Raw genomic sequence first — 72,089 nt, 5'->3', positions numbered from 1 at the left:
TAGCCAAAAGCATGTAAATACAATTACTAAAGTGTCAGGTTCCATGATCCTGGCTGTGTAAACACAAAATCCAACAGCCGAGATTTATATGTATCTCCATTACACACATCTTGAAGAAACTTATCTCGAGGATAAATCTCAATCGTTGGATTTTGTATTTGAACGATTGGTATCATGTGTTTTTCCATGAATCACCGGATCTTTCAAAGAGAGAGAGAGAGAGTTATTACAACTGAGTGACCAACAAGCTCAAGCTGGGCATGCGGTATGAGGTATTCACCCCCAGCAGGGGGTATTGTAGATGCAACATGCTGCAGATGCTGGTGTTCATGTCCATAATTTCCATCTGACCATAAAAGGGAAAATCTTTGTGAGTTTTGTTGTAACATAGTAACTGTCCCCCATTTGACAAAAGAATATGTTTGCACAGAACTACAAGAAAATGCAACTATCAAGAACAACCTAGAATTATTTTTTTGGCGGCCAATAGCAACACCTAGACTTGAAACAGACTTTTAATGAGTATCGTGTATGACTTTTATTGCAGCACAAGATGCATTTGCAACAGCATCGATACCAATGTATGGGTAGATCTTGATTGTTTTTCCCTCTTTGTTTGCTCTTGTTGTTCTCTCTTTGGGGCTTTAGGTCATCTCGATCGCCCCCCTTCAATAAAGAAATTTTACTCATAAAAAAAAACCATTGCAAGCAAGTGGGCAGCAATTGTAGTTGACTGAAAAGAAAAGGGAAGCAGGGGGAATAATGTTCAGTGAATATTTTCCTCCACTCTCAGGTGTGTCATACTCATACCCCAGTTAAGAGGTGTGTCATACTCATACCCCAGTTAAGTCCCGTGACCCTCTTATATTCATAGTTCTCCTCCTCTTCATCAGATCAGTCTTTTGGAGTAGTGGGTTGGTCAACATGGTATAAGAGCCCTAGGTTCGTATAGGTCAACGGTTCAATTATTTCCACCCTTATGGGTGAGGGGGAGTGTTAAGTGTATTTTCCTCCACTCTCAGGTGTGCATACCCCAGTTATGTCCTGTGACCCCGCTTACATTCATAGTTCACCCCCTTTCCAACCGATTGGTCTTTTGGAGTAGCTGGTTGGTTAACAAATACAGGGAGGAATTATAGTTGGTTCTCCAAAGGCAACCAAAAGATACCATAGCGTAATTACAACAGTGTGCAACTGCAATACTTTGGTTTGACATTCTGTTGACAGTTATGTTAACTTAGGCATAGATGTATGTTCATGTAATTTGTAAGAAACAGATATGATGAGTTAGAACAGAGACAAAAGCTGATAATGCTGACTTGTTCGGATATTAATTACATATATTATCACACACATTGTAAATAACTTATTCATGGTAAGTATAAAATAGAGAAAGAATGCATTATAAGCTGACATACATGAAAATCAAATATAAATGACATCCGGAAAATAGTTGAAAACAGAATATGCACAATAAGATTAAACAAAGTAAATGTTTTCACATGTGTGCAACACGAGTATAGAATGTGTATGATGCGGTCAAATTTTTGGGAAAAAGTATTGCTATGCAAGTAACGTAAATTGAACTTCCATAGTTCAACTTAAACTAGAACGGCCCACACAATTAAACTACCTTTGTGGGACATTACCATTTTTAGATAAGTTAAATTAATGCATACACATGCACTGGAAACCCACCCCATCAGATTAGAAAGATCAACTGATGAGTTTATAAAATCAAATCATCATTAGCAATAATGAACTCGTTATTATATTAATCTTCCGATTCCAGCAATAAACACAAAAATATCAGCCAAACTCAAAGGAATGTGTATCCTTTCTACATTTTTTGCTCTCTTCCAACAGGGTCTTGTTAAGCAACCAGATACTCAAATAAGCTTATTTGTTCTAGAATGTCATGAACTAGTTAGCCAACAATTGTACAGGAATTAGTAGTTTTCTCCATACCAAATCATTATAAATTTCATGATGTTACCTTTTCAAAAAAAATAAATTTCATGATGTAATAGCTACTTTCAAGTATGTTTTCAAAGCAAAACTCATAAACAACATACGACTTGGACAAGCACCTGATTGTGGCGTGACGTTAGTACGCATTTCTTTAGTAACACCAGTACCCTCATCCAGGCCATCAACACCTTGAGATTGGCTACTTTTGGTCCCAATGCTGCCATCTTGCGGTTCCAATGATTTTGAAGTGCTCTCCCCTACAAGAACCGGAGGGGGGCCGTTATACCCAGCACCCCGCCACCAAGGTTGAGAACCGATTGACGATGGAAGAATGTTGTGGGCATTGGGTTCTAGTGGATTCGCATTTTCAGATTTTGCATGCATGCTTCCAACTTGATATTGAAAAGCACCAAACCCCTATCCAACTATACCAAAAAGAGAAATCGGATTAAAACAATGCATTGCATCAAAACCATCAAAAGAACAAAGTAATGGAAGCATACTGCAAATTACTAGATGAGTAGAAACCCCAAAACCCATCAATGGTTAAAAGCAATATGTCTGCTCAACTAAATCAAGATAATTATATGAACCAAAGGAAATGACAATAACCTATGAAAAAATCAAGACCAACCTAAAAGAAAGCAGAAAGACAAAACCCCCATCAACTTACAATATACTCTCAACCCTGTTTGAAAACACATTATCTAAAGAAGAAATCCTCAAAGAAAATCCCCTTAAAACTCTGTAAAGAGCTTACATTAGAAGAAAATAAGGCCTAAAACAATGATAATAACAAATGAAATAGAATTCTCCTACCCTTGAAAGATGTGACCGTTTCTTTCCTTCCAAAAGCACCAGCAAGTGTGTTAGGCTCCAAAGAATCCTCGTCCTACCCCTAAAACACGTAGATAACCAACATTGAAACACTAGAGACATAAAGAACACTGATTGACACACATGATCCTAGCTATGAGGGTGGTCAATATGCTATCTAAGGCTACCGACTAAACGGAAAAAACCGCCTAAGATTGGACTATAGGCCCCAGATGGTAGACTTGGTAAACAATTGAGAACTATAATCACTTGATGCCAAGAAAAAAAAATAGAAGGGTTTAACAAAAAACAAACTTTTATGACTCTGCCAAAATTCTACGGTCATCTTTCTGCAGATTGACATAAACCACTGAGATTCTATTAATCAAATCAAACAAAGGCTCAATCTCCTAGTCATTGGAGCTCCTTCTTAATTCAAGATCCCAAAATGCATTGTCTAATGTGAAATTCTGACTGGGGAGGGACTTCTTAGAAGAGATAGCATAAAGTTTAGGAAATTTCTCTTTGCATGAGATTACCCCAATCCTCCCAAAACCTAATGTTATAGGCCCCTCTACCCATGGTTTAAAATCTTGTTTCAAGTCAATGTTTCGATTTTTTTCAAAAAAAGGAAACAAAATCGAACATAACCGAATCATTATGAAACAGATCCAAAACATTGATACATTCTATACATTAATTTAACATTTATAAAAAAAAATTCTTTTACAGAAGACGGTGGTCAAGGGGCATATAATCAGTGGGTATCTCAAATATTTACCAAAATATGGGAGGTTTTATTCAAATAACCCAATCTTCCAAAGGAGACCAAGGTCAAGGACATATCATCGTTCAAACAGACTCGTTTCTACACAAAAAAAAAAGAGGAAAAAAGAAGTAGCAGCAGTAGAACCTCAACAGGAATTCAACGTAACTCCGGCGGTCTCACCCAACCACCCAAGTACCCCTCTCTCTCTCTCTCTCTCTCTCTCTCTCTCTCTCTCTCTCTCTCTCTCTCTCTCTCTCTCTCTCTCTCTCTCTCTCTCTCTCTTTATCTATATCTCTCTTGCCTTCTTCCCCACTCCCTTTCCTTCTTCTACTGACTTCCCAGAGAAATCACCAAAACAAAGCATGTTTCAATTTCCAGTGCTGCTTCGTCAAGGATGCTAGAAATCTGAAACGTATCATACGAAACATTACAAAATGAGACGATATTTTGAACCGTGCCTCTACCCAAACTATCAAACCTATACTTAATGATCCCCCATAAGTTGTTCATTTCCTCCACAACCACTTACCCAACAAAACTATATTAATTACCTTTAGGCTTTGAGTGCCAAGCTAGGTGATGCTTTTTTTGGGAAATAAATCTTCTTCCAGCTAACTAATGGAATTTCCTTGAGTCATCTTTCTCATTCGAAAGAAAATCCATTACTAACCTTATCAAGCCTAGCATTGACACCTTTTGGAATAGAGAAAAGAGACATGAAGTAAATTGAAATGCTAGCCAACACATTTTTTAAGAAAGTTAACTTCTTTCCTTTTGATATAACCTTGCCTTCCATGAACCCAGCCGCTTTCTTACTCTTTCAATCACTGAAACCCATATTACTTAGCTTTTGTATGGGGTCTCTAGAAGAATTTTGAGATAAAAACCTGAAAATTGCATGTTTCACACCAAGAAATTGATGCTAGAGACTCTTATCAAATGTGGACGCAACCCAAACCCTTTACGCTCGCTCAGATTCACTGTTAACCCAATGATTGCCTCAAAACAACACAATAAGGCTCCCAAAAAGAGAATATGCTCAAATGAATTGTCCAGAAAGATCGAAGTGTCATCAACAAACTATAAGTGGGACAAAACAGGAGAACTGTCATTGAACCTTAAACCTGATAACTTCCAATTGATTAAGCACTAGATATGAGCCTTCCCAAGGCCTCGTAGCAAAGCATAAACAGAAAATGAGATACAGGATCACCTTGTCTCAAGCCTCTGGAACTTTTGAAAAGCCAACTGGACACTCATTCACTAGGATGGTAAAGGATGGAAATGAGAAACATTTTATTAAAGGTGATTTTAATTCTAAACCAGATCTACAAGAAGAATTGGTTCAATCCCATGACATATTAATTTCCTCAGTAGAGTTGAAATAGCCTAATTCCCCAAGGGTTAGCCCAATCTAACATAATGGGTAATAGAGCATGTGAAGTAATATAATGCGATGCATAAGATACACCAAATTATCATTAGTGTAATTCATCATAAATGACAAGTTTTGGAAGATATTAGGAAAAATATATGGGGTTAATAGTATTAGTTAGTATATTCTAATTGATAAAGTATGTGAAATCATGTAATATGATGCAAGGGATGCACCGAATCATAATGAATGTATCTAATCATAAATGACAAGTTGTGGTAGAGACTGGGGAAAAATGCTTACAGTTCACTATCAAACTATCAATTAGTATATTTTAATTAGGGTTAGAATCAAATTGGTATTTTCTAGATGACGAAAAACCATTTCTTCTATTTGTATCGATGGTGTAATTCTTCTATATAAACCCTTTAAGGGTTCTCACATTTGCACTGAGTTCTCGAAGATTAAGCTCTATTAAGAGCACAATCTTGGTATGCCGCTTTCCAGTGGCAACGCTACCACAGTAGCCTAACCAATGCACTATTTATCCATCATCATAACTACCGTTCACCAAAATCTATTAGCTAATCTTTTCTTCTATTTATTTCTTCCCAATAAAAATCCCCCCCCCCCCACCCCAATCTGCACAACCATGCCTGATCTCATCTTTCTTTTATCCAAGATTTCCAGTGCGGGCCTTCACATGATCTTACTTTTTATGCTCATGAGAGAGATCATGGAGGATTTGATCTAGTGGACTACCAATTCTAACATACTCAAAAACAAGTGGGATGTGATAGTGATAGATGAAATAGATAGGTGGTGAATACTAACTACCAACAAGCACGCTGGGACATAGTTTTCCATCCACCAATAATTCACTTCATGATATCAAGGGTTGGTATTCCATGTAACCAATCGCCCATTCCTTCCTCAAAAGACCATGCAATTATGGGAGGGTAATTGGACATATGAAGAAATGCAATATGATGCATGGGATACATTGAATCATCATTAGCATATCTCGTGAAAATGACAAGTTGTGATAGAGATTAGTTAAAAATACCTAGGGATTAAATAGTTAGTCGAATGAATTAGTATATTCTAATTAGAATTTTCTTCTATTCTATTGATGGTGTAATTTTTTATATATATCCATTACGAGTTATTGGATTTGCGTTGAGTTATCAATAAATCAATTTGTTTCAGTGGGTACTACCCATGCTAGTGTCGATCACACAAACCAATCACCTTATCTTTCACAAAAGAAAAGAAAAGAGAATAACAAAATAATTTCTCCTCTTTTTGGACATCTCACCCAAAACAAGCTCAAATTTCATTCAAATTCTCACTATAATTATTTACAGAAATCCAAAACCCAAACTAATAGAATTCTAATAATTGTAAACTAATATTCCTCTAAAGATGACCAAAGAACAAGCAAGAATTATAGATAAACAGATGAAATTTAATATATTTCCAAACCTATAGTTGGTTCAATTCGATTCCAAATACTAGAATCTTCATTGAGAAGATCAAAAACCCTAACTACAAAGATCCAACTAAGAACAAAAAGAGACAGCATCTATTACCAATTCTATACAAACAAATCCATAATTCAACCCAATAATCTTCAAAAACAACACGTATCTAAGAAAATCAAAGATCAAATAACCAAAAAAAAAAAGGGGAGGGGGGGGGGGGGGGGGGAAACAAAAATCTCAATAAGTAAACTTACACCCAAATCCTCCCAAGTCCCAAGTAACCAGAATCAAAGTAACAGAAATTTAAAAATAAATAAATAAATAAAATACGCCAACCAGAAGAGATTTCAACTAAAACACTGAGATCACAAAAACCCAACCCTTAAAATCTCTAGAATCACTCAACAGAGAGACTATCAACGAAACTAAATGTAAGAAATCAGAGCAGTGAAATTGGTTAATTAGAAGAAAAGGAGAAGAAATACTTACTGTTTCTGAAGAACAGTAGCAAAGAAACCCTAGAATTCTCTCATGCAGAATTCAAAGCCATCGATTTCTCCTGAAATCCATTTTATTCTGCAAAATTCTCAATGAGCGAAACAGTGAGTTAAGTGAGAGAAGAAAAAAATTAAATAAATAATTTTATTTTTTAGTCACGCAAAGGTCGCTCTCTCTGTCTGTTCTACTCAGATAATTATATCTAGAATCAAATTATTTTTTTCTCCCTAAAAGACAAAAGTAACCTTGTTTTTTCCTCTAATGACGTTCATATCCTTATTCTTTTCAAATAATGCCCAAGCTATGCTATTGTAATATTATCTATTTGGGATCTTTGCTATGTAACAAGAGTAATAATGAGCTACTTACCAAGATTTCAACTCTTATTAAGAGTCGTTGAACTCATTTTGTGATATTCAAAAATACGATTTGATGTTATAAGGTTGTAGAAGATAAAATTTTATGAACTTCTAAAAAAAAATTGAAAAAACATTACTTTTCAATGTTGAATTTTAATTTTAATTTTGGGAGTTTCCTGGAAGTTCGGTAGTCATCTATTTTCAAAATTATTTTTTGAATTATTATTTTATCTCATTTTTTTTCCATAAAATCTGGAGGTTTGAGCTCAAGAATCTTTAATAAGAGTAAACATCTTACTAAGTTAGTAAGGAGAGTATTTTTTTTATTCAATTATAGAATTTGATGTTAAGTTTAGTTTATATTATACCATTGATTCTCACATAATCATAATCAAGAACTTGATTAGGAGTCCAAGATTTTTTATAGTTCAAATTATGGAGTCAGTGTCACCACACTACTAGTCCAGTTGGATTGCCATGTAGGGTATGAGTTGAATGGTGACCTTTTTGGGAGGTTGTACACACGCTTTATTAATGCATACTATCAAGTTTAATTGATAGTATCTTAACATAAATAATGTTGAGTTGATATGATTCATTGTTTGAGAGTGGATGAGTTAGAAAATATTACCCTCACATTTATTTTGATAAATACCTGATAATATCACATTTAAGGAAGAGATTTTGCACATGAAAGTATTCAGATCTCATTAAATTATTTGTCTTATTAGAACTACGATCTTGAATTCAAGCTGGATATTTTACCAAGTTGGTGGAGAAATCTATTCATTTCTTGTTCGAGTTAACGAACCTCCGTATTGTTTCATGAAGTCGTCACTTAACTCAGTTAATAGTATCCTATAAAATAATTGTGCAAGTAGAAATTATATTCAACTCTACTTACCGATATTCTCAACTTTAGCTAGGTATTCTCAGTAATATCTTGATTTGACTTGCAATAATCCTATGGTGTCGGTGATTTAAGTTCGATATTTGATTTTGGACTTATATAAATCTCAAGGGCACGTGTCCTTATCACACAATGCGGTAGAAATAGTCTCCACGTGTTGGAATACCCCTCAATGGGATAATAGATCCTTCCCTATTTGTACTTCACTTCTAGCATGGGATATATCCGTCATTATAAGCATAGAATTAGGTAAAAATTAACCTAATAATGACCTTAAAAAGAAATATATCTAACAAAATGTCATTGAAATTAAAATCAGGGGCAGATTCGTCATTGTGATCTCATTTCCTTAACCAATGGTCGAGTTAACCACGCTTTAACTAACCAAATGTCAGTTAAACGTCAATTCAGGATGCTGTTGCATGTTTTTAACACCATTGATGCCACAACGTGTCGCATATGTGGGGTCCACAAAGCTATGCGTTTCTGCAACGTGGCAGTAAGGCCACCAGGAGTTGGTGATATAACGGCGTTTCGCCGTTAGCTGTCGTAACGAAGGGTAACAGCCAAGATCCCTTCCCGCATATAAGAAGCAAGAACGGACCTACTGACGGAGACCGTCAATTTCCACTCTTACCAAGACAAACATTGAAACCCTAGCCGCCCTCATTGTTTCTAGTAGTTCGACGCGTGTCTCTTCGGGAAGATAAGGACAGCTGGGAGGGAACCTGTGCTTCAAGATGTTGTTAAGTTAACTAACTATGGAACTCTCAATGGGCCGGGCCATAGTGGCCCATCGGGTCTCAAAATCTCACTCCAAGTCATGGTTTTTAAACTCGGTATCACGTCTCGTCTCGTTCAGCTCTAATATCGAGTTGATTCGAACGATACGTCTCGTTTGATATTGAGACAATGGTTTTTAATCATTTAAAAATTTTGAAAATTTTTGAAAAAATTCAGAAATGATTCCTATTAAAAAATGAATCCAAAAGAATATGAAATTAAAAAAAAAAATCAATTTGGGGGGTGAAAGAATAGGGTTTGAGGCTTTAACTCGTTTATCTCTGTTAACTTCGACGAGATTTTCAAAATCCCGTCTTGTACGTCTCGTTTAACTCGTGAGTTAATCATTTTTTGTGTTGTCTCGTTTGTATCGCCGGAGATATTGGAAAATATCGTCCAAGACAACTTGCTTATCTCACGATCCGTGGTCGTCTCAAAATACTTTGTGAGTTGGTCTCGTTCAACTCCGATATCGAGTTAACTCAGGCGATACATCTCAGTCTCGGACGAGTTTAAAAACCATGCCCCAAATGTAATGTCTGGGTGAGGCCAAAGAAAATTACTTATGTCTAAGCTTGACCTGTTGCACAATTATTTGGGCCTATTTATGGTCGGGCCCACTAGTTTTCTTCCATATTTAATAAATGGGTAGGGATTCAGACGATATTTTGAAAATCTCGACTGAGTCAATTGGGATTTTGTATATTTTGATTAAAATAATTAATTTTTTTATATTTTAGATATATATTATATAAATAAAATATGATTTTATGACTAAACATTTCCTAATCTATCTTATTTTACTATAAAATTATAATTATTTTAATTTAAATATATGTAAACCAATCAATATAAAGAGACTTTAATGGATTGTCTCGTCCAAGACAACTTGATCTCATCTATGGACTAGATGAAACGTCAAATTGAGATTAAACTGTTGAAGAATATGATTAATCAAAAGATTACATGGAGGGTCAAATCTTAGTATGTAACTTGAGGATGCTTTGAAGCTTCAAGGAAATTTATGAGAAAATCAATTTGTTGGGAAAATGTGATTTTGAGGAATTCATTTTCCCATGAACCACTTAGAAAAATCATTTTATTGAGGGGTGAATAAATTTGATGCTAACTCTCATGCATTAACAATCAGCTAATAATGATTGATTTTCATGTGGAATATTATCTTTCATGTGCCATCAAACACAAACAAACAATTTTCTGAGCAATTATACAATTCCTCGCAAAAGTGAATTCCATTGGAAAATGAATTTTGTGGGATAATAAATTTTGTCATTTGATATCACTTCAGAAAATGTAAAAAGAAAATAGTTGGTTTTTAATTTTGAGGGTGGATTTAAGCGTGTGAATTAGGGGTGTCAATGGGTTGGTTCTAGTTCGGTTCCTAAGGAACTTTGAACCATAACCATTATATTTAGTTCGGTTTCAGTTCTTGTCAGTTCTGATTCCGAATTCGATTCCAAAATAAATGGAATTGAAACGAAATCGCTAAAAATCATGGGTACCCATCAATTCTGGTTCTCAAGAATCGAATGAGAAAAAAGTATTTCTGTAGACACCCCAATTTACACGAACTCCTTTTAGAAAAATCTAAATTTCCTCAAGATGATTCAAATTTAAGACTCAAGCCTCTCAACATGTCCACATTGCCACTTAACATCATCTTAATGCCCAAATTTATTCCTAATCCACTCAAATTTTCTATCCACTCTCATGAACCAACCTGAGTTCATTCCCCATTAACCGATCCATTATCCATACCCTAACCAAAGCCCACTTCCTAACCCAAGCTAAGTCAAAAATCAAAGTCCACTTCTTAACCAAATCTAAGTTCAAGACAAAACCACTTTTTAACCCAAATTCAAGTTCATTTTCTAAGTCCACTTTCAAAATCCAAAACCAAGCCCACTCTTTCACATCCCCTCAATAGGTGACGCATGTTGATCTCCTATAAGCCATCAATACCCAATGCATTATCTATTTGGAGAGTCAACTCCCCCTTGTGAAAATTCAAGAATGCCCTTCCTAAAAAGGTTGGTCAAACTAAAAAGGTTTTTTGGTCTTTGGTAATAATTTATAAAATTGAGAAAACTTCCAATCATGTCCTCAAAAAGTGGGAATCTTCAAGTATATACATGGAGTTTTCCTATTAGTCTATTTAATAAATATACATCTATCATTGTTTTATGAGTTATTTATAAATGAATCAAGGTTTACTTTTCACCTACCACTTCACATTTACACATGTCACTCCCCTACTTATCTTCCCAAAAGTACATTTTGTTTTATTACATCTGTAGACACCCGAATTTGAGCGGGCCCTCGACGTAAGATGCCCCCAAAAATCGAAAATTGGAATGGCCCCTGAAACCCAAACCTACACAAAACCCCTTGCATTTTCCATTAATTAAAATGTTCGAGGCCATTTACGTAGCCCATGGACCCGCACACCTCACCACTCTTCATATATCCTTAAAAATCAACCAAAAACTATTTTCCTACACCCAATTCAACGTAAACCCAACTCACCCAATTCAACGTAAACCCAACTCAACACTATTCTATCCAAGCCCACAACCCTACCCAATCCATTATCTAACCCACAACCCTACCCAATCCATTACTAAAGCCCAAAGCCCAATCCACGACCCAAACCCAACCCAACCTAGCAATCTCATCAAAAAACCAGAAAGAGATGACACACATGGCATCAGCCCCTTCCACCGCCCTCATCTAATCAACGCAACCCAAAACCCTAGCCTAACCTAACCTATGCCCCAGCCTCTCATCATCAACAACCCATAACTCAACCCATAACCCGACCCTAAACTAACCGATTCCCCAGCCGCTCATCGAAACAACCACAACTCAACCACTACCCGGAGACACCCTAACCTATCCCTCATGAGGGAACCACCCACAGAACAACCCATACCTATCCATCAATGTCCCGGAAAAACACGCCCATAAAAGCACCTCAACCCAGACCGCCCATACTCTTCTCTTTAATCATCTAAACCACCATCACCAATCAACTGAAGAGAGCCTCATCCCTCCATTTGCCAAATGGCTTCATCCCTTAAATCCTCTCAAAAATAAACCAAGCACCACGCATCGCTCCAAATCAAACACATTACTTCGTCAACCATCGCAACACTCTTGCGCAAAAACAACTCCCTTACCACCAAAACCGACTCCCATCAACCATCACTCATCTCACCCCACCCAAAACACTCTACCCAAATGGATTGGGTAAGATCCAAACCATTTGGGTTAAAAACACAACCCATTTCCATCATTACAAAAATACCCTCATTTTCATCTCAAATTTCATACCATTTTCCTCTTCAAACCCATGCCATTAACCACTACTCTCATCCTTCACCCCATTATACCCTAAAAAAAAACCTCTCAACCTCTATAAAAAACCCCTTCTCTCCCCATACAACACCTAATGATTTTTTAGAAAAAAATCCTAAAAAAACACTACAAACTCTCTACTTTACTCTCTTCACTACACTCAACCCTCTCTCATCTCATCTCAACACTCTACTCTCAACACCTCACTCTCAACTCCACTCAATCTTCCACAACTTCAAGCAAGTCCAAGTCAACTCAAGGGAAGCACATTTGAAAATCAACTCGAGGACAAGGTGGGTTCAACAAAAGGACACCCCCCAACTTCCCTCTTCTACTCTCCCTTTCTTACACATTTGCACCCACCACCATGGGCTAGATCACCAAAGGGCCCCTTCTACATAAGGGTGCCCTTAATGATTGAAGCCAACATTGAAAGTCCCTCACACTTGAGGGCACACATCGAACTTTCCTTCGATTCTTTTTTCTTTATTTTAAAAAATGACCGAATCCGAGGTTATCACGTTACGTGGATGGAGTAGTGCCTGCTAACACCTTCCCTACTCCATAAATGGACCCCCTACCTTGAATCAAAGGTTGGACCATGTGCATTATCCTACGAGAGTATCACATCAAAAATAATTTAATTTTCAAAAAATGAGACATCGGGTGACCATTCACACCCAATTCCATATTTGAAGTGTGGCGACTCCAAAACATCCCAAAGTGGAGGGATGTTTGAAAAACATGAAAATCCCGTGTCCACAACATCTATTTACTAAAAAAATCAAGGATCAAATAATGTTTTTTTGGATTTTTTCACAAATGTCATCTTTACCCTCACACAAATGAAAAATCCAAAAGAAATAGCCTAAATATCAAGTCCATTATTTTCATTTTTAGGGTTTGATCATTTTATCCCAAAAAGTTCATCAAAAACTTTACATATAGTTTTATTTTCTATGAACAATTCATGTTCTCAAGCCCCCATCTCTCAACCTCAAACTCTACCAAAATCTCTACTCACTTCTTTTACTTTCTCTCAAGCCAACTCTCAACTCAAGAACCTTCACTTATTTCTCCATCTTCAGCCAAAAAACATCCCACTATCTTCAACCATCTACCCTCAACAAAAATACTCAACCTTCTAGTTTACCTCTCAAGACTCAAGCACATTCAAGAACCTCAAGGGACAATGTGGGTATAGTTTAGGTTTACTTTTTAAGTTGCATATTCTTCTTTTAATCCTCTCTTATTTTTATTTTTATTTTTAGAAATCCCTAAGATGTAATGTATACCCTCTTCGATCTCAGGTAAATTGGACTAAGGTTCGATCGAAAAGATAAGGGTGGTTGAAGCCTTGTTTACCCTTGTTATCTCATGCATCATATTGTACACAATGCATATAGTCACACATGCATGACAATGATAAAGAAATGTATCACCCTCTTGATGGGGTGAAACACTAAGTTTCTAACCATGCATGCATACATCAAGGTTGTGGTCTCAAGGAAACTCTTTATGGAATCTCTCGAAAAGCTTAAAACCAACATTTATATCTATAAAAGTAATGTAGCTACATGAGTCATCATTTTTCATGGGATGTCCCTAATGTCACATTAAAATCAAAATCTTTTTTTAAGGGAACATCTCACTCAATCCACACATCACCCTTAACATGCATTCTCATACATTTATGTTTTTAAGTTTCTTATAAAAAAAATTGCGAAACAAAGTAACCACTTTTGGTGGAGAGGATGACGTGCTTAACACTTTTCCCATTTTCTAACCGGACCTTCTTACTTAGATCTTAGGTAGACCTTACCCTTTCCAACAAATGAGAGTCACTACAATGGCACAAATCAAATTTTAAAATAATTTCAAATACCTATTCACACTCATTTCCAAAAAAGAATGGTGGCGACTCCAAAAACTTTATTTTTTATATATATTCTTTTAAAAAAACTAACATATTATCAACAAAATTATTAACTTAATTATTATTTCTTATAATAAAGATACAAATTAATGTTTTTTTTAAAGAATAAAAATTTATCTTAGTTAAAAATAATAAATTTTTGGAAGGGTAATTCATTTTAAGTTCCAATCGGATAATTTATATGAAAGATTTTATATAACATGCATTTATTTAAAAAAAAAAAAAACAAATACCTTAAATCATCTATAGTATGGAAAGAAATGAAAAAAAAAAAAAAATTGGCTTCAGATACCTATTGGATAGAACCTAATGTTTCCAATTCCTATTGGTTTGGTTCCAATTTAGACCCGGCTCTAATCGATTCTAATAAAAAGGGAACTGGAACTGGGGTTTTTGGTCTGATTCCGGTTAAATAAGTACCCATTAATACCCCTAGTGTGAATAATATTTGAAGGTGGAAAAATCATTTTCCTTCAGTGTTGGGTAGGAAAACATTTTTTTGCCCAAAATGAAAAATCTCTTCGAGCAATATTTCAAATCTAGTAAGCGGTGCGAGTCCGTAGGTTGTGTGTTTGATACCCAGTATGAGTAATATTTCCTTGGGGCCACTCGTGAAGGTGTACCCTCACTTACCTGGTCTGTGTGATGTGTGGGCGTTGCATGTGCTCGGGGGAGGGTCGGGTCCCATATATCTTGCTTCTAGCCCTGGTTCACCCGGTCCCCCCTGATTGGACGTAAGTCTGAATACCCCCATTATCGAAAATAAATAAATAAATAAATTTATAGTCATATATACCCCAAAAGGGCTTATCTTAGTTCGTTTAACACATTGCAAAGCAACCTTAAGGTCGTGGGTTCAAGCCCAACTTACCCATCCAAAAATACACCCAAAAAACCCAATGTTCCAAGGGAAATAATTTTTGCACCTATTTTCCATGTATAGTCATTAAGACCCTTATTAGTCTCCGACTTCACTATCAACCAAAATTTAATAGGAGTTTAAAAGTAATGGGAAAATTGAGAGGATTTATATTTATAGGTGAAATGTTTTTAGGAGATTCCTCACTTTTAATCATTGAGAGATTGTTAATGACTAATATTGGATTCCATGGGAATTGAATATGGAATTGATTTTGTCGAATTGGAATTTATTATACAATTTCATTTGGTTTAGAATTTATTCTATAATTTGTCGGGGGAATTTTAATTATATTGGTTATTTAGGGATTTATTGTGATTTTAAGAATATTGTAGAGTTAGGACTTGTCTATGAGTTCTGATAATCCAACTTAGGCACGTGGCAACTCAATTGACTTATATGATGTGACAAGCTTGGGAACCGTAGATGTGCTTTCCTTGGGATACAGAAATACAGTTCCCCATAAAAAGGTGCAGTTTTGTATCCCAAGGAGAGCACATCTACAATTTCTGAACCTGCCATGTTAGGTAAGTCGATTGAGTATGCCATGTACCTAAGTCAGATTATCACGACTCTTTGTCTATTGAATTCAACAATCCAAGACCGTACAATTTTAGAGGAAATTACTAAAATAGCTATGTATTTTGTTGATATTATTGAACTAGCCATGCTTTTAATATTTACGATTGTTGTCGAAAGTAGGTTGATGGAAAGGTAAATGAGTAAATAGCAATTGTGACCTTATAAATACAACCGTTTTAGCAAAAATAAATGATTACTAAACTAATTATAAGTAGGGGTGTCAATGGGTACCCATTTAACCAAAATTGAAAACCCCAGTTCTGGTTCCTTTTTTATTAAAATCGATTAGAGCCGGATATAAACTGTAACTAAGCCAATAGGAACCGAAACCATTAGGTTCTATCCAATGGGTACCCACAACTGATTATTGTTGTCATTTCTTTTTATAATATAGAAGATTTAATGTATTCTTTTATTTCAAAATTAATGCATGTTCTATCAAGTTCTTCAATTTTTCATTAAAAAACTTATGGATTGAACTTGAAATGAGCTCTCTCTTCTAAAATTTATCACTTTTAAATAAGATAAAATTTTATTTTTGAAAAAAAAAAAATCATTAACTTATATATTTAGTATAACAAATTATAACTAAGTTAATATTTTAAGGATAATATGCAAAAAAAAAAAAAAAATTTAATAATGATTTAAAATATATTTTTTCTCATTCAATTCTTTAGAACCTGAACCATAACCGATGGGTACCCATGATGTTGGTGGTTTCGGTTCTAGTTCCATTTATTTGGAACCGGACCCAGAACCAACAAAAACCAAAACCAATATAAATATAATGGTTATGGTTCAAAGTTCCTTAGGAACCGAACTAGAACCGACCCATTGACACCCTATTTGTAAGACCATTTTTATAAATATTAAAATAATATAATTTTTTCAATAAATTTAGCAAAATACCCTATTGTTTTCAGTCCTTTTCCACAACTTTAATCACTGGTGGCTAGGGCTATCAATGGACTGGGTCTTGAATAATTGGGTTGACGCTAAATGGGCCTAAAAATCCTAATGGAAGCATGGCCCGTCTAATGTTTGGTAGGACCAAATAAGAAGAGTCGTGATTTTCGGATGACCCCTCTGGTATACACTCCCTGACATGGCATGGGCTAGAATCATAGATCTTTTTCCTCGGGATACACAACTGCACATTCCCATAAATGCATGTAATTGTGTATCCCGAGGAAATGATCTATGGTTCCAGCTCATGCCACATCAGGGTGAGTAAGTCGGGCGGGGCGTCAAAAAATCATTATTCAAATAAAAATTCACCTATGTCCAAGGCTGGATCACAAATTTTCTTATATTTATTATAAATAGAAACCTATATTACATTATAAATCAAATTAAAACATATTTTATCAGATTAGACTTCACAACGGGCCTAGTTTCCAAGACTGTGCCCGGTCTTAAACATCAATCGGACTTAGTCCAACCCGATAACTAAATGAGTCTAGTAACATTGCCCAAACCCCGGTCCACGGCCCATTAATAGCCTTGACCATGGCATTTTATGATAAACTGATAGAAAAATGACGGAAATACCCATCTTCAGATTGGGTTCACATCAGGACTCAATATTTGGATGCAATCTCTATCCTATAGCATTTGGAATAGATCAAATATAATTTGATATATAAATTTTATATTTTCTCTCATATTAGTGGATGGATCATATAAGATTGGGACATATAGTTGACCTTAACTAATCTGATAAATTACTGAATCAAGTGTTGATTGGATTGAGTACTTCTTACGTCCTCATCACTCTATATACCAAGTTATTAGATCGTTACAAATCGGATTTTGGATCTAATTCGATCCATTCGTCGTCCTAGATATTTGTTAACTTTCACCAAAATATCAGTTTTCTAAAATAAATAAATAAATATGAATGGGACAATTAGGACTGGCAATGATCGAACTTTTATCCAATACCCAATCCGTTCCAATCCGAAAAAATAGGATTCCGATATAAAATTTATAATTTCAGATCAGATTCGGATTGAAAACTAGAGATCCAAAACAAAATCGGATCGATTTAGGATCAACTCCACTTCGATTTGATAAATATCCGAATTGAACATGATTATATATTTTAAAATAAAAAAACTCATTGTATTAAATAACTCTCTTCTCAGCTCTCAGTTGTCATTTAGATTTTAGGGTTTCGTCTTCTCGAAAGACTCGTTGCACATCGAACTATTTAATTGATTTTAGGGTTTTGTCTCCTTCAATTGCTTTTAGCCCCTAATAATACTTTTAGGATTTTAAGTTTTGGTTTGATATCAACTTTCCTCTTCTCATTAAATATAGAAGTTGAAAATATGACAAATGCATGAAATAACTCATGAACACATACACAGATTGATTCTCGAGTTTTTAATGATTTTCAAATGATCATGCCCTCAGTTTTTTAGTGACTAAAATTCCTTCCAATTTTTTTAACATTTTAGGTTGATAGGAGCTGTTGATATGATAATTACCAAAATGTCTAAAGAAACTCTCTCTTGAAAACACCTCCTAAAATCTATTAGGGTTTTTTTTCCCAAGGGTATTTCTTAAGAGTCGTGCTGGGGTGACATTGGGATTTACTGCGATTCTCACATTTCTAACATGGGATGCACACATAATCGTACATATATTTCCTCGAGATACGAGTAAAAAACATGTACGGTTATGTGTGCACCTCCATGTTAGACATTTGAGAATCACAGTAAATCCAATGTCACCCCAGCATTAGTGTTTTCTTAATTTCATTGGTATCATGTAAAGCCCTAGTTAGATTTTTTCTGCAGGTATATATTTCTATTTTCGGTAAAATGGTGTAATCTGTAACTGAGAATAAAGGCATTTTATATTCAATTTTCTTTTTTAAAGTGTGAATTAAATTATAATACCAACATTTTGAGCACGAGATTCATAGAAGGATCAGGGTCAAAACTATCAAACCATGGTTTGGGTCAACCATAATACGAGGTTCAAATGACCCGAATTTAAGTTTGACCCAAAAAACGAAGGATGCAACTTCCTTTTATAAAAGGAGTCGATAGATGACAAAGGGAGAAACCTCGGATTCTAGAAAAGCTAAAGTTAAAAGAAGAAGAAGAAGATAAAAATCTAAGTAAAGTCCATATTTGTAAGATAGAATTTCATCGGAATGGTAAAAGGGAATCCCCACCTAAAAGAAGAAAAGACATTAATCCATATGTAATTAGTAAGAAAAAAAGAAAAAGAAAAGATCATTCAATCTTTTATACTAAATTCTATTCAATGATAGCTTGAGATTTGTTGATTTATGAAAAAAACATGAAATTCTGATCGTTAAAATACAAAATGTAGAGAGAGGTCTTGAGTTTAAACCCTCTCGTTGGCCACTCATAGGGATTTATCCTGACTTTCCTGATATGTGTCGAGTTTACAGGTCTCGACAACCCATCAAAATATATAAAAAATAATTAAATCCAACAAATGGGATAGACACATGGGATTTTTTCTTGGGATACGAATTTTATCATCGGCCATTGTATTTTGTGATTTAATGGTCATAATGTTGTATTTTTCATGAGTCTTCGACGATCCCACCACCGTGTTTTAGTACCCAAAAATATTTAATCCAACGGTTATAAATTCCTGACGAATACCAATAAAGAAACTCGATGAAAGTTTACTGGATTTGGGTCCACCAAGTGGTTGGCCCATCATTCATAGGGTTGGTGGGCCTGAAAATTTGTTGCATTTAAGGTAAATCTTTATCATGTTTTCGAGAAGACATCTTTAACATAATTTTTCTTTCTCATTTTATTCTTAAAAGCTCCACATATACTCAGAATCTGAGATTTTCAAGTTATATACTAGAGTTTCTAAACTCATCTCACGATAAATTTGAACGAATAAATTCCTCAAAAAATACAAGCTGTCCATGGATTGGCTTTGGATCGGATATCCGTTTACTTTGGAACCTATCCAATAAGGATTAGTTCGGACCTAGAACCAATCCAACAAGAATCAGATCCGATTCTTATTGGATTGGTTTTTTTTTTATTAAATCTTAATATTAGGACTTTTATGGACCCATTAACAATTGGATCTAAATAAGCTAAAATCCAATTTAACTGACCCAATAGGTTATTAAGTCAAATCCTTATCGAAATCCAAATCTTTGATCCAACTCTGAAGTTATTGGATTAGAACCGATTATATTTGGGTTTGATCTGAGCCATTGATAACTACAACATATGAGGGAACATGTCTCTCAATAGAGTGGGTTTGGATTGGATTAAGGTTGATTTGGTACCAATCAGAAAAATATTGGATTGGATTTAGAATTGATCCAATAAGCATTAGATCATATTGGAATGAACTAAACCCGATTTGATATACAAAATCTAAATATATTTCATATGTTTAAACAAATATATAATATAATGGATTTTGTTAGGTCACACGTTAAAGTGTAATAAATACACCTTGGGAATTGAATTTAGTATCGAAAATGCCATTAAAAACTCTTTTATTATCAAAATACTCTCAAATGCTTAATCCCAAGGTGTAGTTATTGCACGGACACACGTTAACAAGACCCTAATATAATTTATATATTGTCTAACACTACTACGCAAACAGAGGAGCTTAGAATAGAGGGACTGGACTGGAATAAAACTTCAGTCTTTGGCCCTGATGATGAAACGACACATGATGCCCCCATAACAAAACAACCTGACGCGCTTCGGCCAGCAAAAAGCTCCGGTTCTGCAAGAAATATAAGAGCTAAGGAGACGCATGGTCAATGTAATATGAGAGAAAGGGAGTGATTATCTGGTATTAAAGCACCAACAAGAGGAAGAGAGGTTTAAAAACCCTATCCTTCCGATAGCCTTCCTGATTGGCATTTCAACTAGGCTTAGTTGTCCGGTTCTGATCCTCATTGTACTTGTCTCAAGCTATTAAACAGGTAAAAAGGGGAACACTTATCGATTTAGGATATGGTTGATCTAGATCCGATTCAATAAGATATCAAATCATTCTAGATTACCTAATTTGCTAGTTAAGTATCAAACCATAAATTGGTTCGAATCGAACCAATTTGCGATATGATTCGTTGTGCATTCGTGAAAAATAACGAATTAAGGGAACTTCACTTTTTTTTATATCTCCCTACACATTTTGATAATATTTGAGATATTCTCCAAAATTTTAAATTGATAATATACCTTTTGACCTTGGTATTTAATAATAGACTAATGCAAAATGATCAGAAACCATCATCTTCAACCTTCAAATGCACTCATCTCTTTCTATCCCTATGAACCGGGTTAATTCTTGAAGGCAAACCCGAATTCAAACTGAGCGAACCCACTTATCTGAATCCAAAACTTTGATCGGGGCACAAAGTTATTGGATTTTGGATCTAGTTTGAACAATTTACGTGAAACTCGCGAGAAATAAGTGCGAGATATTGGCTATGGTCACAACCCACACGAGCTCCTTCATTGGATTCTCTGATCATTACTAGGCTCCACACGGACACATACACTTGACACCATGATTTCAACAACTATTAAAACAATTCAAAAGCAAAAGATACCTTTGTCCCCCTAAATTTCACTTTGATGCGAAACCATCACATCAAATTCTATATTAAGCGACCCACAACAAGCCACATGTTTCACCAATCAAGTTAACTAGAGTTTGGGTACATTTCTGGTGTCCTAGTATAACACAGAATGCTTGATGTCACCCCACAAAAAAAAGTCATTTGGCACATTTTTTTGGGCCCACTGATACATGAATCTCTTGGTGGAATGCACATAAAAAATCAGATTGATTAAAGATTTTAAACTTGAGTATCAAAAGATATCCAAATCAGCCGATAAAAATCACGAAGTGATCGATCAAATGGTAATATGTTAATGTAGGCCCAAAATTGCTCAAACGTGGGATTTTCGAGAGGGTAACATTACAGTGTGACAAGAATCTCTCTTCCAATAGAGGTGAGGACAATGGTTGGCTTCACATCTGATTTGATGAAGATTATCACAACAAATTTGACTTCTTTATCCCCTATATCCAACATGAGCTACAGGGAACAACATGAATCATGGTGAAATGAATGGGGTGCTTGGGTTGACTACAAGTCAAAGTTATACCAATCAAAAGATCATGATCGATGCCTTATCCCAAATATTGGATAGAAATATAATTTTATGTCGATGTTTAACTCTATTCAATGTTTTATAAACTAACATATTCAAAGAAAAAAAAGAAGAGTAATTTAAATAGATATTAAATTAAGAGCAAATCAACTGTGATGGTTTGAACATGTTTAATGAAAGTTGATTACAATCGCATTTAGAAGAAATATTCAAATTAAAAGTCTTAAAACAATAGGAGGAAGACTTACAATAACTTGGATAGTGATAACCTGAAGTTCGAAACAAGGTGGTCTCCTGATTTACCTTATAACACGTTTGAAAACTTCTACGAGTTTAGAGCGTGCAACCGTAAGAACTAGTCTCATCCCTATAAGGTATAGGAAAATCCTTTGTTATACTCACTTTCAATAACAAAAGACTTGGTTTTGGGCACGATAGAATAGAGAAACATAATTCACTTAGCTGAGCGCAAATCTTTTATATAAGGGTTTTTTTTTTTTTTTTTTTTAATTATCTTGAATCGTAAATATTTTTTTTTATTGATAAATTTAGATATATTTTTTAACTATCTTCATCCATGTTATTTTCAAAATATGATTGTTGGGATTTTCAAAAGTGCCTTATCGATTGAAGCCTTTGAATCAATTGATTATATGATGAAGATCAATGGAGGGGATGTCTTATACAAGAGTATTGTTTATATAGTTCCCTAATAAGTTCTTAAGTCCATTATATCACTATCAAAGGCAAGAAAAAATGGTGAAAATTTTCAAAAGAAAACAACATTTAGAAGGATGGAAGAAGAAGATTGAATAATCTAAAAATAAAATAAAATACATTGTGACTTTCCCTTTTCCAAGTTTGACTTAACAAATTCAATTTACATTCAAACTCAGCCCCAAATCCAACACAATATTATATTTCACATCTCTAAATTACAGAAACAAAACCACACAATTAAGGCTAAATTTAGCTATACAAACCCTAGCTAAATTTAGCTGATTAATACATCCTACCCAAAAAAAAAAAAAAAAAAAACAAAAAACCCAACTAAATTAGCAAAACAAGTCTGCTAAAAATGCTTCTAATATTCATCCAATAACTGTAAATCAAATCCAACATTACATTTCACCTCTCCAATAATCAAAACCATATAATTAATACTAAATTTAGCTAAAAAAACCCAGGTTTAGCTGTTTAGAATGTATGCCACACAGAGAAAACCCAACTAGAATTAGAAAAAAAAGTATGCTAAAAATGCTTCTTAGATTACACAACCAAACCCTCAAACTCTCCTACTCGTAAATCAAATCCAATATTAATTTTCACTTCTCCAAATGTCAGGAAACAAAAACCCACACAATTAACATTAAATTTAGCTAAACAAGCCCAGCTACATCTAGCTGATCAATATATTCTACACATATTAATAAAAAACCCAACTTAGATTAGCAAAAATTCTTCAAAGATTACTCAACCAAAGCCTCAAACTCTCAACTGTAACTCAATGACTCAATGTAAGAAAAAAAAAACCCAAAAGGATCACCTCCAAAACTTGTTGGATTGATCTTTCACAAATTTCACACTGATATATTATGAAGTGCAAAGTAGAAGAAGAGCTCTATATCTGGAGGAGCAAAGAAAGAGATTGGTGAACTTTGTGAAGAACAATATGAGGCTACTCTTGGCTTCTTCGGAGCCGGTGGACACGAAACCATATCGGGTATTCGGAATCTCTGAGCCTTAGGAGTAGAGCATCCGCTGCTAGAAACATCGGCACCATTGTCATCATCTTTGTCTTCAATCTTTGATAGTTTATCTGAGTTTGAAGTGGTGGTGGAATTACAAGGCAACTCCATTGATGTTTCTTGGTTCTTAGATTGGAGAACTTTTCTCTTGTATTGGTTTCTTCTTCTTCTTCTTCTTCCTCTTCTACCAAATGGAGTCATTTGAGAGCTTTTGAAAGAAGTTCTACTAAAGTTACTGAAAAATTGCTAAGGTGGTGGAAACTTTAACTAGAATCTTTACTAATTTTAGCTAAACCCAACAACCCATTTGAGAACTTTAAATCTACTAAATTTGACACACACACACACAAAAAAAAAATACAAAACCTAAGTAATCCTCAACTCAAATATGTTGAGAGAGAACCCATTTTAGATCTTGAAGAGTTTCTGCTAAAATAAGTAGCAAAACCAGCAAAGAAACTACACAAGTACAAAAAAATAGTAATTAGCTTACCAAAGCACTACTAAAACCTAGCTAAGACTACTATATCTTTTTCTAATAATCCCATTTTATAGGCTTAAAGAATAAAAACGCAACCCCTATCCCAAAGCATCAACCACCCTATGTAGGGGGTGACGTCACTCAGTAATCTGTAGTAAAGATCCAAGGCTTGAAAGATCCTAATTGGAGTGACTTTTTAGATCACTCTCCTCAAGATTCGGCACTAATTAATTTAATGATGTTCACTTTTCCAAAAGTGTAAATAAAAAGATGTGGTGAGTGTAGATGATAGGTTCCTCGAGATTAGCGTAATAAGATGATTGTGTCTTCTTCGAGAGATTTAAGGCGCTGTTTGTTTGCGTTAATTTTCGGCGATTGATGTTGAAAAAAAGAATTCAGTACTTTTTATCAAATTAACGCGTTTGTTTCCTTCATATTTTCAGTGTTTAAAGCTGAAAATAAGTGAAAAAAATCAGTATTATTTTGATGCTTAATTTTTGCGTAGAAGTGGTAAGCACTTGTCTTTTTCAATATAGACAAGTAAGTCCTTATATTTAAAATGATATTACTTCTTATATCTCATGTATAATTATATAAGTACCTCACAAATTAATAAACCCATACCATGACCGATTTTTTTTGTCTTATATGAGTTAAAAGTTTCAGAATGAGTGTATTTTTGGTGAAGATGATTTCTACAATGAGGAGATCATCCTCACCAAAAATCAGCCCATCCCAAATCTTCTAACCCTATCAAAAAAAAGTTCAAGAACCATAAATCGTCTATTTTTTTTAGTTTTAGAAATTAGTTTTGATGTTGTTAGAAGCTTCAGAATGGGGTTGATTTTTTGTGAGAATGATCTCCAAACCATATAAGATCATCCTCATCAAAAATTAGCTCATTCCAAAAACTTTAACCCATATAAGACAAAAACCAATTGGCTATAGTATGGGTTGTCCTTATTAATTTGTAGGGTACTTTTATAATTACACATCATTTATTTCCATCGAAAAATATTCATCCAAAATTAAGTTCCTTTGATGTTGATTTCAAATTTTGGTGAGTTGTATGACATTATTATTTTTAATTTGAAATTTGTGAGGTTTTAGAAATTAAAAATATTATTTAGAAATTAAAATTTTGAATATTACTTATTATTTAAAAATAAATTATATTTTAATTTTATAAAAAATAATATATTTTATTGTGCTTGATAAGAAATAAGCATTTAAAACATGGAAACAATGTATAATATGATTGTAAGGGTAAAAAAGATAATTTATTAATTTCAACAATGTGTAACAAACACGATTATGTGAATTTAATGCTTAATTTTAATGAATTCAACACTATTTTGGCATCTAAACAAACAACTTTTTCAATACTTAAATTTAGAACTTATAAGTTTGCACTTAAAGTCATTCAACATTTATTTTTTTCAATTTAACAAACAATACCTTATATTTCCTTTGATCGATTAACTTTCAATTTTAGACATTGGTGTAGTGCTTGCCAAATAAATTCTGACAATAAAATTACAACAAGAGAATCGCAAAGTATGTATAGTAAATAAGTTTCAATGGTGTTAGTTTCCACTGTTTCATTGCAACATTAGCAATATCTTATACCCTTTTTTTTTTCTTTTCAAAAATACATTTAATTATTTTATCTTTTAGGATATATGTAAGATATTTTGGTCTTTTATATCTTAACTATTTTTCTTTTAGTGTGTGTTGGATTATCCATGGAAAATGGGTTGGATTTACATTTTCATGGAAAATCATATTTTTCATCGTTTCATCAGATTTTTTTTTCTTTAGAAAAAAATATTCATCTTCAATAAAAAATTCAACAAAGTGTGGGCCCTCAACAAAACCCTAACGCCTTGTTTTTTTAATTTTCTCTACCACCACCACCATGATCACCAACGACCTCTGTTGTTGACCACCCTTACTCATATCTCTCTCTTTCTACTCTTGTTTTTTGTCTCCTCCCTTTGATTTCGCTCCTGTCCCTTCCCTTGCTTCAAATCTTCTTCTTCTCTCCCTATTTCTATGCTCCCCCTCGTTCTCTCTCCTTCTATTTTTTTTGTCTCTCGTATTTAATTTTCCCAAGTACAATCAAATTTTGGATTTCAATTTTTTGTGTTTTCAATCTTAATTTACACCACAATTTTTCAGTTGCACAGGCATAACCCCTGCTAGTAGGGCCTACGAGTCCAGACACCCCCATCATAAAAATATAAAAGATGAAAAAAATAAAAGCAATAAATATTTTTACAAAAATGTCAATGTAAAATTTGATATTTACACAAGTGCCATTATACAAGTACCAAAATACCCATACCACAATGTTTGACAGCCAATGTCAAGGAGCCAACGCATTTGTCCTATATGATTTTAAAGTTTCAGATTGAGTTGATTTTTTGAGAAGAGGATCTCTAGGTTGAAGAGATCACCCTTACAAAAAATCAACTTAATCTGAAAATTTTAAGACACATAGGACAAATGTGTTGCCTATCGAACCTAACCCATATATATGGGAAAAGGTTGCATGGGTTTGGAAAAAAAATCTCCCCCCAAAAAATAGGTTTTAGAGACAGATCTTAAATATAAAAATGGACGGCCATTGAACTCTTAGATGTAAAATTTAAATCCAATGGTGAAAAAATCTCTCTTTTCAATTCTGTTGTTTTTGGAGTTCATAAAATTTCATGCTCTATATACATGAGGTCTATAGAGTTAGATGGTTCTTCGATTCATATAACCTCATCTCTCTCTCTCTCTCTCTCTCTCTCATATATATATATATATATATATATATATAGATATATATATATATATAATATATATATATATAGGGTAGCGATCAAGGGCAAACTTTTTAGCAAACTTTTTGGCAAAACATTTTTCAAAACATGGGTTAGAGGTTTTGGAATGGGCTGATTTTTGGTGAGGATGATCTCTACAGTGAGGAGATCATCCTCACCAAAAATCAGCCCATTCCAAAACTTCTAACCCCATCAAAAACAGTTTACAAAAAATGAACGGTCCACGATTTTTTAGCTTGTAAATATGGGTTAGAAGTTTTGGAATGGGCTGATTTTTGGTGAGGATGATCTCCTCACCGTAGAGATCATCCTCACCAAAAATCAGCCAATTCCAAAACCTCTAACTCATGTTTTGAAAAATGTTTTGCCAAAAAGTTGGCCATTGAACGCCCCCCCCCATATATATATATATATATATAGGTCCCGTTCGGCACCCTTAGTTTTACCCTACACTTTAACAAACGTGTTTTGTCCTACATGGGTTAGAAGTTTCGGAATGGGCTGATTTTTGGTGAGGATGATCTTTATGGTGAGGAGATCATCCTCACCAAAAATTAGCTCATTCCAAAACTTCTAACCCCATCAAAAATGGTTTACAAAAAATGGACGGTCCACGATTTTTCAGCCTGTAAACATGGGGCTAAACATTTCGGAATGGGCTGATTTTTGGGGAGGATGATCTTCTAATCATAGAGATCATCCTCACCAAAAATCAGCCCATTCTAAAACTTCTAACCCATGTAGGAAAAAAAAGTTTGTTAAAGTGTAGGGCAAAACTTAGGTGCTGAACATTTCCCATATATATATATATATATAATATATATATATTATATATATATATATATATATAATATATATATATATATATATATATACACAATATGAAAAAACAATGGTTTTTCAAAATATGGGTTAGAGGTTTTGGATTAAGCTGATTTTTTGCGAGGATGGTCACTATGATGAGAAAATCATTCTCACAAAAAATCAGCTCAATAAGAAACTTCTACATCCATCAAAAGTGATTTACAAATTATTGAAAAAAATTGACAAAAATCGACGGTCTACATTCTAAATTACTTTTAATGGTGTTAGAAGTTTCAGATTGGACTGATTTTTTTTTCAGATGATCGTCCCATCATAGAGATCATCCTCACAAAAAATCAGCTCAATCCGAAACTTCTAACCTATATTTTGAAATTTTATTAATGTTACATTGTTTTTACATATGTTTTTTCATATGGCCCTTGATCCTGTCCCTATATATATAGGGAAATGTTCAACACCCTAAGCTTTACCCTACACTTTAACAAACGTGCTATGTCCTACATGGGTTAGAAGTTTTGGAATGAGCTGATTTTTGGTGAGGATGATCTTTATGATTAGAAGATCATCCTCACCAAAAATCAGCCCATTCCAAAAATTTTAACCTCATGTTTACAAGTTGAAAAATTGTGGACCGTCCATTTTTTGTAAACCATTTTTTATGGGGTTAGAAGTTTTGGAATGGGCTGATTTTTGGTGAGGATGATCTCCTCACCATAGAGATCATCCTCACCAAAAATCAGCTTATTCCAAAACTTCTAACCTATGTAGGACAAAACATGTTTGTTAAAGTGTAGGGTAAAGCTTAGGGTGGTGAAAGGGACCCATACATATATATATATATATAACGTTCAATAGACAAAATTGGAGACAACATTCTAAACAAAATTTTCTCTTGTATGACTAAATTTTTTTGAAATGAGTTGATTTTTTTATGAGGATGATCTCTACCAAAACTTCTAACACCATGAAAATTGGTTACAAACTAAAGACAAAAAATTAAAGGTCCACAATTCTTCAACTTATAAATTAGGTTAGAAATTTCAGAATCAACTGATTTTTTGTAAGGATGATTTCCTCACCATAGAGATCATCCTCACAAAAAATCAGACCATTCTGAAATCAAAAACTTTTAGCTCATATAGGACAAAACATTTTGTCTAAAAGTTTGTCCATAGAACTTGACCCATATATAAGGGAGTGTTGGAGGCCCTAAAGAGAGCCAATTTTTTATTTTTTTATTTTTTTCAATATATGAGCTAGAAGTTTGATACTATTCAAAATGTTGAAAAATATGACTAATTGTTGATTAGATGTTTATAATGATCCAATACATATGTACTTTTCAAGGATCTCCAACAAGATTCCCCATGGTCATCATGTCTCGTTCCCAACTATATTGAATTGATTTGTCATTTAAATTATTTATTAATAAATATTAAATAATTATATATTTTTTGTCGGTAACTTTTTTAATGAGATCAATAAATGTTAGAAATCGAACCAAAGTCTATGATATGGCCAACGGTGACTAACTTAACCAACTAAGCTAGCTGTCATCTTCAATTTATGGTGGATTGGTGTCACGAAATCTTATTTTTATGTAAAAACTATATATTTAAATTATCAAAAAATAATTATTTTATATCTAAAAAAATACATAAAGATCAGTTGGCTTCACATAATTTTCATAAGTCAATGTGATGGACAATTCATATTAACTATCTCACTCGATAGCCAGATAACTTGTTCGATTCATTTTGATCTCGGACGAGTTTTTGTATTTGAGTGTTCATTTTTATTTTTATTTTATCGTAAGTTTCAAAATAATCCACTCTCGCTTAACCCAAGATGTAAAATACTCAATCGAAAGGCTAGAAATAACTAGTCAAGCTGATTAAACAGTTTGCCTAAATCAATCAATGATGCCTAAAATGATGTGCCACGTGCAAGCAAGTTTTGTCCAAAGTGACACGTTTGGACTATCCATACCACATTAAATGAGAATTTGAGGGGTTTTTTGAATGCCAATTGGCATTTTAAGAGTGTTATGTATCAGACTCATCTTTTTTTGGGATACAGCAAACTCTTCCCAGACACGTGTTGTGCATGTAACGCCCAAGAAGTAGAATCCAATTCGATTTCTTCTCAAACGTACGCTTTTAATAACACTATTGTTTGACAATCTCCATCAAATGAACCTCGAGATTTATACTTTACGTATCTCTAGAAAAAAGTAGTTTAAAATCTATGTTTTTACAACTATGTCAACTGTATGTTTGATTGAAAGATACAAACTATGGTTTGATGTTAAGAAGTCCAAACTTTAAAGATACTGGAATCTTGCACGGCTGTAAAATCCAATAAGATACTGCCACGTAATCAAAATACCCACCAGGTTGGAAAACCGTCCAGAGTCGTTGGGTGGAATCTAAGAGGTGATTTCAGACGAGAGATTTGGACCTCATAAAAACCTCTGGTGAGGGTCGAGACAGCCTCAAAACGCTTTTTTCTACTCTTAACCTAGCAAGCTTTTTCATCAAAATTCCAAGAAATCTCCTGAATCTTTGAGTTCATCTTCCAAGTTTCGATTTTGATTGATACCCACTACTTGTTTGAGGATTTTCCTCAGTGGGTATCTCTTATTTTGAATTGAATTGCAGTGTTCAAGAAGAGATCTTGGTGAAATTTCTTGAAAATTTTATTGGGTTTGAGTGTGTTTGTGAGAAAGAATGGTGGGAGCTTTATCAATTGTAGGTTCATCCATTCTTGATTCACACACAAGCCCATGTCTCTGTTTGGATGCACTTTCTTCATCTAATATGAGTTTCAAGAGTAGTGGAGATCTGGGTTTATACAGAAAATTAATGAGTAGGAAGCAATTTCGACAACGGAGGCCGGGGCAATTAGAATTGAGCAGTTCATTTGTTGATGCTTGGCAAGATTGGCGCCTCTCGGCGAAAGTTCTTTCAGGAATTATGAATCAGTATTTGAAGAAGCAACGTAAGGTTCGGAGTCTGGTGATTGTCAATGAATTGGGTGGACAGTACGAAGACAGCTTCAACGATGTTAAAACGGTATAAGAACCCATCTAATTATGTTTTTTAGATTAATTTAAATTCGGAAAGTTTGAATTATTCTATGTGTTTGATTAATATGAGTGTGTGACTTAGTATTCTATTTCTTTAATTCTGAAGTCATGGAGCTCCAATGGTTGGGTATTGGATTTCTTTGGTTATGTGGCTGTTTGTTGAAGAGTAAATAAGTATTTTGGTATTATATAGCAACCAAAGTAATGGGAACATAAAATTTTAGTTCTTGTAAGACCATCAAAGTATGTTAAACTGAGGAATTTCTATAGGAATCAAATCTTCAACGAACTTCAATTAGGAAACACCGTTTAACTTTTCTCTCACCATGAAATATGAAATGTTGTGTTTAGCCTTGGTGTTCAAGCAAACAATATGGTTGATTACCAATAGGGGTGTACTTACAATGGGGGCACTTGCCCCCACAAGAATTTTTGAACATATAAGATTTATATGCTATTGTGATTTGTGATAGATAATGACAGAAAACAAAATCCGTTGCTATTGCCCCTACAAGAAATTTAATTTTTTTAATTGTCTTAGTTGCCCCCAACATAAGCAAAATCCTTGCTCCATCCCCTGACTACTGAAGTTGATCCAATCAAATAATTACCAAGCCAACCAATGCTAACAGTACGTCTAGCCAAATGGTCATGGAATCATCTGAATTCAATTTGCATTCCAAGACTCAAAATGTGATCAAGGGGCTTGCTATCCAAGTCCTAAAGGGTAGGTGGAGCCCCCGGTGGAGTGTGCTTCACATGTTCCTTTCTATAAGGAATTTTCTTGACACATTTAGCGAAGTGCCCTTCTCCCACGTCTTTAGAGAGGCCAACAGGTCTGACATGCTTGCTTCCTACCAGAATAGTATAGGTTGTATTGAATTAGATTGTGAGTTGCTCTCTAGTGACCTTGTCTCTGTTATTTTTCAGGATGCCTGTGGTGTCCCGGTTCTTCGGTTGTAGCTAATCTGGGTCTACCTTAACCCTTTTGACCTTTAAAAAAAAACTAAAAATAAAAATAATATATATATATATATATATATATATATATATATATATATAGATATGTAGCTGATCTATTAGAAGAAAAACTGATCTTGTGCCCTTAATTATTTTTTGATAGCCTAATAGATGAAGAAACCGTTGGAGAAATATCAGAGCTCATACTCAAGTGTATAATTGAACCCCAATCATAACCACGGTTTTGATTGCAATCCTCATCAATTTCATGAGTCCTCTAATATCACTTCATTTCAAAATGTCATTTTTCTCCTTAAAAATCAACACTAGGAGTTAACCAACAATGTTAGACTTAATAAAAAGTGAAGCTTTAATAGGAGATGGGATTTAGTATAGAGTTATTGCTGACCCTAAATAGTTGGGATAAGCTGTCTTTAGTACTAATTATCTCTTAGAGACCTTGGCAAAATAAGTTTAGAGATACTTTCATTAAGTAGGTTTCAGTAATAACCTTTTTTTTTTATTATTTTTTTTTTTTATAAACTTTGAAATCGGTCGCCTAAAATTTAATGTAGCTCAAGATTGTTCTCTTTGGTAGCCTTTTTCAACTTTCTTCTTTGGAAACCGGAGAAATCTAAAGTTTTGTACTCAAAGGGGCTTTTATTATTTAAAAAAATATGTTTAAAACATTAAAAAAAAAAAAAGAGTAGAACATAAGAATTTGTTTTTTTTTTTAAAGACAAGTTTTTTTTTATTGCTTTAATCATTGAAGTTTCAAAACACGTTTTAAACGAGACTTCTTAGAAAAAACGGAGTTTTTTTGTTTTGTTTTTTGATAGGTAATATGGTTAGTGGTTAACATAAGAAGTATGGGTTCAAGGGGTTTGAACATTGGACTTGGGAACAATTCTCCACACGTCTTACCACTTATCTAAGTGACACTTCTTAAAAAAAACGAAGTTATTTGTTACTATGTACCCAAAAAGGCTTTGTTCCCACGTCCTAGGTTCTAACCCCCTTCAACCACCTTCACCTTGCTAACCACTAACACTTTATATATTGAAAAGAAGAAGAGAATGGCTATGAAGAAACCCTCCTGTAAGTGTCTATTGGTGTATGGCCCTAACTTAAGTTATTTTTTAGTGTATCTCGAGTCGTATTTCGCCCTAGAACGCCATATATCTTCCAAGTTTAGAAACCCTAAAATTGGTATTGTATTTTTGCAGTTGTCATCAATAAAGAATTATTATCACCGCCTGTGGATGTAGGCAATCTTGCCAAACTACGTAAATCTCTTGTGTTTTGTTCTCTGTTTTAATCTTCGTAGTTTATCAATCTTGATCAGTTGAAGGGAGATTTTCCGCAACAATCTCCTCCCATTTAAATATAAACACCACAATCCCCAAAATTCTTCCTAGATCAAGCCCATTGTTAAACACACAAACAATTTTTTTCTCTCAATATTCCACAAACTTAATAGGAGCTATTGCATTGTCTAGAATGTTTTTTCAAAATAATTTATTATACGTTGAGTTGTTCTGTTTTTTTATCAAGAGTTCCTTGGATTGCAGCACATTCTCAACTATTTTACGTACAAAGCTGTAAGGACTGTTCTTAATCAGCTTTACGAGATGAACCCGACACAGTACAGGTGGTTCTATGAGTAAGTATAACACTTTACTTCACCATACATTTTTTTTTATAAAAGGATTTAACTTCTTATTACTTGTGACTACGGCTTAAAATGGGTCGGATTCGGCTCGGATTTGAGTATATCCATATTCAGATCCTGATTTTTTTATTTGGACCCGAATTGGACTTAGATCCTACTAGATAAACCATATCGAAATCATTTTGATTTCACTTAAGACGGATCTAGATTCAACCCGACTGAATTGCTTGATTCAGGTCGGATACTTCCGGATATTTCAACATTTTTTTTCCTATACTTGTTAAGTTAATTGCTATACCATTCTATTTTACCATCATAATCATTTTCTTCTATAAGAATTTGTGTTATATTAAAGTGGTAGAAAAGGATATTTTGAAAAACGTAAAAAACATAATTTATGAAGCAATATACAATTTGGATCTAGACGGATATATGGATGGATCCGTATCCAATTTGGATCATGGGACATCAAACCATATTTGACCAATATTTTTTTATTCAGATCTACTCCAAGGATCCAAACCTGCTAAATTCGGATTTGGATTACTCAGAGTTGGAATAAAATCCGATCCATTTTATGCCCTACTTGTGATTATCCCACAACTCTCACTGTTTTTAACGTTCTTCTAAGGATTTAACTTCTAGTTATCTGTGATTTCAACCCTGCTTTTTTTACTGCCTCGACAGTTTTATAGTAACAAATAAGCCTGGAGGAGATGGGAAGCTTTTCATTCGTACTCTTGGAAAGGTAGAGTTCGGTATCTTATTGTTGATATTTTATTCCGAATTTGGTTCAGATTTTGATGGAATAACAGAAACTCTTATACCCAATTTCGTAAATTGGCAGGAGAAGCAAGATCTGGCCGAAAGAGTGATGGTAACACGCCTTCACTTATACGGAAAATGGGTTAAGGTATGTGTTAGAAAGAAATTAGGACATTTTAGAAATACCCCTCTGTTAAATTGGTGATATTAGGTTTACCCCCTTGACCGGAAGTCAACATTGCATTTTCTTGAAGTTTTAACAGTGAAATTTTGATTTTGTAATTAACTATTTGAAGAGCATTTTGAAAAAATAAAAAAATCAAGATTTCACTGTTAAATCATCAAGAAAAATGCAACCTTGACTTACGGTCAAGGGGGGTAAACCTAATATCATCAATTTAACATGGGGGTATTTCTAAAATACTCAAGAAATTACTATATGACTCTAATTTTCCCTTTCACCGTCCCTCGGACACACAAACACAAACAAAATTGAATTTATGCATAAACTACAAACTTTATTGCTTGTCATTTTGATTCAGAAATGCGATCATGCCGCAATATATCAAGAAATCTCTGAACAGAACTTGGAGTTGATGCGAGAACGTCTTATAGAGACTGTCATATGGCCATCTGATGACACAAACACGGAGAAGATTGGATGATTAGTTACACTCTTGATCTTGGCTGTATGTGCTCGTCTTTATTTCTTTGTTGTTCTTCCTACCTAGGTTATAAAGGCTGCTTTTATATTATTTCCATAACCTAATAAGAAATGTTGCACAATTGCATTATTGTTCATGTATATATCTATAGTTAGGTTACTACATTTGAGATAATCATGAAGCAATGAGATATCTGTAGCTTTCAATCTTTCAATTTTTTGGGATAAATCTTTGATGATTGCCGTCCGAGACATAGTTACCAAGTTAGGGTTCAGGAATAAGTCGGCAAGAGAAAATTCGGGAAAAAAATCGAGGTAGGGTTAGGGCTGTGTAATTATTCTTATTAAGTGGTGTTCTCATATTATATCATCAAATTTCATATCTCATATTAGACTACAATAATACAATTCAAGATTTATATTGTTTAAAATATAAAAATATTAGAATCTTCGTCCTCCACCTAAGCTGCGCAGGAAAGGCCCAAAGCCAATCCCAGGGAACAGTAAAGCTTCATAGGGTCTTTCTGTCCAGGTGCGGGTAGTCCGCATCTTCACAGACATGTCTATTTCACCGAGCCTCTCTCCGAGATAGTACTTAGATCGTTACGCCTTTCGTGCGGGTCGGAACTAAACTGCTTTGCTTCACAACCTAAGTCCCCTTTATCTTCTTCAAGGTCATCTCTTCTTACTAGTGCATCATCCGAGACTAAATCTAGGAAGATTGAAATTTTATCTAGGTTAACGTACTCTAGATTAGTAAAATAATATTGAAATCCCCCTTTTTTTTTTTCGTTTTTTTTTTCCTTCCAATTTAATCGAAAAGTTTGTGAAAGTAGTGCTCGAAATGATGGTCCAACACGAGGCTTTTTTGAGGGCTTGAAATCAATGTGATGAATTGCTCCTTTTTCAAGTAGTTTTATTTAAGGACGAGCCCTTGTCTTTGTTCTTCATTTTAAAATTTCCAAACTAGTTGGATCATACATATGAAATCCCTATTTTATAATTTTGTTTCATTAGGGATAGTTTAATCATGTTCTAGTTGAAGACTTTATAGGTTTAGCGTGCGTGTGTCGAGTATTCCTTATGTGCTTTGACGTATTTGTTCTCTTTAAACAATTTTTAGTGTTCTTTTGGAAGGCTTGCTTACTAGAATACAATGATCGATGAACAAGAGATGAGATATGTTAGGGGTAATTTCTACCTATCTAAGTGAGTCTGGTTGTTTGTCGAGGCATTTAATCGATATTCCTTGATGGTAGATAAGCACATATTCTTCTAATTAGCCTCAAAATCTCTTTTCGATATTTCTTGGGGTCACGCCTTCCAAGGTCATGTTGATCATTGACTCAACTTGTTACATGTAGGATTTTCTGAGGGGGGCGGTGTGTGTGACTGTGGGAGTGGAACACCCACGATATCAAATATATATATTTTGGGGAATGCTAACCTCCAATACTTCGTGAGGACGTTAACATTGTTCATCACATTCATTTTCTAATAATATCCTCCCCAGTTTATCTTTTGGTGAAAAAGACAAGGGTGTATTGATATTTTACATAATAAATGTTATGAGCATTTAAGTATTTGAAATTAAATGATATTTTTAAGTAAATATTTTGGTAATCAATGCCAATATAATAAATGCATTTATTAATAGCATAATAAATGTATTTATTGTATAAAAGATTAATATACCCTTGTCTTTTTTCACTAAATACAAACAAGTAAAAGTATTATTGAAATAAAAGAGTGTTAGACAATGCTAACGTTCCCATGAGTTCTTGGGCGTTAGCATTCCCCATATATATATATTTGTTAAGATGTATGAAGTTTATTTAGATTTTGTACATAAAAAAAAAAGGGTTTGTCTTGATCTGGATTCGATCTGATCTGATTGTTAATGGATTGGGTTTTGATCTTAATATTGCGTTCCAATAAAAACTCAATACGATAAAGGTCTGACCCGATACTCATCAGATCAGTTTAAGCTTTGATCCAATCCTTATTGGTTTGTTGCTAAATCAACCCTGATCTGATCTGGACCCAATCCATTGACAACCGTATAGTGAGTGATATGTTAGTGCATGGTTTTACATTCGATAAATTTTGAATAGTTTCGGGGTTGACTTTATACCATTTAAATTCAGGCAAATGGGTTTTACAACCGTACTGCTACATGCCTTAGTCGATTAATAATGGTAGGAACAATGAGTTTGCAAGTTACATTACAAAGACTAATTGGACGAAAATTGTTGATCGCTTCTAGGGTTGGGAGTTTAGAAACACAATACAATTTCCTATGATGATGGCTCTCGAACATAAAGTGGAAAAATGCAAATTTTAGGCGTTTCGATTACATATTTCCACTAGAAATTCATTTCTCATACAAAGTGATTTTTTTGGATGCGAAATGGATTCCTATCTCACCAAAATGATTTTGCCACCTCCGAATGTTATGCTTTTAAGTATTATCGTTTACCCTCACCCCCAAACCCTACTTTTGAAACACGAAAACATCACTCAAATGCTTATCTAGTCAAGTTGAAAAACTCACGAGTTGACTTGAATGAGTCAAATAAAAATATTTAAAAATAAATTTTAATACTTTAAAATTAATAGAAATATATTTTTGTTTTTGATTGGTAAGCTTGATTTTAATGATTTGAACCCAAGTCTCTAGTATCATTACCCAAAGACTTCACCAATTAAGCTAGTCGACACCTACAATTATAAAAATATTTATTTTTCTACCCACAAAAATATAAAGGATAATACTAAAGTAACATGAAAATATGCATCGTGGGGGACATTTCTGTCGTGGATGAATGTCAAAACCGTATATGTTTTCATCGAGATCTCACTTGTATCTTGATGAAAAGCATCCATGGTCTTGACACACATCCATGTCAGAAATATCCCCCACGATGTACATTCATCCACTATTAACAAAGAGTCACGTGTCATTAAAATAGAAATAGTTGCCATAACAAACCAGGAAACCAGGTGGCATTTACGAAGCTCACGTGTGGGTCCCACGAACTGATGACGTGTTTAAACAGATCGTTATCTTAATCGTAACGCTCCCCATGCATCAGCAACCACGTGTTATCCATCGAGTAGTAACACCTTTCGATTTGGACACGTGTCATACTATGGAATAAACAACACTTCATCGCCTCACAACCTTCAAAACCTCTGCGAAAACGACACACGCATCAAATATTTGCTGCGAAAACAACATGGCTTCAACAGAAGAACCCATTGTCTCAAGACTTGACCGCCTTGACCTTATGGTAACACCTCTCTCTCTCTCTAAATATGATCTATTGATCTGTGTGTAGTTTTTAATGGTGAATTGTTTTGTACTGGATCAGTTGAGGCATTTGGAGGAAATGAGAGGGTACAACAGGTCGTCAAGAAGCTCCTATGCATGTGGTGTCCTAACAAGTGATGGAGGAAACTCGTCCGTTAATTCTTCACCCAAGAGTCTTGAGAAGCATTGTAGACCTATTGATGAAGTCGTGATGGAGACCCAAGTCAAGGGCACTCTCATTGACCGTCTTGTTCAAGTAGAGAACCGTGTATTAATGGTACGATCGAAATTAATTTCTTATTAAATTGTAGTTAGACTATATGTTTTATTTTTATTAAAAAAACATTTTTCTAATTAAATATCTTATAAAGATTTTTATATTATTAAGTAGTGGGCCGGGTTAGCGGGATGATGGGGTCCATTGACACCCCTACGGTACTTCTTGACGTGGAAGTGTATGGGAACCATAGATTCTTTTTATCGTGATACGACTGAAAAAGTATCTATGGCTCGTATCCACTTTCACATCAAAAAGTGCGATAAGAGGTTCTAGCTTAAAGTCATTTGAGCAGGATTCAAAATTTATAATGCTGAAGTGACCTCAAGATTGGACCTCACATCGCTTAGGTGAAAGTGTATAGTTGAAAAAGATCAATAGTCCCGTAGCTTTCATGTCAGGGTGTGTGATGTGAGGTACAATCTTGAGGTCATTCTAGCACGACTCTTAAAAAAATATGAGTATCTAAACAATAGGCAATCATTTATAAATGTAACAAGTTAACTTGTTTTAGTCAAATTCATGGAATTTTATGATCTACATACATATGGCACCCGATGATGTATTTAGGCGCTACGTTGACATGTGGTCCATAAAGATAGATGGTCCTCTAGTTTATGTAACCCAATCTCAATATGGGAAAGGTTACATGGACCCAGGGACCATGTAGAGCATGGACCCAGATGTCATGTAGAGAATGGAACGAGGTCTACATTTGGGCTACTCAGACCACGCCGTTTGTCCAAATGACAACTCAACTAGTTGTTTGTGGTCTAAATTGGGTTTGGTAGAAAAAAATCCTTAAAAAAAAGAGCATTTTTTAGTGTTAGATCTTTATTTTAAGAATTGACGATCATTGAACTTCTAGATTTGAAATTTAAAATCAACGATGAAAAAAATCTCTTTTCTTCCATTATGTTTTTTTAGAGTTCATGAAATTTTATGTTTTACATACATGTGACATCCGATGATGTATTTTGATGTCACGTTGACATGTGGTCCATGGAGATAGATGGCCATTCGGTCCATATAACCTAATCTCTCTCTCTCTCATGGACCATATATGAGGTTATATGGACCGAAGGACCATCTATCTTCATGAACCATATGTTAACGTGACGCCTAAAACATCATCAGGTGCCACGTGTATGTAGAGCATGAAATTCTATGAACTCCTAGAAGAACAGAATTGAAAAAAGATATTTTTCACCGTTGGATTTAAATTTTAAATTTAAAAGTTCAATGGACATTAATTTTCATGCTTAAGACTTTCTTTGAGATTTTTTTTTTAAAACCCAATTAAGACGACAAACAAGAGGGCTGAGTTGTCATTTGGACCAACGGGATAGTCCATGTGGCCCAAAACCACCATCAGGTGCCATGTGTATTCAAAGCATGAAATTTTATAAACTTCAAGACAAAAAAAAGCAATTGAATTTTTTTTTAACTGTTGGATTTAAACTTTAAATCAGACAGTTTAGTGGCATTCATTTTCAAAATTCAAGATTTAGCCCAAAAAAAAAAAAGTTTTTTTTCAAGGTTTATTTTCAAACCTAATCTAGACCCCAAATCAAGAGGGATGAGGTGTCATTTGGACCAACATGATAGCTCACATGGCTCAAATGTGGACCTTGATCCATGCTCTACATGGTCCCTTGGACCATGCAACCTTTTCCCATTTAAAATTTCATTTTATTCTTCTAAAGTTGTTAATGAGGTGTTGGAAATGGCAGCTGTGTTTGCACTTAGAGGAAGAAAAGGAGGGAAAGAAGAAGAAAGGAGAGGGGGGAGAGAAGAAAGATCACAAGAAGGGATTGAAACAACTGGTCAAGTCATGTATGAGAGGGAATTCCAAGGCAAAAAGTCACTCATCTTGAATTTTTTTCTTCTTTTTTTTCTTCCCTTATTGTGTGTGTGTATGCGCGAGCGCGTGCGTGCATATGTGTGTCCGCGCACAATAATACAGTCCCAAGAGAATTCTATAGTGTAGATGTGAGAGTCAACTAATTATGTCTCTAAGAAGTTCTTGTATGTGAGAATAAAATGATGCATAATTACTTTCATGCCTAATGATAGGTAGTCTGAGGGACACTGGTTTGGTTTGGTTTAGTTTAGTTTTGTCGGCCGGGCGAAAATGGGTACTTCGGTATAGAAATTATAGATCAAGCCTGATCAGACTGAAAAAAGTCTCCACACCTGCTTTATTAATGGGAGACATAAATTAAGCCAAACAGTTCAATTGAAGGGACATCGATAATGTAGAACAAACCTACGGGTGACCGACACAAATTTTTTTTAAAAAAATTTCGCTTATTGTGGGTATCCCCACCATTCGGGTGAGACTAATCCCACGTCATGCACACCACCCCTTTGGAAAGTCTTACGTGTAACTGGTTGAGCCAAGAGTCAACCGGATTACTAAATAATTATTATGATTAGGGGTGCAACTTAGTTCCGTGTGGGGCCTAATTAGAATAGAACCAACATAGTTCTACCAAATGAGAACCATGCTCGAATCAAATTGCCCATAGAACTAAACCAATAACCTATAAATCCACTTTGAAACAACATATTTTTTTATTAAATAAGTAAATAATAAACGTGAAATTTCACATAATAGATCAGTAATCTATCCACACACACACACACAAGTCTTTGATTTCTCTCTAAATAGAAGTTATTGATCTCCGTTGTAACTCTTAAAAGTAGTAAGTTATTAAGGGTTCGATTCTCAGTTTGGTTCAATCCTATATAAGCCTTGAGAGCAGAACGAAATTGATCGGTTCTCATTTTCTTAACCCAAAATCAAACTGCAATTTTTTGAAACTCGAACCACACCAAGTTGAGGCTATCAATTTGGTTCGATTCTCAATTTAAATCAAGCGAAGTTGTACCCTTAAATATAATCATAATATAGGGTCAAGTTCTAGTGATTCATGAAGAATGACTCGTGAACTAACATGAGTAATAAAAAAATACAACGTATAATGCCAATGGTACAAAACCCAATAATCGAGACATATCCTCAAGATACAAATCATCGAGATGTGATATTTATATACATATAAATCCATACCATACAGTTGGATTTCGTGTTTACACGGTCGAAAATCATTGATTTTCTTGTCCAGAAATTGTTCGTCTTCTGCCTCGAAGATCCCATCTTGGTTCTGATCAGGTTTGCATGTTGAAGGACATGGAATCTTAAAAAAATTTACTCCTAGAAATTTGAAGTTGATGGGTTTTTGTTTGAAAATCAAAGGCTTTTGGATGGTGGTTGAGGTGAGGGGTATTTAGGTCACTTTAACTATTATCTTTGAGAACACCGAGTTCTAGGTGGTACGTCACTAATTTGAAATCACATGGGTGGTATCTTAAATATTTACTAAAGTGTGGGGGGTATGTCTAAATCATCAATATTTGAATCAACTTTCTTATCCCTACTAATTGAGTTTGTCAACATTTTTTGCTTTTTCTGAATCTAAATCTTATCCCATTTGGAATCTTCGCAGAATCTCTGTTTCCTTCCCATGGCATGGTATGAAAGTGAGAGCAGACCAGGAATTTCTAGCTAGGGTTGTCAATGGATTGGATCAAACCCGAAATTCGATCCGCTCTAATCCCATAGTTTCGGGTTTCAATCGATGATTTGAATTTCGATAAGGATCCGATCTGATATCTTATTGGATCAGATATGGATCAACCCTGTCCTGATTTAATATATATAAATTATATTATATTTTTGTTGAGATGTACGGAGTTCATTTAGATTTTGTATATAAAATCGGGTTTGGTTCGATCTGGATCCGATCTGATTGTTAATGGATAGGATCTAGATCTTAATATTGAGTTTCGATATATAAAAAATGATCTGATCTTTATTGGATCGATACCAAATCAACACCAATCTGATCAGAACCCAATCTAGTGACAGTCCTAGTTCTGGCATAAGAAATCCTTTTGTTCCAATAGGCCGATTGAACTTAGGGCTATCAACGGATGCTTATCGATTCAAATATAGTAATATCCGAAATCGAATTCAAAATTTTTATCTGATATCCGAATTTGAATTCAAATTCAACAGATGTTCTAAAACTCTATCCAATTAGAATTCGAATAATTTGCATATTAAAAAGAGCATAACTTTTCCTTATACGGATGATTTTTCATTATTAAAAAAAATTAATTATATATTATTTTATTTGTATGATAAATAAATCAAATAAAATAATATATATTATATATTATTTCGAATCGGATATTATCGGGTTCAAAATGTTAATATCTGAATCCGTATCTGATAAGGATTCGAATATATAAAACTATCTAAATTCGAATTTGATATTCGAAATTTTCGAATAATATCTGATTTTTTAAATTCAAATTCGAATCAGATTCAAATTTTCGACTATCCATTGACATCCCTAATTGAACTGCATGTGTCATGTTCGAGGAATAAGGATAAGGAAAGTCCACGAGAGGTACTGTCGAATCACAAACTATGATCCCAAATTCGAATTGAGCAAATCAAATTGCAATCCATTAGATTTTTTTAATTATTAATTTCAACAAAATTCTAGCAAATGTTTAAAAATAAGAATAATTAAAAAATAATAATAATGGTTACTAGAAGTTGACATCATTAATAGGTTAGCCTCATTTTTGGTGATGGTTCTAACTTTATATGCCACTTGTAAAGCTAAGATAAGCTGACAATAGGTTGGAGACAATATCTTTCAAATCGACAAAACCCTCTCAAGTTAGTTAGGGAAGAATTAAAAGGGAAAATGATTAAAGGAACATAGAGACATGGTGGTTTATTCAATTGGTAATCATCATTTATATCTTATTTTCTATAACTAACTTGTTTCTAGATGAAACTTTTTTAGGGTAATTTTGACATAATCTTTCAAAGATTTGGTGTATATTTGAGGTGTCCCGAGGGTTTTCGAACTATTGACATAACACCCTTGACTATGGTCTTTTGTAAGATATTAACATAAAATGACCAAAACACCCTTATGCCCTATCGTCCTTTTACTCTTTAATTATAACATCCCATAGGATTATTACAAAAGAAAGAGGTCAATCTCCTAATTCAAAGGATTCTATTTTCATATTTTTAGTTGATTTACACGTTAAAATGTAACGAAGTATTTATAGAGCAATTTTCTATTAAATAATCACAATCCAAATCCAAATCACAATCTTAATTAATTTATAAGTTTTGATGATACCATTATTTAATCCAAACTATAGTATTATTATATTCCCTAGTACTAATATTTTTTTTGTTTGATGAAGGGGGTTTTGGACCCGTATGCCCGACTAGCAGGGTGAGGCAATTGGCCTCTTCGAGCACCATATCTCACCCAAATCCATTGGGTACATGCAATACCCCATTGTTCTTCCTCAATTAGTTCCATGGTTAGGGGTCATTGGGGCTGTCGGGCAATATTTTCCTTTTCTTCGAGATTATCTAGACAACATATCGAGGGACATTTGAGAGGGAGAAAGTGATTGAATTTTTTTACCCCTTGTTCCCAGTATACAACGTTAAAAAGCCTATATTTGATGGCCCAAGGCCATTGAATTTCATAAAATTTGAGAGACCAAAGCGTCAAATTTTACATTGTCATTTTTTTTTTTTTTTTTAATGGACCAAAACTGTTAAATTAATGGAGGATGGGAGAAATTTGATGGCTCTAAACCGTTGAATTGGGGATTATAAAAAATTTCAAAGGCCATTGGCCGTCAAATTTTGCTTTCTAACATTTGTGGGCTTTCGCCTATCGAATTTTCTTGTCAAAATTTTCAGTTTTCACATAATGTTACAAGGATAATGGATCAAAGCTTGTAATGGGAACAAGGATCCAATCGCACAAGTAATGAGGTTGTTGTTGAGTTTTCTTGTAAAATTTCAAAGAAGAACCTCCATCCTACCTCCAATGGATTTAACTCCATATAACTTGCTGGAAATTAAACTAAAAGGATGGAAAATAAATTAAATCTTACCCAAAATAGAAAGATTAGAAGAAGAGATTCCAATAGTTCTTCAAGCTTTTGATGCACATTGGGCAGAGTTTCTCTCACTTTCTTTCTGATCTCCCTTATCCATAGGTTCATATATAAGGAGATCTTGCGCATGAAATTACCAAAAGGGCTGAAAATTAATCAGATTGTTTGTTCTTATTAAGCGATCAAAACATTATTTTGGCTTTGTTGCTTCTCTAATTTCTTCCAACTTCTTCAATTATCTCTGTTAATTGTTTGGGCATCCATTAGTGGCAACAAATGTATCTTATTTTAGATACAAACATTAGTAGGCCAAATGCATTATACAACACTCACAAACCACACATATATACCAATTAAGTAGGGATAAATCATTGTGGGTGGCCAATGAAGGAGCTTGAACTCAAGATCTTTCCCCTTTTGGAAGGATGCCTTGACTACTGCCTCCAACGCTCATTGGTTCCAAATACTAATAGTTAGTTAGGTACGTAGCATTAATTCTTCAACCTGGAGGATGTAGACAAGGTGACTCATTCAATATCATTGCAATGTTGAGATTTTGAGCATGGATTGACAATCAAATAAATCAAAGAGCGGAAAGTAACAAGATTTTATCTTAGAGCACGCTATCAAATAAATCAAGGGTTGAATAGGATTGTCAAATTAATCTAAGTTTTCATTCTAGAGGTTGAAGATGTAGAACACTGGAGAGGTGCATGAAGGGTTTGGGCAACAGGTCGAAGATGAGGGCATTTCAATCATTTTCTATTAGTAGATCATAGAACACCACAGTCAAGGGTGTCTTATCAGTTTTAAAAGCTCAGGCATCTCAAATATACAACAAAAATGAAGATTTGCAAAAATTACCCAAATTTCAAATTTGTTTTTTTTAAGAGACTATTGGTTGCTATATTTTTACAAATTAGTGAGTGGAAGAAAGTAATAATTTCTCTTAGGAATCTAACGATTGAATCTAACTACTAACATCATGAGGAAATCCATGTCACTATTAGAACAAAGTGACTAAGCAACTCATATGAATGGCATGGTACCAAGTGGACCTATCAGCTGAGCAATTAAATCCCATTCGAGGAAAATTTTCTACCACAAATCCATGGTTTCATTTGTTTAGAAGGTAATAAGTACTTATTTTAGAGAGAGAGAGAGAGAGAGAGAGAGAGAGAGAGAGAGAGAGAGAAAGATTTTTTCTAAATTTCATCATCAATGGAGGATACAACCTACTCATCTCCACTAATAACAACTTTCAACTCGACATTATTCCTTTTGTACATCTCATAATAACTACAATTTATCATCACCTAACCTTAATAACCAACCCTCACTACATTTGAACATTACTATTCACATTTCTCTTCACAAGTATCATGATTATTGTACCAACTCCAGAGGTGAAATGCCCAAACTACCCTCACTTACAGGAAAATAAGGTACATATACATACAAGTAGTTGTGGTCACCAAAGTACACTGTTTGTGACCTTTATTGCAAACCCTCTTCCCAACATCAAAGTGTTTGTGAATTTGATAATTCATGGCTAAAGGAGACAAGAAGGTTTGACAGACCAAAGGAGACCTATCAAACCAAATGTTTCAGGGTATTTTTGTAATTTTACCCTTCTTCTCTCAGCTTTTCTATGACATGGGTTTGGGTAGTTTTATGGAAAAAGGAAGAAAAAAAAAAGGTTTCTCAACATATCTTCTCTTGGGGGCAAAAAGAGAGAAAAGAAAACATGGGAGGGGGTACTATCCAATTATTCAACTTAGAAATCAAGAAGAGGGAAAGAGGAGACATTTTCCATAAAATCCTCCAAGTCCCATTCCCCCATTCTTAAGTTTTCTCCTTCCCAATAATTCCCTCCTCCAACCATGTTCTCTACTTTGTTATTATTATTGCTGTTGATGATGTTGATGTTATTAATATGGTTGTTATTGTTCATCTTTTCATTGGTATTGTTAGTAATTTTATTCTCTTCTATTCCTATACTCTCTAATGGAGGAACAAATAATTCCCTTTCTAACCCCATGTTACCACTCCCCATGATCCCATGGTCCCCATAGAACCCATCAGCCATGATACTAGCTTGTGTAAAGCATGTGGACCCATTGTATCCAGCAGCGCTAGGCATCTCATAGTTATTCTCAAGCATGGGTAATGGGTCAAACCGGTTGCTCATTAACATAGCTTGCATCGATGTTGATGATGATGATGATGAGTCCATGAACATAGACATGAATTCATGGTCATGTATGGGCATGAACCCTCTTGTGACATCTCTAGGCTCTGATGATGAATCACTTTTGTTTGGTGAATTTGTTGTCGATGAGTTCTTCAGTCTCTTCTTTATTGTCGAATTCCAAAAATTCTTTATTTCATTATCGGTTCGTCCAGGCAAGCGTGCTGCAATCTGTGACCACCTGAATTATTTAGAAAAATTAAGGTTAATTCATATAAAATAAACAACAAAAAAAAAGTGTAATAGAGAAGTTTTCTTTTGTTTTTAAATGCATGGACTGCATGGGTACTTAAGGTATAAACCCTAAACTGAATTAGGTGTATAGTGTCTTTCATTGGAAGGTCAGATATAGAATACGTACATGTCCTTTTCAATTTGTTGTGTTTTCATGAAGAGTATTTTTTTTTCTTCCAAATGAATAAAATACACACCTACTTTTGGACTTATATGCTTTAATTAGAAATTGGACATGTTTAATATTCAAGACCCATGAGTGTAATTGAAGTATCTAACAGTTTCAATTAAAGAGCTGCTTCAATCATTCAAATGTGTGTAAAAAGTATTAAAAGAATTATAATAATAAAAAAAGCACATCCATACAAGACATACATGCATGCATATATGGCATATATATGCATCAAGAAAGGAGTCACCATTTAATTATCTAGCATTCTCTTTCATAAATGACCATCTGTGTGTGTGTGTGTGAGAGAGAGAGAGAGAGACCATCCATACATTCATATGTGTACATCCATCAAGAACTTTTTCATCACCTAATAATAGCCATCTATGTGTGTATGTGTGTGTGTGTGTGTGTGTGTGAGAGAGAGAGAGAGAGGGAGAAACCTGTTTCCAAGGATGGAATGCAAATGGATGATAAGTTCTTCTTCTTGAGGAGAGAATGCACCTCTCTTGAGATCAGGCCTCAAGTAATTAATCCAACGAAGTCTACAACTCTTCCCACACCTTTGCAAGCCAGCATTCCTTGCTACATCACTCCAACAACCTTGCCCATTCCTCACCATATAATTCATAAGCTTATCATCCTCTTCTGGTGACCACAAACCCTTCCTTAGCTTAACATTGTTGTTAGTGTTCATGTTGTTCTTCCCTGGGGCATCAGTAGGCTTCCTCATATCTCAAGCTTTAAAGTCCCTTATCCTGTTTGCCCCAAATGATTTTATGTAGTGGATGTAAGATTTTATAAGTGAAGTTAGAGAGAGAGAGAGAGAGAGAAGGCTTGATGGAGAGGGAATGATGATGGTGATGGTTGTGGGGTTTGCTTAGAATATGGAGAAGAGATATATAGGGAGAGATGAAGGGAGGGAATGGGTTTGTTGTTGTTGTTGTTGGTTGATGGGTCTTGGGGAAAACGGTTTGGAGAGTGACCATAAATAAGAAAAATGAGAAGGATATATAGTCTTCTTGTCTTTGACTCCATTTCTTGTCTTTTTCTTTGCATTTTTCTTCACTCACAAGGTAATCATCATTGAGAGAGAGAGAGAGAGAGAGAGAGAGGAGATGTATTATGTGAAGTTGAAGCAAATATCTTACTTGGTTATAAAACAACTCCCCCCCCCCCCCCCCCCCTCTCTCTCTCTCTCTCATCATTTTCTTCTTTTTTATTTTAGAAAGTGTACTTTCTAATGTGTAAACCCACACGTGCATTAGAGCAAATGTTTCTGATTTTTTCATTTTAGGAAATGGTTCATCTGCGCATTGTGTTTAGATTAAAAGTTTTGATTTTTAGAAATATATCCAAAATTGATAAAAATATGGGTATTATTATCCAAAAATTATGCAACTTGTTAACATCGACAAGTGGAAAGCTGATCTGAGTATACATATATATTTTTTGTTTCAACTAGCAGTTCTTAGTTATTTGTTACCAAAACACTATTTTGAAATTTGAATCACAGTTTAAAAACTTCACTTGAATATCTATCAATTCAAGTCAAATCATTAACTTGTAACTCGAATTGAATGAGTAAAATAAATAGATTAAACTTATAAATATTTTAAAATAAATATAATTTAAGATAAATAATTTTTTTTATATAATCAGATATCCCTATAAACGACAGTGGAATGCCTGTACATTATGTGCATCAGGTAAGTAAGAATTAATGCTCATGTTGGGTATTGAACTCACAACTTACTGGCATTAACCACTTATCGATTCAAAATTGCCATTGATACATAAATTATTTTATTTGTTCTTTACATTAATATCATTTATATAATCATAACTTGATCAAGTTTCTGACTTGATATATTTTCAAATTGAATTAAGGAATTAGGTTCTAGGACCAACCATATGGGTTTTGGGGTTGAGTTAGTCATCCCGACGAAATCCAATCAAGTAAAGTTGAGTCAGTCAAATTTTGAGTTAAATCATCGAGTCTTAATATTATGATTTGAATCACAATATTGTTTCGAGTCATGCCATATATACTTGATGAAAAGTATCTATGTTTTCTACACATTTTCTCGTTGGGATGTGCGATATGAGGTACAATCTTGATATCACTTTAGCATTATTTTATTATTTTTTTAAGCATTAAAAGCACGAGAAGCACTTTCCAAACGCGCTTCAAAATCCAACTTTTTCAACTTCACAAAATTATTAATACCCATCCCTTTCTTTCTCTATCCTTGTCTTCTTTATTTTTGTAGATACTTACGTGTATTCTATGTCACGTGTGAAACCACACGTGCATTAGGGCAAAGTGTACCACTTCGCACACAAAATTCCTTCCCAATGAGGGAATCTTAAGTGTCACCATTATGGTATTACAGGTGGCAAAGTGCTAATCAATCCAGCTTGTTAAAATGTGACAATGCAAGCAATCTTCTCTGTCCAAATCAAGAGCCTTATATTACATAACGTTAAAAGATTAAACAGTTAAAGCCTTGTTTGTTAGTTTGGTGTGTTCAGGGAAAAAAAAAAAACATCTTGTAGTATGGTTGCAAAATTGGTCAATGGGGAGAGCATATTTAGGAGGTGGTTTTTGAGAAGAGTTGTGATAATCTGACTACCCCACATAGCATACTCAATCGACTCTGCTGATGTGACAATTTTGAGATCCGTAGATATGTACTCCTCGGGATGCACGCTTCTCCGGGATACACATTTTTAATGGAGAAGTTTAATTGTGTATCCTAAGAAGTACAGATCTACGGTCCCCAAACTTGTCACGTCAAGGTAGTTGATTGAATATGCCCATGGGATAGTTAGATTATCATGATTCTTTTGAGAAATAACTTTTTTAGATACTTTAATAATTATACTAGAGGTTGTTGAAAATCCATAATTGCAATTTTTGTTGGATTTTCATACGAGTTCGGATCGTATGCACCCAGAGTGAGGATTGAAACCATCCCCCCCACACCCCAATACACACCAAGTAAGCCACAATCCAAGGAATTAGCGCCTAAAATATCTCCTTTAAAAATTTCCTTGGAATAAAGCTTACGTGACATGTATTGCGGTGTGGGTGGAGGACGTCAATCCTCCACCCTGGGTGCATACGATCTGCATTCTTCTCATAAGCACTTCCTAAAGAAATATACTAAACAACTTCTCGCTTTTGATCATTTTTAGCTTCTATGTTTGGTAAGAAATGCAAAGTTGACCAAATCATAATTTTAATTTCTAAAGTGCTTTTGGGGTCCAAAAACATGGTAAACGATTCCAGAAATCATTCCCAAACACTACCTATAGTGATAATAATAAATGGCAACCTATAATTTATATGATAAGAGAAGTTGGTGGTATCATACCAGGCATCTTCCCTTGGTCCAAGCTATCAATTATCTTCAAGATTTGCATTTTATGTATCTCAAGGCACAATCGATGGATAGCCGATAAATGGAAAAGACCTATATAGAAAACTGATGCGTAATACTAGGAAGTCAAGTCATTAACAACCTATTTGGAAGCAGAGATTGGGGGGTAGAAGTTGGGTTTTTTTCTTTGCTTATTGTGAGTATCCCCACCCTTCGATAGTGAGTAATCCCACAGTCACATGCACGCCCCTTCAAAAAGTCCTACATGCAATTGATTGAGTTGAGGGTCAGTCCCAAGAAATTTATTGTTTCATGGGGTTTCGAGCACTTGACCTACCCACGTAAATAGTTATATTTGTGCAAGTTTGAAACTCAACTTAAAAAAGTAGTAATTCTCCAACTCTTCATAACTCTCATTTTTGTTAAGGAGTTACAACTACACATGAGGTGTGATTCATAACTCAACTCATCCTTCTTTTTCTTTTTCACACAACAAAAAATAGGAAGTTTGGGATGCAATTCATATACCAAAAAGATCACCGTATATAACATAAAATTTGTCCCCCGATTCCTTCCAGTTGAGCTTCTCGGTCTGTCATATTCAGCCCAAGCCTAATTGATGAAGAATTGTGGGGAGTAAAAAAAAATTGTTGAATAGGACCCGACATACTATATTTAAGAGGCATGATAATCTGACGCCCCCCTCTGACATACGCCCTCATCACAGAACCGTAGATCATTTGCCTCGGGATACACAAGAAAAGATTTATGATTCTATATATCCCGAGGAAATGATCTACGGTTCTATGATGGAAGTGTATGTCAGAGGGGGGAGTCAGCAATCATTATTCTATATTTAATGATGGAATCATTCACGATAGAACCCGACAGAGACTAAATGATCAATTTCATCATCATCTTTTGTTCCCCAAATAATAAATAGAAAATTAAATAATGCGATTAGCTCATGGATCTACACCATCCAGTTCAAATTGACAAAATAATGTAGTTTGAGTTCCTAGTAACTCCATGTATAGACAATAAAACACTAAAGTTATAATTAATTCTCATTGTCAACTTTCAAAAATATAACTTCGCACGTCACTCTTAATAATACAATTCCACCAAACAAAAACAGACAGTTTTGCAGACATGCTTTTTAAGATGTTAATATTAAGTTGTTGCATTTTTTTTTTTTTTTTTTGTTGCCACCAAAACCCTTTTTTCCAACGTACTTTAATAGGTTGCTTGCATGCAACAAAGTGAAACCATGCTTCGCAACCAAGTATATGGCATTTAGGGCCCATTGGATTCATAAAAATTTTTTTTGCAGAGTTTTGTGCCAAATATAAATATTGTATTAGAAATAACCTAAATGCCATTTTCTTCATCAAAAAAAAAAAAAATTTATGATTTTCTGACTCCCCACCCTCTGACATGCTCCGCCATACTTTCCTGACGTGGCATATGCTCCACCATAGATGTGCAGTTGTATATCCCAAGGAAAAATCTATGATTCTAGCACATGCCACATCAGGAGAAAATCACGACTCAACAACAACAACAAAAAAAAAACCCTTAAATTTTCTTCTCAAAATCACTCGTCTTCAAGCTCTTCACACTTACTAATGAATTATAGTTTGTCGCTGTGATAGAAAATCCTGATTCTGCTACTAGATTATGATTACTTCTATGCTTGCTAGAATTTTTTTGTTTATTCTTATATTAATTCATTAAATATAAGGAATTATTTTTTATTTATAAATAGAATCTATATAATAAAAACTAAGTGGTTTACAGTGACTTGGTGAAAAAACTCTGAAGAAACTTGTTAATAAAGTAACATTAAAAAAGTCTGGAAGAGATGTGTTAATTAATTTATTATAAATAATCATAAATAAATAAATAAATAATTTGCACCCATACTTATAATATCCAAAAACATGACCATGCTACAATATATAAAATTTTAAGGACTTTTTGGAAAAAAGAAAAAAAGGTTATTTCTCACAATTGGATTTTAATCGTTTATGATATCGATGGCCGTCCATTTCATAACCTTCGATAAAGCCTAAAAAAGAGAGTTTTTTTTCCTAAAGCTGATCTATGCCAAGAACTCTTGAGGGATAACGTGTTCTTTTGTCAACATGGTCCCCACGTTCTTAATAAGATTTGTAATTTTATTATAAAATTTCACCACCGTGAAATGATTTTAGTGAAACAAGGTGACAATAGGTCGTGTCATGTTGAGGTAAGGGTATTATTAACATTTAGCGAACTCAAACCCAACCCATTTAATAATCATCTCAAAAACTTAAATCTTAACCCAACCCATTTATTAAATAGATAACCTGACCTGACCCATGTAACCTGTTTCATACAATTTTAATCTTAATTGGAAAAATAAATTCCATTACTAAAAATAAAGTCACACAACCATAAACCCATATCTATCAAAATAAATTAAACATCATAAAATATAAAGTAAGTTTCATAACCAAATTTATGTCTATGAAATAGAAATAATTCGAGAAAAAAGAAATAGACATAAAAATAACATCGTTTTAATTAGGTATTATGCATCAAATCATTATTTAAAAACGGCAAATGTATTATGCATTATCCTCTATATTTTATAAAATTTGAAAAAATATATTATTTCTACAAAATTCTAGTAAAAAAAAATGAATAATTAAAAAAACCCTTAAATAATTGTTGATATTTGAAATTCCTCTTGTATTTCATGATTTAAAACTTCATGCTAACGAAAAAATAACTAAAGTATCAAATTGACATGCTGCTGTTGGAGGAGCTTCAATTGATTTCTTCATGTTCTCATGAATGCGACATACCGCCCAGTCTTCCAACTACCAAAACAAAAAAAACCCATATAAGTTCTCAAGAATTCAATCTCAACAATTACTTATTAACAAACTAGACCGAATCCAAGACAACTTTATAGGTGATGAGTTAGATAGGATTTAAGATAAATTAATTATTGACTTTATTATACATTAGTGGTTAATTAAAAAGAATTCAATTTTAGTAATCTAAAAAGTAAATTAATTAGGAAGAAAAGAAATTCCATGCATTTATTTTCTTCACGTTCCGCAGCCTCGTACAAGAGCTCTCGGTAAATATATTTATTTACATTATGTGAGTCGTTTGAGGCTATCCATGAAAAACACGGATTTCCTAGAAAGATCTGTGTTAGTTTCCTAGATATTTGTACAATATGTTTTCCATATTGGGGCAGCACTCCTAGAATCACAAATGTTGAAGGTAACAATAGAGGTTAAAACTCTACTTACCATTGCAACAACAGTCCACAGATATCAATGGCGACCTCTTTTAGCCACGCCTTTGGATAAAATCCCATTCTCCGCCACAAATTCAACAAATTCGTCAATCAGATAAGGCCAGGCACCCTGTGCATCATAGTTTGATAAAAATGGGTCCACCATCTGCATGAAGAACAATATGGAAAACATCATTAATGTCCCTTTTGAATTAGCATTCGTTAGGTGTACGGCATCTGACATGAACACATCTGTGTGCCTTATGTATGAGCAAAGTTTCCCAAGATTCAAAATATAGTGTGCAGAACTTCCTGATTTGAAGCTGATGAAATGTACAATAGTTCCTGATTGGATGGGTCTCCAGTGGATGTGTATGCCTTCTTTTAAGATAAAATTACAAAAATGGTTTACTATTCAAGTTATTTCCCAAAATGGAAATTCACTATTTTGGTAAACAACTTGTTTTACCAAAACAGTAAAATTTGATATGAACAGTAATTTTTCTAATTTCGGTACCAAAAATACCCTTTTAACTTTGTTTAATAAAACAGTATACATGTACCCCGTTTAAGTAAACAGAGAAATATCACTGCCTGATCATCTAAATTCTTCCATTGTGACGCTTTTCTTTTGAAGCAAACATCATGGTACTAATATCTCCGTGCGATTTCTATATGTTTACTTAAACAAGGGAAGGGATATGTATATTGTTTAATAAAACAAAGCTAAAAGAGTATTTTGATATGAAAATAACTAATTTGCCAAAATGGAAAATTACCGTTCTGGTAAATAAGTTGAATAGTGCACCGTTTTGGTAATTTTTCAATTCCTGGTGCACTTTTTAGTATATTACGCTTCTTTTAATGTCCTCATACTTCTCTAAAAATGGTCATGCCCAACAAAGGTAGTTTAATTGTGTGGGTTCTGATTTGAGTTGAACTATTCAAGTTTGATTTACATCTAACTTACATAGCAATACTTTTTCCCTGAAATTTGTCCGTATCATATGCATTCTATACTTACGTTGCACACATGTTAATACATTTACTCTGTTTAATCTTATTATGCATATTGTGTTTTCAACTATTATCTGGATGTCATTCATGAATGATTTTCATGTATGGGTTGAAGACCTGACTCATGACAGAGAAATTAGGCCTAAAATAGTTGGTCGAGGAAAAAAGCAAGAAGCCAAAATTAATGCTGAAAAACAAAAACATCCCCAGACAATCAAAATTGTTATTTTAAAAATCTTTTTATAGCCATTTGCCAATTTTAGCAACTGTCATTCCTATCAGGGCCTACTAACCTTTAATCCATCAATGTAAATAAGTATGTTCAGGAAAGCTTATTTGTGCAACATGCGAGTGGTGATAAAGCTTGCAAGTGTGCATGAGTATGGCAAATGTATGTTTTGTATCTTACCCTGGAAAATTCAAGGAGTTGAGACCAGGTGTCCCTTGAGATTGCTTTGTTATGCCGGGCCTAGAGATAAAAAAAAGAGAAAAATAATAATCAGTAAGAATATACTAAGGAAAGCATTGCAACACGGACACGAAAGACACTACCATTACCAGTCTGTATCTTATCATCGTTGAATAACAGCAGGATGATAAATTAGGAAAGTTTCATTCATGATTAGCTTTCTAGTTGAAGTATGTTTTTCAAATGTAATACTCTTTTATTAGCTGTATTGATTATTTATTTTGAATTCAGCCTCATGCATTTGCTGAGATTGCTTAGGATTTGGGATCTTGGCATACAAGACCAATGTTTTGAGATATTGAGGTGTGAGGCAAGGCGCTTGATTGGCCAATGCCTCAAAGCGTACACCTCGAGGGGTAAAGCATAAGCCTTACACACATGATGTTTTTAAATAGAGTCGTGATAATATGACACCCCCCTCTGACACATGCCCCCATCACAGAACAGTAAATCATTTGCTCAGGATACTCAAGAAAAGATTTATGGTTTTGCATATCCCAAGGCAAATGATCTACGGTTCTATGACAGTTGTGTGTGTCAGAGGGGGGCATCAGAAAATCATTACACTTTTAAATAAAGAAAATGCTGAAGTAACATTGAAATTGACATTGGTTGGGACATCCCTGACGTGGATGTGTCTGCTAACTATAGAAGCTTTTCATCGAGATATGAGTGAGAAGCATCTATGGTTCTGTGCACACCAATGTCCCAAACAATGTCAATCTCAATGATACTCCAGCACGACTCTTTAAATAATACAAGATATTAAATAACTAATATTAAACAATTGAAAAATTAGGATAGCAACCACATATTCCCTTAACCACCAGGCAAACATACCCAGCCTGATCTAAGCTATAAGGCCCGATCCATGTCATCATCAGTCCTACAATGGACAACAAACTGGAGAACCTTGTCTTCAGACCAAGCTGATCTGATCTGAATCTGACTCTACTGGGTGTTTTAAAAAAATAAAAAACTGTTTGTTGTTCTTATGGTACACTATCTTACATGTACTATAGCATTGAACAATGTACGCAATAGTGACATATTTGGACAATTGGAGGTTTAGACTAAATCTGGCCTATGCAAGACTTGACCCATTTTTTTAAAAGTATAACTTTCATAGTGGACCCAAATAATTAGTATTTTACTTTATCTGATGTTTTCCCGACTTTTTTCCAAAGCTTTTTCTTGCTGAATTATTCCAAAACCCCGACTTTGTCACTATGGTTAGAATAATTACACTCCCTTGTGATACAAAAGGAAAGACAACGGTCTTGAGCCCAATGCTTAATCCTTCAATGGGACTAAGAAATTGATGTGAATTGTAAAAATATGTATCCTGTATCACATCAAACAAAGGATATAACACAGTAACGATACATTCATGTAGAGGCAACAATCCCCAGTTGGATAACACAAGCTGTTTTTGTAAGTCTGCATTGTCTTATAATGTTATGGGTAGTAATGCTACCATAGTCACCAAGTCAGAGTTCAGGAATAAGTAGGCAAGAGAAAAAAAATCAAAAAATTCGGCAACCTCGGGAAAAAAATTCAAGTTAGAGTTAGGACTATGTGATTGTTCCTACTAATGGGTATTGTCATGTTATATCATTAAATACCATATTGAACTATAATAATCAATTGCCAAACCCCATACTGATTTCATCCATGCATGCACAACTAGCAACAAGTCTACAATATAGTCAAGATTTATATTGTTCAAAATATAATTCATCAACTAGTCAAAAACATCAAAATCAATGTCATCGTCATTTACATCATCATTATCTTATGTTTTATTGATAAAATGGTCGAGTATCATCTTCATTAAGGTCATATTCCCTTACTAGTTCATCAATGTCATATTTCATTTTTCCTGATTTAATTGCAAAGTTTGTGATTTAATCGCGAAGTTCATAAAAACTGTCTTATATAAAAGTCGCAATTAAATCGGTAAAGACAAAAAGTCAAGATTTAATCGCAACTTTTTCAATAAGTCAGACTTTAGTGACTATATATGCTACCTGTAAGAACTGGCACCAGTGATCAACCAAAGGCCACTTATTTTCAGCAAATAGTAACCGCCACATTCCGATAGCCGTATCCAGAGCCAAAGACTTCTGTCCCTGCAGCCAATTGAACTAATTTATGAAAATATGCATAAAACATGAAAATTCAAATGGATATGGAGGATCTTGAGGTGGCTTTGCAAGTGCCAGAAATCACATATACATTCACCCAATAAGAAAGAAACGTGGTTTAAAGCTTCTAACCATCTCGGAATGTTTCAACCAAGACATTTCGGGTTTCAGTTGAAACCATGACGAAGCATTGACCCTGAAACATTAAATGTTTCAGGAATGATTCAGAATATCTTGAAATGTTTCTGAATGCCTCCGAATATTTCAAAATGTTTGGTTGAGACCATCTACGGGTTTCTCCTGTCCGAAACATTGTCTCGAATTGGAAAAAAAACAAACTGTCTGAATCCATTGTCTCAAGTTGGAGACTGAAACTGTCACATCTACCATTCCTGATGCTTGTATTATAGAGAGCTGCTATTGGCACCCCAATTTCTCAAATTATTTATTACCCCAATTAAAGATTAAAACACACCATTCAACATTACAAAGGTTTGGCTCAAATTATTACCTCAACATAACAAAACATTATAACACTTGTCAAAAAGAAATTCAGTGATTGTTTACCATTATGATTAGTCCATACAAAATCTTAAACCCAAAAAATGGAAATCTAGCAAAAACTAAAAGAGAGCTTTTATTGGCACCCCAACTTTTACTTATTCTTTACTTATTTTCTTTATTTCTAATTGTGGTGCAATAAGTAAACGTTGGGATGCCAAATAGGAATTCTCATATTATAATGTATCTCAATAAATTTCACCCTCCAATGAACCATATCAAGTCATCCTCCATCAAGGTTTACACAGTACTTGACAAACCCAATACCCTCTGGAATATTCCACTCCAAGAATGTGAGTGGTGATATACCCTACACAGACATTGTAGGCCTTACTCATTAATCAATACTTTATATATATATCAACATTTAGTGCAATAGGTGCAGTATGTAAACTTTGGAGCCATGCCTAAAGGTATTAGACAAGTTTGATCCTAATGCATACTAGCCAAAATAAAAATCTTCACCTAGACAACCAAGATAGACAAAACGACACCAGTCAAAAGTAAGGGAAGAAGCTTATGATAATGAATCAAACAAACAGCATGCATTTAACTCTTAATAATTTTCGAAGTTCTAAATCCCATGTGCATACATGATTTGAAAAAGTTAAATAACTTTTTGTTCAACATATGATAGAAAATCCAAGATGCACATATATTTAATTCAATCAATCATTAAAATGTTTTAACGTAAGAAGATTAACTGATATAACTGTGCTAATATGCTCAATATCTATGACTTTTTCCTTGCCTCCCATTATAGATTCTAGACGTGAACGGCATGTTTGATTAGAGTCATACAAGAAATCAATTACTGGGAAACAAAACCAAATACAAAATTAACCAGTCTTGAGTCAGGCTAATAAACTTAGTCGATCCAGAGTTGAATCAAACACCCATGTGAATAGGGATCAGCTTGGACTTGGTATAAGTAAGTGCTGACTCGTTCAAGTCTGCTTTGAACTCGATGATGAGCTTACATTCGATTTCAACTCATGCTTGACTCAACCTACACTATGTTTTAGCTCTGCCTTGGGATAACTCGAAATCAACCAATCTGATTCAAGATCGCCACCAACCAAGCCAATCGCACTGTCAGAATTTTTAAACCAAATTCTGAGCCTGATTTCGTATTTCATTGAGAAATTAAAATATACAAACAAACTCGACATGGAATCAAAGACAAAAAAAAAGCATTAATCAAAATAGTAGTTCATAAATCACACACCTTTTCTTTAGCCCAGCCAAAAGAAAAATTGTATATCTCACGGAACTTTTCTGAACAAGCAAACAAGGACAAAACATCAACTCAGTAACAAAAATTCAAATTTTCACCTATTATTTCAAAATGTTTGTCCAATATTTTTGTGTGGGGTAATTCCGTAATTCCAAGCTTTTCAATAAATTGTTATCAAAAATAAATATTGTTTCCTGGAGATGATATAAACCTACGTTCATCTTTCAGTTCAGAACGCATAAATTGTATCCTCTCGCGAAACTTCTCAAGTGAATCTACCCTGTCAGCAAAATATGCAGCTTTCAGTGAAATTCATCTATCGCATAGGTTCTAATATTATTGAAATTAAAATCTCATAAGCCAACAATGAAAGTTAGCAACGTCACTTAATTAATATTACCCCAACGCTTGTAATCCACCCATAAACTCCGGCCTGGAAAATTCACACATGGTAGCAGCCTCCATATGCCAGGACACAACCAACTGTGGTAATAATAATAAATAAATAACATGCAATTAAGATCCTTCAGCCAAATCATAAGCTTTTGACAAGATCCTTTTAAAACTTAAATAACAAAAAAAAAAAATCTTTATAAATGAAATGGAGAACCATCATCAAAGCCTTGCCCAAAAAATGTTATACATTTTCTATATTGTAGTTAAAGATGAACTGATATTTTACATCAGTTGTGGGCGCAAAAAATGGCATCAACTTCAAAACCCAACAACTGTCACATTATATCATTGTTTATGTTCAGGAAAAAAAAAAGAACTTTAGCAAGGCTGAGCATTTTTTTTTTAAAGTATACTCCAGATTTAAGCACAAATTGTATGTCCTGTTTTTAGATTGTTCTTTAAAGTTAATATTGAAAATAAAAATAATAATAATTGTTGTTGTTGCTGCTGCTACTGCTGTTTTTGTTATTAGGGGATATTGCCAAAACATATATTTAAAGTCAATTCAATAGAATGAACAATGTTTAGAATATCAATCTCGAGGGACATCTTGACAAGTTGAAACAGAGACGCATCACCCCATCAATGTTGTAAAAGCTAGACAACATAGAGATGACCTGGGACAAAGATATACAAACCCACGGGTATTGTGAGGTTCACCATAAAACCAGATGACTCACTTAAGATGTACAGAGACAACAGGATGATTTAAACCATGAGAAGGAATAAGCTTGTTTATAATACAATCTGCAGCGCTTGAGGTGTTGATTCCTCTCTATCGTGGTGTTGACTCAACAGATCTAAAACAACATTTACTATACTTCAGTGAAACAAACTTCGGTTATTTGTTGATAACTGAAGAAAGCTTCTTCAAATTTGTGAGCATTGACTCTCGCAAACATCAATCATTCTTCTTCTATTTCAGTCTTACTCTCTGTTCTTCAATTTTAGAATCCCATTCTTCTCTTTTTGCAAAATATTATCCATTCTATAATAGCATTGTTCAATCATCTTTCCTTTTCTTCAAAACCATCCAATATTTAAACCCCATGTTTTCCAAAACCCTACTTTATATAGTTTTATAAACAATAGAATACTCTTTCAGCAATCTTTCTTAAACTTCAAAACATTTTTTCCTTCAACATAACTGTAAATTTATTTTCACTTGAAACTTTTATTCCCTACCGTCCTACATGAGGTTATCATAGATGAGTTAGTTGATTTGTTGGCTTCAATAATGATTTTTTTTTATAAGTAGCTTCAATAATGAATAGAGAAGCTATTCTATAGGGAACTCATCTCGCAATATCTTTTCATTTTATTTACTAAGCTACAATTAGTTACCAAAAAAGAAAAAACTGACTGCAGCAACAAAGTGACCCAGGTTGATATGTTAGGTTCTCTAAAAACAATTTCTATCACTTCAAGTCCAAGGTTCTAGTCGACAATGAATTCATCTTGGGACGGACAGAACAAAGCAATTCAGACTACCAAACACACTATAATGCACTAGAAGGTAGCATTTGTAACCGTACATGTATATGAAGGGCTTATTTCTAATTTAAAATCTTAATTATAGTTTTGAAGATTACATAGTAAAAAGGATATTTTGGTAATTTTGAAACTAACCAACGTGATTTTAGTACGTGTGCTCGCAATTTTCTTGTTTTCTCTCATTACAATAGTAAAGGTATACTTTCTTAGATGTACATTCTCTCACTGCCTCCAATGCATTAGCTTTAAATATAATACAACCTACATTGTTCATGCATGCCCCTAATAATCCATAGATTGACCAAAAAGGCATTGATGGAATAGAAGAATTTTGAGAAGAATTCTGTCAAGTCTCTGTGTGAGAGCTTGGCAGGAATTTATCTTAATTAAAAGAGTTAAAAGACAAAAAAGGCCTTACAAAGAATAAATAAATAAATAACTATTACTTCTAAACAATTATGACTCAAAAAGCAACTAGATTATTTCCAATAGGAAGAAAAATAATATACATACCATAACTATATCTTGAGGGTCCACCTGCCAAAGATATCAGGTATTGTTAAAATATGAGGAAAGGACTCCAGACGAGAAAAATAATTAAGGAGAGCACAAATTGTTTGAAAATGGAGTGTTCTTGTTACATATATCTTTATATTTTAGAATTCCAAAAATTCTAAAGTCATGGTTTTACCAACACTTGAGAAAAAGCTACCTGAAGGTCCTTGCAGAGGAGAGTGATGCCATCAGCCATAATCATGTCAACATGAGGATCTAAACAAATTGACAAGTCTATCAGAATGTAGAATATGAAGCACAAAAAAAAAACACTTTTGTCAATGAAGATATAGTGGATTATTAAGCCTTCTCATGCATGACCATATATCTCACATCTAGCACGAAAGAAGTTTCAAAGAATTCAGACCCATTGCTTAAAAGACAGGCTCTGATAAATCTCAGCATGGATTACATGAGAAAAATACTTTCTCAAACTTAAAAGGTTCTGCACACAGCCCTAAGACTAGAAGAAATGAGTGAGCAGGTTCGGCATAGAGAAATTGAAATAGAAATAAGTGCAGCATTAAAAAAAGAGAGCAAAGCATGACTTTATCAAAGGTATGGCATTTAAAATTAGTAGTTGAATCCAAAATAATACAATAGAGGATGCAATGTACGTTCCCCAACAAAATGTCAGTGCAAACAAGAAAACATAAAAAACATGCCTTTATATCCATAGTAAAGCTCCTCGAGATGCCTAGAATTAGTGGAGGTTCTAGTGGATTATTAAGCACACAAAAAACACACTTTTGTCGATGAAGTTATAGTGGATTATTAAGCCTTCTTTTGCATGACCATATATCTCACATGTGACCCGAAAGAAACTTCAAAGAATTCAGATCCATTGCCTAAAAGAAGGGCTCTGATAAATCTCAGCATGGATTACATGAGAAAAAGACTATCTCTAACTTAAGAGGTTCTGCACACAACCCTAAGACTAGAAGAAGTGAGTGAGCATGTTTGGCATAGAGAAATTGAAATAGAAATAAGTGCAGCATTAAAAAAAGAGAGCAAAGCATGACTTTAGCAAAGGTATGGCATTTAAAATTAGTAGTTGAACGCAAAAGAATACAATAGAGGATGTAATGTACGTTCCCCAACAAAATGTCAGTGCAAACAAGAAAATGTAAAAACGTGCCTTTATATCTATAGTAAAGCTCCTCAAGATGTCTAGAATTAGTGGAGGTTCTAATTTGAGGCTGGCTGTAGAATATATCGAAAGCAACTTCAAGATGCCAATCACTGGCCTTCAAAGCCTGAAGAGCAACTTTTTCACTGCACAAAAAAGACGAAGCATTGTTCTGATATATGGTAAAATTGCAAATCAAGGAATGCTCATAAATAATAACTAGGCCAGTTTCTCAGATGAATAAATAATGAATTTCAAGCAAAGTTTACGAACAAAATAGTCGATAAACATCTACTTGTACAAATATAACAATAAAAGATAAAATATTAGCATCACTTGAAATCAAGGTGACTACTAAAAATTGACAAACCTTCTGTCATAAGAAGCAATCTGGAATGAACCCCAACAGACTGCTGTCACTACCTATTTTGCAACATAACTATCGCATTGGAATAATCATAGGGCCTGATATTCATGGCAGTTTCACCAAAAAGGCTTTGTATAGGAAAATGGAGAAGGGAGATTGTCTTTTGGGTGCAGTATGTGGAAAGGACGAAAACGCTTCTAGAATTCTATAACAGAGTTGCCTTAGGGTAGGAAAAGAGACTAGGGTTTGATTTTGGGAGGACTGTTGGTGCGGATCATCGTCCCTAAAAACTCAATTTCCGATCTATATTCTATTTCTTCTAAAAAGTTGTTGCCAATTCTCATTTATGCATCAAACCGTGGGTGAAGGTTCTTGGGATTTTGGTTTCAGGAGAAGTCTTAAATAGCTGAGAGATCGAGTCCATTGTCACCCTTATTAGTAGCATCAATCTCTTCCCTGGCAATCCCGTTGAAGATGACCATTAGGAGTGGGTAGAAAATCGAGATGGAGTCTTTTCAATAAAATTCCCTTGTTCACATTCCTCCATTGGAATTTCCAGCATTAGCAGCGTGGGGACCTGAAGTTATGTCCATGCAGCCTTCTTTGGTTGGTACCACTTTGGGAAAAATATTAGATCCGTGTTCTATGCCAGATTTTGCATTGAATTTTAATTGAAATTTTACACTTACCAAAAAAAAGGATTCTTTCTCATTCCAAGCTTAATTCATTTATGCTGCAAACCTTAAAATTTACAGAACCCAATTATGGAATATGCAATTCAGCCTATCAACTAATATAAATCATCCTTGGATTGTGTTGGAGTATTTTTATAAAAAAATCCTACGAAGAAAACTTCGATCAAAACGGGTGTAGAACTCATAATCTAAGATAATTTCCCATCAATTTATTGTAAGAAGGAAAGAAAAAAATTACTATTAAAAAGGAATGAAAAGAAATATATATAAGAAGTACAGAACTGGCACACCTAGAGTTCGTTGAGTGTCTGAATCTAAAATATGACAGACACATCAAAAACACATACATAAAAAATAAAAACATGTTTAGGGTGGTGGGTACCATAAAGGATGAAAAAAATAAATTAGAAGAACCACCAGATTGATTATTTCCCATGTGTCAATCATGTGCTTATTTTGAATAAGTTGGTTGTAACCACTCATGCAACTCTGTAACAGTTGTAACCATGTATAGCAGTTACTATGTAACTTCCCCTCTGTAATTATATGGTGGAACGAAGTACTCTCTATACTCAAGTACAGAGAAAGAGAGATGCTTTCCACACCTAAGAAACTATGCTCAAGATAAGCTCGGTCCAAAATCCTAATCATGTGTCTTCCTTGGATATAGTACACAACACAAAGGTTATCGTTGCCTATATCCTCCAACAGGGAGAGTTTATGTCTCAAGACATGTTTTTGATGAAAAAATGTTTCCATACACTAATCCTAACTCCATATTTTGTAGCTCTCAAACTCAAGGGGAAATCTCAACCTTTTCTGATTGGTTTGATTCAAACCCAATGAGTACAGATGATGATGCTAGTTGTTCACATTTCAAATCTCTTATTTATACTTCAAGTGATGATAACCCTGTTGTTTTGCAACTTTCATCACATATACTTGATAATCATGCAGAAAAGTCCATGCAACATAGCATTGAGCCTCTATACCTTTTATGTACAAAATGGATTTATCTTCTTAGTTTCTTCTTATAATTCCTTACTTATTGATCGGTTCTTTTAAAACAACACGAAAATCCGAATTCCAAAGTGAATGTCTAACCTTGCTCCGCTTATTGCAATAAATTGTTGAACTTTGTCGCGTTGTACTCTACCCAATTTATGCTGTCAAACAAATAGCCCTCAATTAATTCCTTTTATCAATGGAAATCACACACACAATTTCAAAAAAATAAAATTTAACAAATGCTTTCGACAGGGCAGCAAATTATCACTGATAAAATACCAAAGAAGTGTTTAACATATTGAAATTGATAATAGGATAGTGTAAATCTCCACAAAAAAATGAGGAAATAAATTAAAATTTATTTATTTTCCTAAAATCAAAAGTATATTTGCATGATTGGATCACTATTTTCCACGCGATCCAAGCAGACCCTAATTTTTTCTTTCAAAAATTAAACTGTGGGGCTGTAAACAACAATTTCTAGATAGATAAACAAACCCCAATTTTCCAAATAGTCTGTAAAAAAAAAAAAGGAACTCTCGTATTAACCGAGAGGACAAATTTGAACATAAAACGAACACGAAAATGTATCTAAAATTCAAAATCTGAACTCTAACATTACCAATCATCTCGAATTCAAAAGAGAAACCCATTAATCCAAAAAACAAAAAAATTATATCTGAATGATAAACTGAATAAGAATCCAAAAACAAAATCGAAGTGAATCAAAATCACAACTCAACACGAAATCAGAAACAAGGAACAGATAACTAATTATAGATTTAAGATGAGATTTCTCGCAGATACTGACCATTTTCAGTCCGTTTGAAAAATTAGGGCTCTGAATTTTTATTTTTGTTATTTTTGTTATTTAGTTTTTTTGTTCTCTCTAAGACTCTCACTCGCTTAAGAACCCTAGAGGATGGACGTTTTTTTTTTTTTTTTTTTCCTCCTCCGCTCCTTTTTTTTTAACTTGGGAAAATTACATAAAGAACCCTGGAGGATTGATGGATTTGTTTCCAAATAGTCCCTAAATTTTAGGGGTGCACACAGTTCGATTTTGTTCGGGTTGAGGGTAAAATTGGAATCAAACAGAACTTGATCAATTCTACAAATCCGAAATCGAACTAATTACCCCCTAGAATCGAACCAACCTTCGTTCCGCTCAGTTTGATTCTTGGGTCTCCTAAACATAAATATCAAGACACCAATTATCAAAACTTACGACTAAAAAACTCACGACTACCAATGATTTCAATCAAAAGTTGCAACAAAGAGAATGACATTGGCAATATAATATTAATATTTTTATAATCTCAATCATCTACTTAATAATATGAGTGATTTTTCCAATATTGAAACTCATTAACTGATTAGAGCCATGTAATTTGGACCACACTCAGATTGGTGACTAAATTTGTAAGAATAGAGAAAGCAAACATTGAGAGCTCTTTTTTGTTATATTTAATTTTATTTATTATATATATAATGAATTTGGTTTGGTTTGGTTCAGTTTTAGGATTCCTTGAATCGATAACTGAATCAAATCAATCAGTTTTTCAAAATTGTAAACAAGAACTGAAATGAGGAGCAAAAAAATCAAACCAAATCAATCTGAAATACCTTGGTTCAGTTCAGCTCTCGGTTTGATCCGATCCAATGTGCACCCCTATTAAGTTTTGCACAGTAACTTAATAGGACATTAGTAAAAAAAAAAATATTTCTTAATGATCCTATATTATTGGAGAATTCACTGTTTTTTTATTTATTGTCGAGTTCGCCACTTTTTATTTATTGTCTAACTCGACACTTTTTTTATTTAATGTCGAGTTCACAATTTTTATTGTCTAATTCACCACTTTTTAGTTATTGTCCAACTCGACGCTTTTTGTTTACTGCCAAGTTCACTTATTTTTAATTAAGAAGTGGTGAACTCGACACTAGAAAACCCGACTATTTTCAATTTTCGAGTTTTTTTTTACTAAGATACATGGAAAGATCGACTAAAAACTTGAGATAATGACTTGCTTAAATGATTTCAACCCAAAAGAACCATTATTGACCAATTTTCATCTAAAAAGAAATAAGTAAAGAAATCTACGTTTTTTTACATACATCTTCAAAATGTTTGAAAAAACCCTTGAAAATGGCTTTTTCTTCTTTCTTAAATCCTTTCAAACGGAATGGAGTCTTCGAAATTCGATTGAGATGCCAAAAATCTAATTTTTTAGATGAAAATGATGAGTTCGAAGAGTTAGAGCATTCAATTGTGAGAAATGAGATCACTGTTAAGAAAAGAAAAATTTACTAAATGGACTATTAAGAGATTGCCCAAAACTTAGGGCTATTTAGAAAAAAAATCCCTCCGCCATGGTTTTTTAATTAATTTTCTCTTTTAACTTTCTCAATAATACTATGAAAATACTTGTTTATCATTTTCTTCTTCTTCTTTTTTATGATGGCAGTGTCCGAACTTACGTCCAACTAAGGGGACGGGATAGCTAGGGCCGGAGCCAAGGCATATGGGTCCCTCTCTTGGGCATATGCAACACCAGTACATCACACACACCGAGTAAGTGAGGGTGCGCCATTGCGAATGGCCCCTAGGAAATACTACTTATATTGGGTATCAAACTCCAAACCTACATACTCTCACCGTTTATTGAATCTGAAATTAACTTTCACCATTATCTTACAGATTTTACGAATTTTTTTTCGATAATGGGCCACTCAATCAGTGGGCCTACACAGTACAATACACATGCGTCGGGCCTAATCGAGATTCAAAATCTTAACCCAAGCCACGCTCGTCTAATGATTGGATCAAACTAAATAAAATGCACCCATGTCCAAACCCAACTTATTCTACAAGTATTCGAGCCTATTTTCTGGTTGACCCATTACTCTGAAGGGTTAAAATGCACCCAAATGCATAAGCCATCCAAGTTGATCTTGGTCGGGCCACTCGAGTTGCTTAGACCAACTCGTGTCGGGGTACTCGTACCCTTCTGATGCCATCAACTTCAACTTGTGTAGAATTAGTAGTATAATGTATTAGTTTTCGTATTCTTCTTGTTAGTAATATAGAATCAAAATTATATTGTCAAAAGATAAATATTAATCAAGTATATAATAAAACATAATTGTAAGTCCCTCTTTTGCGGGGGGACATTCTATCCAACTACGATAAACATCTCATTGTGGGGTTCACTTTTTTGTTTTTCCTCTTCACCCTTTTTAATTTTACTATATGTCTGTCATCTTTAGTCCATTTTATTGTTTTTCATTTTTTACCTTTTTACCTAAAAAAAAAATTAATAATACCCTCAACTTTATTTATTTTTTCAATTTTACCCCCTTAATCCTACAGAGGATTATGGCACAAGCAAACTCTAGTCTATATAATAAATCATAACAGTTGTCTTCTCACAATGTTTATCCCTTATAAAGAACAGTTTAGATTCAATCTTACACACATCTTAAGAAATAATTTAAACTTTATTATTTTTTTCCTTCTCTCCATCAAGAAAATCCCTTCAACTTTATTGTCTTTATTCTTCTATCCCTCTTTCAATAATACCCCTACAATTTTTTTATTTTTTTTTTACCCCCTTAACCCCAAAGAGGATGGCAGTGTCGTAAGCATCGACAAACTGTAATGTGTTATATTTCAGGAACAACATATAACTCCATCCGTCCAAAAAACAAGCTTCTCTTTTATAGCATAATCTATTTGTTACCGATTTTGCAGACCCTGTCCAGGAATGTGATGTATCTAAAGAAATTACATTGGACTCAAGTTCAATAGAAGCGCGGTTGGGTAATTATTCATTCGGTGCGAGTGTTTAGAAAGTATTTTTTGAAAAATTAACTTCCTGGATATTTTGATGATTAAATAGTAAGTTTTGGATCTTTTAGTCTTTGACCTAATATTTAATATGCTTTAAGGGCATTTTAACCATTAATTTAAAAAAATAATGATTTTTTTGTCTAAAAATTCTTTAGCTTCAAATTCCTATAAACGTTGGAAGAAAGAAGTTAATCTGGACAACTTCTAGATTTGGGAGAAAGGGGTAAGTCAAACAGTTACCCAACCCCAAATTTAAAAACCATGAAACTCTCAAGAGCCAAAAACATAAGAATTCCCCAACCCCCAAAATGCCACAATAATTATCTCCAACACTCTATCACGATCAATATTTTTTAATAAACAATGGTTCAAGGTTTAAGGTTCTTCAAGGAGATGGGATTCCACCAATTGAGGGTGGGGTTCTAACATCTCGGGAGCATCCATTGGAGAATGATCAACCTTCAAATTATTAAATCTTTTTATAGAAAAATACTTAATTAGTGGTTACTGACAGATAATATGATTAGTGGTTAGCATAAGAAGTATGACTTCATGAGGGTTTGAACCTAGGACATGAGAACAACTCTCCGATCTCCACAAGTCTTACCATTAAATAAGATCAGTGCCAACAAATACAGATTAATTCCACATTGCTTCATTATTGAAGGTGAATCTTCTTCAAGGGAGGTTCGAGTGATAGGTTCCTTCTCTACAATGGATTATGTAAATAGGGGATTAAACCATTTGTTTTCTTCTAAGGTCCACAACTTAGTAGGCAAATCAATGAGATAATGACAACCCAGAAAACTCTACCATGCAAATTATATTAGATTCAGGTTTGGAACCTTTGGTTAACCCATTGAACCATGCAAATTATATTAGATTCAGGTTTAGAACCTTCGGGTTCAAATCGACCCAATCACTCAAAATAATCCATCTCCATCAATAAATTCTGCGTAATTAGTAACGACCATATCAAGCGCTCGCTTACAATCATGATTTTAAAATCTGTATAAAAAGTTGAGACATTTTGCATTGGCCACATCAGCCCTCCACCTGGCAAAGAGGCCCTCCAAATACTGCACAACCCTAAAATAACAAAGAAATGGCCTGCAAGATCCAATATAAGCTAAAACAGTAATATATATTTTTTCCTTTCTGAATCCATATCAGTATACAAAAAAAAAAACCTTCAAAGTTTTCACATCATCACATGTATCTGTATATATACAGTTATTGATGCAATAAAAATTGGGGCAGGACATATGCTGCAGAATCGTCAATCATTATTCGAGATGGTCTACATTTCAAATATAGTTTTGGAGAACCAAGACATGTGACCGATAGTAGTTCTTAGAAATCTGAGCAATTTTTACCTTTTTTTTCAATCATTTTTATATCAAACGTAGTATAATCCTAGAGCCAATTACACCCTCTCGAGTCCATTGTGTCGATCCCCAGCAAGCAAATCCTGCATGAGACATAATAAATAAATAAATATATATATAATTATAGAAACAGTAGAAATTTCTTTAAAGTGAGTAACAAGATCTTAAAAAGCTTTTGAAGGAAAGTAAAGGCTTCTCTAGATAGTATTAATGCATCTGTTAAAGGTTTTTTGTTCTATTGGTGTAAAGCTTTGGAGGAGTTTAGAGTTGTTTTCTACAAGGACTTCATGGGGAGATAGGAGTGGGTTTGTAGATTGTCGTGAGTGGTATCGGGTTTCCTTGTTTTTTGTTTCATTTGTCCTCCTTTGTTGGTCATCTCGACCACGTTTAATTCATTTTGCATTTACTGCTCCCCCCATGACCCAATGTTGAATCTCACTCTACCATTTATGCTGACCCCCCTATGCCCCATCTATAAAAAAAATCCAAATCTAAACTCGGCCCAACGGGGAGATCTTATAACAACCCTTGTTTGCCACCATAAAACACTTCTAAAACCATGGTTTTATCAACCAACTACATGCAAATATCAAGGGACCTCTCCTTGAATATGAGAAGGTTTACACTAGAGCTGTGCTAAACTGACTGAAAAAACAGTCAACAACACTCAACTGATGTGGAATGTGCACAGAACCATATATTTTTCCTCGAGATACACAAGGGTAAAAAATCTATAGTTCTTAGCACATTCCACGTCAGTTGAGTATATTGGAGTGTCTTCTTTTGAGTCAGTTTAATATTATTTTATTGAATATCCTGACAGGCATACCGGACTTGAATGCCATATCTATATCCATCCATGTCAAGTTAGGTTAACATAAGCACCCCAACGCAATTTAAAGATGAGCGAAATACAATAATCATCAAACGATAGGATCCACCGAAACGAATAAAATGTTTCAATGTCCAAGTGTTGAGAGAATAAAGCAAGCATACATTCATTACATATGCTAAGAAGATGGGTTTGATTTCAGTTTTACTTTTACCCACCAAGTGTAAACATCAATAAACGAATAAAACGTTTCAATGTCATGTCAGACGGGCATGTTACCTTGAGCAAAAGTCCAGCATGACACGGGTAAATATACATCTTTTGGCACTTGAAACAGCATATATTTCGTAAATAGTAGCCTGAAAAAAAATGAATGTTTTAACGGATTAGTTGGTACTGGAAATGGCAGATGTTATCTAACAGTAAAAAAGTCCACAACAATTAATGTGATGAGCATAATAAATCTCCTGAGAGGATTGCTTGTAGGGCATAAAATGGGTCAGATTTTATCTGATCTTAGCGGGTTTGGGTCCTTGGAGCTCCGAATAAAAAAAATGGGCAGATGTGGTTTGAAGTCCCATGATCCGTGTTGGATACGGATCCATCCATATATCCACCTAGATCAGAATTATATATTACTTTGGAAATTATATGTTTAGGTTTTTCAAAATATCATTTTCTTCTACTTTAATATAACATAAATTCTAATAAAATAGAATAGCAATTAACAAACAAGTATAAAATTAAAAATGTTGAACCATCCGGAATTATCCAACCCAATTCCAGCAATTTGGTCGGGTCAGATCGGATTAAGTGAATTAAAATGGTTCGTAAATTTAAGTCATGATTCTATGATAGTAGCAGGGTTGCAAGTGATGGATAAACAGAGAGAAGCATTATAGGCCAAAAGCAAAGACAATACTTCTAAACTTAAACTTGAAGCCTTTCAACCAGTTCCCACTT

At 34.1% G+C, this 72,089-nt stretch overlaps 6 protein-coding genes across 7 annotated transcripts in view; 2 read left to right on the top strand and 4 right to left on the bottom strand.

Annotated features, from left to right (window-relative positions):
• The window catches only part of NF-YA9 (nuclear factor Y, subunit A9), a 15,004-nt gene extending 7,923 nt beyond the window's left edge, over window positions 1-7,081 (bottom strand). The window contains exons 1-4 of one of the 2 annotated variants that reach the window (XM_086425181.1): window positions 6,905-7,081; window positions 2,791-2,869; window positions 2,091-2,396; window positions 231-346 (exon numbers count right to left, since the gene is read on the bottom strand). In XM_086425181.1, coding sequence (XP_086281307.1) covers window positions 231-346; window positions 2,091-2,355 — 381 coding nt within the window. In that variant the 5' untranslated portion in view covers window positions 2,356-2,396; window positions 2,791-2,869; window positions 6,905-7,081. The remainder of the gene's footprint in view (window positions 1-230; window positions 347-2,090; window positions 2,397-2,790; window positions 2,870-6,904) is intronic. The other variant, XM_086425180.1, reaches the window with a different exon arrangement.
• A 23,192-nt stretch (window positions 7,082-30,273) lies between these two features.
• On the top strand, window positions 30,274-35,190 carry RBCX2 (Chaperonin-like RbcX protein). The gene is made up of 5 exons (XM_086425783.1): window positions 30,274-30,900; window positions 33,446-33,537; window positions 34,234-34,294; window positions 34,394-34,459; window positions 34,854-35,190. Exons 1-5 carry the CDS (start codon window positions 30,556-30,558, stop codon window positions 34,974-34,976), a joined length of 687 nt encoding a protein of 228 aa, XP_086281909.1. The 5' UTR covers window positions 30,274-30,555; the 3' UTR covers window positions 34,977-35,190.
• Window positions 35,191-38,071: 2,881 nt separating this feature from the next.
• On the top strand, window positions 38,072-40,674 carry LOC147383872 (uncharacterized). The gene is made up of 3 exons (XM_086425784.1): window positions 38,072-38,268; window positions 38,350-38,565; window positions 40,299-40,674. Exons 1-3 carry the CDS (start codon window positions 38,215-38,217, stop codon window positions 40,440-40,442), a joined length of 414 nt encoding a protein of 137 aa, XP_086281910.1. The 5' UTR covers window positions 38,072-38,214; the 3' UTR covers window positions 40,443-40,674.
• A 5,065-nt stretch (window positions 40,675-45,739) lies between these two features.
• MYB83 (myb domain protein 83) lies at window positions 45,740-48,023 on the bottom strand. The gene is made up of 2 exons (XM_086425745.1): window positions 47,681-48,023; window positions 45,740-47,015 (listed from the first exon to the last, which is right to left on the bottom strand). The coding sequence occupies exons 1-2, from the start codon at window positions 47,968-47,970 to the stop codon at window positions 46,361-46,363; spliced, it is 945 nt and encodes a 314-aa protein (XP_086281871.1). The 5' UTR covers window positions 47,971-48,023; the 3' UTR covers window positions 45,740-46,360.
• A 5,277-nt stretch (window positions 48,024-53,300) lies between these two features.
• LOC147383870 (uncharacterized) lies at window positions 53,301-65,992 on the bottom strand. Its single transcript, XM_086425820.1, has 12 exons — window positions 65,868-65,992; window positions 65,153-65,214; window positions 62,996-63,132; window positions 62,015-62,073; window positions 61,816-61,839; window positions 59,753-59,835; window positions 59,568-59,632; window positions 59,344-59,393; window positions 57,438-57,539; window positions 55,348-55,407; window positions 53,935-54,087; window positions 53,301-53,490 (listed from the first exon to the last, which is right to left on the bottom strand). Exons 1-11 carry the CDS (start codon window positions 65,868-65,870, stop codon window positions 53,959-53,961), a joined length of 774 nt encoding a protein of 257 aa, XP_086281946.1. The 5' UTR covers window positions 65,871-65,992; the 3' UTR covers window positions 53,301-53,490; window positions 53,935-53,958.
• A 4,039-nt stretch (window positions 65,993-70,031) lies between these two features.
• The window catches only part of LOC147383869 (zinc finger (CCCH-type/C3HC4-type RING finger) family protein), a 9,323-nt gene continuing 7,265 nt past the window's right edge, over window positions 70,032-72,089 (bottom strand). Inside the window, exons 6-8 of the mRNA XM_086425789.1 lie at window positions 72,049-72,089; window positions 71,406-71,485; window positions 70,032-70,377 (exon numbers count right to left, since the gene is read on the bottom strand). The exon at window positions 72,049-72,089 is cut by the window's right edge and continues 36 nt beyond it. Of these exons, the coding sequence (XP_086281915.1) occupies window position 72,089 (1 nt within the window). The 3' untranslated portion in view covers window positions 70,032-70,377; window positions 71,406-71,485; window positions 72,049-72,088. The remainder of the gene's footprint in view (window positions 70,378-71,405; window positions 71,486-72,048) is intronic.

The sequence above is a fragment of the Akebia trifoliata genome, chromosome 15 (genome assembly GCF_017979445.1).
Source record: "Akebia trifoliata isolate Shusen 1 chromosome 15, ASM1797944v1, whole genome shotgun sequence".
Taxonomy (NCBI): domain Eukaryota; kingdom Viridiplantae; phylum Streptophyta; class Magnoliopsida; order Ranunculales; family Lardizabalaceae; genus Akebia; species Akebia trifoliata.
This window is presented reverse-complemented; position numbering and strand designations above follow the sequence as displayed.

Bases quoted from the DNA above. Each gene is read 5' to 3' on its own strand.
- RBCX2 (XM_086425783.1), top strand. From the start codon at position 30,556: ATGGTGGGAGCTTTATCAATTGTAGGTTCATCCATTCTTGATTCACAC. The intron at 34,295-34,393 runs GTAGAGTTCGGT...GTAAATTGGCAG, and splicing joins TCATTCGTACTCTTGGAAAG to GAGAAGCAAGATCTGGCCGA. The intron at 34,460-34,853 runs GTATGTGTTAGA...ATTTTGATTCAG, and splicing joins TATACGGAAAATGGGTTAAG to AAATGCGATCATGCCGCAAT.
- MYB83 (XM_086425745.1), bottom strand. From the start codon at position 47,970: ATGAGGAAGCCTACTGATGCCCCAGGGAAGAACAACATGAACACTAAC. The intron at 47,016-47,680 runs GTTTCTCCCTCT...TAAATAATTCAG, and splicing joins CATTCCATCCTTGGAAACAG to GTGGTCACAGATTGCAGCAC.
- LOC147383870 (XM_086425820.1), bottom strand. The intron at 59,633-59,752 runs GTAATATTAATT...TTTTGCTGACAG, and splicing joins GGTGGATTACAAGCGTTGGG to GGTAGATTCACTTGAGAAGT. The intron at 57,540-59,343 runs GTGTGTGATTTA...AATTGGCTGCAG, and splicing joins TTGGCTGGGCTAAAGAAAAG to GGACAGAAGTCTTTGGCTCT.
- LOC147383872 (XM_086425784.1), top strand. From the start codon at position 38,215: ATGGCTTCAACAGAAGAACCCATTGTCTCAAGACTTGACCGCCTTGAC. The intron at 38,269-38,349 runs GTAACACCTCTC...GTACTGGATCAG, and splicing joins TTGACCGCCTTGACCTTATG to TTGAGGCATTTGGAGGAAAT. The intron at 38,566-40,298 runs GTACGATCGAAA...TGGAAATGGCAG, and splicing joins TAGAGAACCGTGTATTAATG to CTGTGTTTGCACTTAGAGGA.